The sequence below is a fragment of the Silene latifolia genome, chromosome 8, assembly GCF_048544455.1.
Source record: "Silene latifolia isolate original U9 population chromosome 8, ASM4854445v1, whole genome shotgun sequence".
NCBI lineage: Eukaryota > Viridiplantae > Streptophyta > Magnoliopsida > Caryophyllales > Caryophyllaceae > Silene > Silene latifolia.
The window spans coordinates 38,684,156-38,756,244 of NC_133533.1; the positions used below are offsets into that span (position 1 = coordinate 38,684,156).

General features: G+C 38.5%; 3 protein-coding genes across 3 annotated transcripts; all 3 read left to right on the forward strand.

The window, feature by feature from the left end:
* Positions 1-18,258: 18,258 nt before the first annotated feature.
* LOC141594294 (uncharacterized) lies at positions 18,259-20,824 on the forward strand. The gene is made up of 5 exons (XM_074414405.1): positions 18,259-18,435; positions 19,210-19,291; positions 19,398-19,475; positions 19,959-20,133; positions 20,626-20,824. Exons 2-5 carry the CDS (start codon positions 19,241-19,243, stop codon positions 20,709-20,711), a joined length of 390 nt encoding a protein of 129 aa, XP_074270506.1. The 5' UTR covers positions 18,259-18,435; positions 19,210-19,240; the 3' UTR covers positions 20,712-20,824.
* A 17,353-nt stretch (positions 20,825-38,177) lies between these two features.
* LOC141595068 (uncharacterized) lies at positions 38,178-39,446 on the forward strand. The gene is made up of 2 exons (XM_074415038.1): positions 38,178-39,113; positions 39,162-39,446. Exons 1-2 carry the CDS (start codon positions 38,178-38,180, stop codon positions 39,444-39,446), a joined length of 1,221 nt encoding a protein of 406 aa, XP_074271139.1.
* A 22,034-nt stretch (positions 39,447-61,480) lies between these two features.
* On the forward strand, positions 61,481-62,617 carry LOC141595069 (uncharacterized). The gene has a single exon (XM_074415040.1). It carries the CDS (start codon positions 61,481-61,483, stop codon positions 62,615-62,617), a length of 1,137 nt encoding a protein of 378 aa, XP_074271141.1.
* The last annotated feature ends 9,472 nt before the right edge of the window (positions 62,618-72,089 follow it).

The following is a 72,089-nucleotide window of genomic DNA, read 5'->3' on the forward strand; positions in this document are numbered from 1 at the left end:
CTAGTCATGAATCTTATACACATAAGACTTCTTATTGACGCTAATATCATGTAGATTTATCATCATAAATCCGGATATTAAAGATGTATTATATATTTCTCCAAAAGTCTTAAATCATTCCCAATGATCAATATGTCATCCACATATAAGACTAATTAAAATTTCCGTAACTCCCACTAAACTCCATGTATAAACACAACTTCTCGACTTATCGAGAAAAGTTTTATAACATGATCAAAACATTGATTCCAACTCATTGTTGTCCTACTTAAGACCTTCTATTAAGTTGCACATTATCTTAGGATTGTAAGAATCTATAAAACTCATAACATGTATTGAATACATTCCTTCTAATTGAAGAAGTGGGTTTTAGATTCACTTGCTATATGTATATCATCATAATGAAACACAATCCCTAAGAAGATCCAAATAGACTTAAGCATTTCAACTAGTGCAAAACCCTTTGCAACTAATCAAGCTTTGAAATCTCTCTTTATTAGTGCAAAACCCTTTGTCACTAATCAAGCCTTTTATTTCGGATTTCCATGGCTCTAAGCCTTGAGTTGTGACTTAAAAACTCTCATGTAAGTCATATGTTCATTACTTTCCAGAAGTAATCAACTTGAATCAAACAATTTCTTTGTAAGTTATAAGCTCTTTACTTTCTTAAAAGTAGCATGAATTCATCATTTTCAACAAGTGATGACTTTAACCTCCTAGGTTTCTTCGAAACAACGACTTACACAAAATGTCTCATGTAGCCAAGAAAGACCAGTTTCTTGCGACATAACATTCTTTGTGGCTCTTTGATTAATTTCTCCCACTCTGTCTTCTAGAAATAAACTTGTATTTTAGAAAGACAGCTTCACGAGCCGCAAACCCGTGGTACTCGTGATAATTGAAAGGGAAAAATGAGCATTTGTTTCTTGTGAAAACTTACAAAAATGGTACCCTACCATTTCATATCTCATATGACTCGTTTTAGATTTAGTGGAAAAATAATTTAGACAAAATGATAAAATCCCCAAAAGGATCAAGTAACTCAAAGTAACTTGATAGAAGTCCAAACCATATCGAATAGCGTTTGAATTTTTATCCAACCACACATTATCCCATAATGTGTGTTAAGAGAGATTAACTTGTGATATTAAATCACCTTTTATTTGGCTTATATCAAAGTCTTTACTTTGATAATCCCATCACGACTAAATCGTGATTCCTTGAACTCTTTGAACTTCTTCAAAGATTTCTCTATTTACCTTATTAAGTGAACAAATTAGCGTCAACTTAAATCGTTGGTAAAAGAAAATGATCAACCTATTATGGATCAATGATTTACAACCTCGATCTCCTTTTCGACCAAAAGGCATGAGACATCTTGCTTAGAATACAAGATACGCATATACCATAAGATCTAATGGTTTCAAGAGTACTCGATACCTCTTTGCGTTCATCATTTCATAATCTAAGGTTCAATCTTGGGTTACCAATTTGAGTCTTGCATCATCTACATGATATGTCATTCTAGTTTGGTTTAGAATATAATCACCTTGATAATGGGCTAGCCATACATCAAATTATGGTGTATAGGGTCACAAAAGTGAAACCTCTTTTGTATCTTAACAAGTTTATATTCTTATTTAGAGTTTATGCACTTAATAGTCATAATTAAGTACAACTATAAACCCAAAAACTAGATTGATTACACAATGACTCTATCTCTCAACATCATTGTTGCTAGTCGTCATATTCTTATCATCCTATGTTTCAAACATAATGATGAAAACCACCACCGGTTTCTAATATTGACGAAGTAGTACTAGCAAAAAATTATGTCAATCAAATAAACATTTATAGAAGAAAGTCTCATTTAGATGTCCCACAACTAATTTGCTTATTCTTCAATAATTTGGGGTAGTTTCCTTTCTAGTGTCCAACATTTAAGACAATGGAAACTTCATCGGTCGGGATTGATAGGTTTAGTATTGCTATTCTCAATAACTTTACTTTTAACATTACCTTGTATCAATTCCATTCTATTTTTACTTCTTTGAACCTCATCCCATCTTAATGGTTTAAGAGAATGCTCCCACTCATTTCAATGAGTCTTTTCTTAGAGAAGCAAAATTGGATTTCATGAAGACTACTCTTCATTCGTTTGTTTTAGTCTTAAACTTTCATTGAAGTGGTTGCGATATTTTGGTCAATTTTGATTTCCAAAAAATCTAGTTACCAAAATTAGAAACAATTCATTGTAAGTAGATGTGTTAGTCAAGAATCAAAAAACCTGTTTTGATAATGAATAACTTTTATCTATACTCTTTACAAGAGATCCTTAGCAATGGTTCATTTGAGGTTTTAGAAGCAAATTCATATTTGTCTTTAGTTACGATGTTTTAATGGAGATTTGAACTAAAAATCGAAATGATATCGTATATGAATTGTGGTAAAGAAATAGAACAAAATGATAACGGAATGGAGGAAAATTTAACATTTATCGTTTTATTAATACTTGTAAATAACAAGTAAAGCATTTACATAGTGACCTCTACCCAACTATGATAAATGATTCCAAGATCCAAATTCATATTAACTTGGGGCACGGTGTGCCGAAATACCCCTCATCAATATAACTCGGTGGATTAACTCTTTAATCGATTCTACTTTTAGAACTCTTGGTCGATAAAATTACATTAATATTTATCTTTAGCCCGAAACACATCCGGAAATACGTCGTGAATACTTTCGTTGAGTTCAACCCAAATTTCGAATAAATGTGTCCATGATCCAAACTCATATCAACTTAGGGCACGGTGTGCCGAAATACCCTTCATTAACATAAATTCAGTGGATAGACATTTATCACCCCACTTCACCAACGTAACAAGGTTTGTCTTACGGTAAAGCCGGCTCAACTCCCTTGCGAAACTGGTACTTCATGGGTTTCTAATTTTTGGTAAGGCTAAGTCTCAATTGTTTATTTTAGCGAGAGGTCATGTCAATTTATTATCTATCACGTTTTAAGTGAACTAAAGCGGTGAACTACGATAATTGTAATTGACACGGTCGAGAAACTCGATAAAAAGATAATGCATGTTTTAGTTATGGCGATTTAGCGATGCATGCGACATATAAATAAAATGCAAAGCATAAATTTAAATCCTAGTATGGCCTTCCTAAAAATAGAAATCTAATTAACTATTACATATTCGGAAACCAACACCATTGGTCCCTTGAACTTCGGCTCTTGACACGCATCTCGAGGTAACACCGTCTTTATGTATCGCCTTCTTGAGTGACACCGTTTTCAAGGAACTCCGGAATAATTAAATTACATAACAAATTACATAATTTCCTATTATACATTTGTAATTAAAATAAAAATAAATCTATTAAATTACAAAACGGTGATACGAGATCACAAAAATTACAACCGAATCGATATTCCCATACATTTCGGGTAATACCAATTAAAACTAAGGCCATACTAAGTAAAAATTACATAAAATAAAATTACATAAAATAAAATTATGACAATCATAAATAAAATGCAGCATTATAATATGTATGAACATGCCCAATTTTATGCTAAATCGCCTTTAAGGAGCCAATATCGTATATTAATCGGTTTTTACGGATTTGCGTGATTCAACCTTTTAAAATCACAATAAATTACATAAAATCATATTTATGCACAAGTTAATTACCCTAACCATCTTATGACTCAAAATTAGTCTCCACTAACAATTTGACTATAATTAACTTATATTTCTTAAAATTGTTCATTAGAGGACTCAAAATTACAATAAAAAAAGCTATAAACTTCAAATAAATCACAAAAAATTTCAAATAAATTCAAAATTTTAAATTTAAACTCATGAACATTCTGGAAAAATACCATGACACTCATAATGTTCAAAAACTTAGGTTAAAAATTTCGAAAATTATTGGGAAAAACATTGTTGCGGTTTATCGGATTTAACAATTATAATCATAAAAACATCAGAAAAATTATATTCACCAACTTTTCAATTTTAGATCTGAAAAATATAATAAAATGAAACATGTCACGTTTTTCCTTAGTCATGAAGTATGTTTTAGCAATTTTTCACTAATTAAGTCACTATTTATGCTATTTTTCCATCAAAAATCCATAAATCATGCACGAAGACTTCATTATAGCCTATTATTTTACACACATCTTATAAAATTGCATGTGACAACATACTAAATTTCTATGACCAGATTCGAAATATTTCTCATATTAACCTATTTTTCATCTAAATCCGATTTTTATCATGAAAAATCCAAATTTCGAGCATAAGAACTCCAAAAATTATGAAAAATTACAGGTCATCTAAAAAATTTTAGTCCGAAAATGACATTTTAATCATAAAATCACATTTTTAATGCCATTATAATATAAGATGAACAATAAAAATCCATAAAATAACCAAAATATCCTAAATACATTTTAGGACCAGAAACTTTAACATGCATAAATTTATTTTGTGATATATCATAATAACACAAATTTACAAGTTTTATATGTTAATCGTATAACTCAAAAAAACTTTAACCGATTTGCATGCAAACAACCAAGGCTCTGATACCGCTTGTTAGAAATCTTTATCTCTTTACTCAACATATTCATATATGTTTTATTTTAATTTAGTCATAACATTAAAAGGAGATCTTATGCATGCAAACAATAAGTAAAATAAGGAAGAAATCTTCATTCTTACTATGATAATTTTGGTCATCATATGGGCACCAACAAGATCTCCTTCTTGTTAGTTCTTGAGCTTTCCAATATTGGATGAACATACATGACTTCAAAATAGAAGCCCTCCAATTAGTAGCACCCAAAACTATCCCTCAATCCCACAAACTAATATGTACTAGATATTTGTAATGTGGTTTACCTTAAAATTGATTACTAATACTCATATACTACTGCTAGTATTATTAGTTATTGATTCATACAAATTAGATTCATCAAACTTGATTTTATGATGAACAAGAGAGAGAAGGTTTTATGTTTTATTTTAACATAAGAGAATGAGTAAAATTGAGAGAAAAACCGTCTAACATCACTTGACAAAACCGGTGGGGTGGGTGTATTAAGGACCCTATTCTTTTTGCTTTTTGTCTTCACAAGACAAACTAGTGTAAGGCTTTGTCCATAGTCATGTCACTATCAAGTGTCATAGACAAATGAATAAGACAAATGAAAATGACAAAACTTCTAAGCATGCCCACCTAATTTCGGTTTATATGTAGTAATATGGAGTCCATTTTATTTTTTTCAATTGTACAATTGTATGTCATGTGACATGTGACATGTCTTATGTCATGTTTTAATTTAAAATGCATATTTAACAAATTAAATATCATTTACAAATTAAATAAATCATATTTAATAAATTTACTAGTAATTTAAAATTACTTTCTCATAAAATGGTCATTTAATTACTAGTTAGTATAATTCACAATATCTTGTAATTATAACGAACATATCATTCTCATCTCGCGTGTTTCGCAAACGTCGATTAATTTTAGTAATATAACTTCTTAAATTACTAAATAAAATCTCATTTAATCACATTATAATAAGATGTCATTTTCTCTCTTATGATAATAATTTGTTCAATTTTAAGGAATTAATTAATCTGTATCGGCATACAATTAATTAACCTTTTCAATTAAGGGAATCGTCCTTTAGGTGTGACCTCAAGGGATCAACTAATCACCACCGTCGCACGACAGTAATGTCAAACTCTAGCCAACCAATCATTACCGATATGTGTGGACCAGTTGACTATATATGTAATATATCATCCCTTTCGTATTCTTGGTATGAGATTTAATAATGATATTTAAATCATGTGATCGCACTATTGTTGAGGACACATTTCCCAACAACAACTACATTCAAGATCAAACTGGATTATAGAATATGAAGTAGTAATCAAGTATTGACTACTCATATGATAATCACATTTGTCGTTCGAGTTTTTAAAATCTAAAAACTCCTTTTATACCTTGTTACATCCAAACGGGTTGTAGAGACAATTGAACCCCGTTAAAGTGAACTCGGATTAACATAGTATTCGCCCATAGTCACTTGTATGAGGTGACGTCTCGAAGTGACTAGAGTGTGATGCGATTGATGGCAAGTTCAGTGCCATACAGTCATCTGAGATGAGTAGTCGATCACATAGGCAGTCTGTTAGGAACATTTTGTCGGGCCTTATGACCGCTTATAGAGTTCTGGCAAATTTATATAGCCTGGTCGTGGCGAGAGCTACTCTAGTATTCTAATGAGTCGATTCTTTTGACTAAAGACTGTTCATCTAAGATGGCACAGTTTCAGATTAACTTTGATTTGTGTTACTACGACCTTCGTATATGGGGTCAAATGGGCATATTTTGGGTTATGATGGTTGTGGCTAGTCGAAGGGAATAAGTGCGATAGGAATTGTCCACCCCCTTGTCAGAGTTAAAACAATATCTCAGGGCCACTCGAGGAGTAATGAACTGGAAATGCGTGGCCACGCTCGGAAGGTATCAAGAGTGGATAATTCCGGTCAATCAGTTATTCTCCAGATCGAGGAAACCACTCTCGATATGATCACTTGCAAGTACGACCTGAAAGACACCTTGCATTGAGTGGGAGATAGTAATAGGACAAGAGAATTGGTGATGCACACTTGTCGAGGACAAGTGGGAGATTGTTGGAATATGTGTACTACGACAATAATGCGATCACAATTGTCGATCATAATGATCACATGTTTAAATCTCATTTTAATATTACATGTGGGATGTAATATTTTTACAGTCAACTGGTCCACACATATCGGTAATGATTGGTTGACTAGAGTTTGACATTACTGTCGTGCGACGGTGGTGTTCAGTTGATCCCCTTAGGTCATACCTATAGGGAGATACTCTTAATTGATTAATTAATCATATGCCGATACGAGTTAATTAAATTGCTTAAAAATTGACGAATGATTTTGTGAGTAAAATTAACGTGTCTTATTGTAATTCGATTATATTAGATACGGTCTAAGTAATTGAATTGTTTTATTACTTAGATAAAATTATTGTTTACGAAACAATTGATATTGAATTGAGATTGAATGAATGATTTATTATAAATACAAGATGTTGTGATTTATAATTGATAAACCATTTTGGTATAAGTAATTAAGAATTACTAGTCGATTTTGTATATGACATATTTTATGAGTATGTTGATTTTTAATATGATAAAAATACAATAAAATTTCATATGTCAAGTACCATGTCACATATGTTACAATTGACAAATGACAAAATAAAATGGACACTCTATTTTATACATATACCGAAATAAGAGTGGGAGGTAGAGTTTATATTGTGTTGTTTATATTTAAGTGGAAAACACAATTATAGTCTATTCTCTAGCCATGCAACCCTACAAGTTTTTGTAAAGAGCATCTTTTGCATGCATTGGCTCCCCATTACCCACCCATCCATCCGGTTTTGAGAAGAGAAAAAGCTAATTGGATTCTTTAATTATTCATTCACTTCTCTTATATTTTTCTCTAGTGTAAGAAAAATATGGTATTCTCTCTACATCTTATGAAAGTTCTAGAGAAATAAAAACACACAAAATCACTTCCTCTTGACCGAAATTTTCAAGAGCAATACAAATTATTTTTGTATCAATTTTTAAGTAAGACTTTTATTATTTCTAGTACAAAAAATAATATTAGTTATTAAGAGATTTCTTTGGGTATATGCTTTTGGGAGAGATTCTAAACTTGAATCTTGTTCATCCATTATTGGAAAGCTCAAGAACTAACAAGAAGGAGATCTTGTTGGTGCCCATGAAACCGAAATTATCATAGTAAGGGTTGATGATTTCTTCTCTTTTAATTTAAGTTCGCATGCATAATTTTTGTAATTAATTTTATGACTAAATTAATTTGAAACATATATGAATATGTAAAGTAATGAGATATAGATTTCCAACACGAAGATCTCCTTGAAGATTAGATTAGTATAGGTGATTATCTCGTAATGGTAATCAAGAATGAGTTTCTTGATTTAGTAAAGTTATAGCTTTGCAGCTATAACATTACTAGTCAAAGAGCTCAATGTTATAGCTCTCCTACTATAACATTGAGATGCTGAGTTTTTGTGCACGACTTATAAATGTTTCATAAATTGTTTTATAATTGTTTAAAGTTTATTTTACATGTTTTAATGAAAGTATTTATATAAAGCCCAGTTTAGTGAGGAGTCTGGTTTTGTAGTAAACGGTTAATTGGTAGTCATGATGGATCAACTTATGAGTTGGACTTTGCTACTAATTAGGGTTTCTATATAGCCTCTCTTAAAACCTAAATTCTAATTATATGTTAAGACTAGGGTTTGCACGAGTCACGAGGCATATGAGCCGTGACATCTCGTGTTACCTAGGATATATTAGGTAAAGATTTTATTCTATAAAAATATCTTTACATATCTTATACATCTTACTTAATATATTTGTTTATGGTAAAAGATATTCTTGTTTTAGGAAATCTTATCATAATCTTAGAATTTATAGTAAAGATAATATTTGGAAAGATTATATTCTATCTCTTAAAATATTCTTTATTATCTTTTAAGGCTTTTAGAAAAGAGATAATAAGAAGATATAATTTGTTTTTATATCTTATTATTTCGGCTATTAGGGTTTGTGCAAAAACCGTGTAGCCTACTCCTTCATTCCCTATAAATACTTTGTTATTTACAACATCTAAAATAGAGACCTTAAGCATAAAAATTAATTTCATCTTGATAGAGCAAACCGTGTGTTTTCAAAGAAAAACCGTTTTGTTATTTTGAAAGGTCGTGTGTTTTAAAACTCGCATACTTGTTCTTATTTTATCGTTATAAGATAATAGTGCTTAGTTGATTTCTTAACTTGTTCATTAACGTGAACCTTTGTTAGAATCATTAGTGCTTTCTTATTAGCGTAAGTTAGTCACTCGAGTATTTAACGGTACTCATTGAGTTACAGCTAGAGTTAGTTGTACGAGTTGGGTTAGTAAATTTGTAATCCGTAGAAAGGTACTAAATTTATTAATCGAGAATAGTGGACGTAGGTTTCGACTTGTGAAACTGAACCACTTCAAAAATACGTGTGTCTCTCCTTCTTTCGTTCTTTCGTTTATTTCGTTTACCATCGTTAGTTGATTAGTTAAAGTTTAACCAATAAACTTTAAATAATCAATTACATACGCACAATCGAAAAAGCTTTAAAAAGTTTTAAATCCTCAATTCACCCCCCCCCCTCTTGAGTATTTTGGATCAATAGACTCTTCAATTAGGATGGTTAAGATACCATTGTGGCTATGTTGTTTAAGAAATAGATTTTCTAGAATCGTTCTAGGCAATAAAGAACATGAGAAATATTTACAACGGAAATTAAGTACACTTGCAATCATGAGATGTGCGAAAGGGATGGGTCCCGCACACTGTGAAAACAGTGGGAGCTATTCTAAGGCTAGAGGGCCTATGTCTTGATTGGATCTCGACACGTACTCAGAAAGTTTTGTAATGCAAATGTATACATTACAAAGGAAAACGAGTATGTAGTAAGGTTGAGTAAGGTACAAAAAGTTGATAAAACCTACTAACCAAAGCCTTCTCATAGGCTTAACATGATGAGTCATGTCATTTCCATTGAATTGAGATGAACAACTACATTCAAGACCAAACTGGATTATAGAATATGAAGTATTAATCAAGTATTGACTACTCATATGATAATCACATTTGTCGTTCGAGTTTTTTAAAATCTGAAAACTCCTTTTATACCTTGTTACATCCAAACAGGTTGTAGAGACAATTGAACCCCGTTAAAGTGAACTCGGATTAACATAGTCTTCGCCCATAGTCACTTGTATGAGGTGACGTCTCGAAGTGACTAGAGTGTGATGCGATTGATGGCAAGTTCAGTGCCATACAGTCATGTGAGATGACTAGTTGATCACATAGGCAGTCTGTTAGAAACATTTTGTCGGGCTTTATGACCGCTTATAGAGTTCTGGCAAATTTATATAGCCTGGTCGTGGCGAGAGCTACTATAGTATTCTAATGAGTAGATTCTTTTGACTAAAGACTGTTCACCTAAGATGGCACAGTTTCAGATTAACTTTGATTTGTGTTACTACGACCTTCGTAAATGGGGTCAAATGGGCATATTTTGGGTTATGATGGCTGTGGCTAGTCGAAGGGAATAAGTGGGATAGGAATTGTCCAACCCCTTGTCAGGGTTAAAACAATATCTCAGGGCCACTCGAGGAGTAATGAACTGGAAATGCGTGGCCACGCTCGGAAGGTATCCAGAGTGGATAATTCCGGTCAATCAGTTATTCTCCAGATCGAGGAAACCACTCTCGATATGATCACTTGCAAGTACGACCTGAAAGACACCTTGCATTGAGTGGGAGATAGTAATAGGACAAGAGAATTGGTGACGCACACTTGTCGAGGACAAGTGGGAGATTGTTGGAATATGTGTCCTCCGACAATAATGCGATCACAATTGTCGATCATAATGATCACATGTTTAAATCTCATTTTAAGAATACATGTGGGATGTAATATTTTTACAGTCAACTGGTCCACACATATCGGTAATGATTGGCTGACTAGAGTTTGACATTACTGTCGTGCGACGGTGGTGATCAGTTGATCCCCTTAGGTCATACCTATAGGGAGATACTCTTAATTGATTAATTAATCGTATGCCGATACGAGTTAATTAAATTGCTTAAAAATTGACGGATGATTTTGTGAGTAAAATTAACGTGTCTTATTGTAATTCAATTATATTAGATACGGTCTAATTAATTGAATTGTTTTATTACTTAGATAAAATTATTGTTTACGAAACAATTGATATTGAATTGAGATTGAATGAATGATTTATTATAAATACAAGATGTTGTGATTTATAATTGATAAACCATTTTGGTATAAGTAATTAAGAATTACTAGTCGATTTTGTATATGACATATTTTATGAGTATGTTGATTTTTAATATGATAAAAATACATTACAATTTCATATGTCAAGTAACATGTCACATATGTTACAATTGACAAATGACAAAATAAAATGGATACTCCATTTTATACATATACCGAAATAAGGGTGGGAGGTAGAGTTTATATTGTGTTGTTTATATTTAAGTGGAAAACACAATTATAGTCTATTCTCTAGCCATGCAACCCTACAAGCTTTTGTAAAGAGCATCTTTTGCATGCATTGGCTCCCCATTACCCACCCATCCAACCGGTTTTGAGAAGAGAAAAAGCTAATTGGATTCTTTAATTATTCATTCACTTCTCTTATATTTTTTCTCTAGTGTAAGAAAAATATGGTATTCTCTCTACATCTTATGAAAGTTCTAGAGAAATAAAAAAACACACAAAATCACTTCCTCTTGACCGAGATTTTCAAGAGCAATACAAATTATTTTGTATCAATTTTTAAGTAAGACTTTTATTATTTCTAGTACAAAAATAATATTAGTTATTAAGAGATTTCTTTGGGTATATGCTTTTGGGAGAGATTCTAAACTTGAATCTTGTTCATCCATTATTGGAAAGCTCAAGAACTAACAAGAAGGAGATCTTGTTGGTGCCCATGAAACCGAAATTATCATAGTAAGGGTTGATGATTTCTTCTCTTTTAATTTAAGTTTGCATGCATAAGATTTGTAATTAATTTTATGACTAAATTAATTTGAAACATATATGAATATGTAAAGTAATGAGATAAAGATTTCTAACAGATGAGCCTCCTCACAGCGTTGCAAAACCTTAGACAAGTTTCTCAAGCAAACATCAAAATCAGTACCATAAACACTGAAATCATCCATAAAGACTTCCATGATAGACTCTATGTAATCAGAAAATATGGCAATCATACAACGCTGAAAAGTAGCTGGGGCATTACATAAGCCAAAAGGCATCCTCCTATAAGCAAATACACCATATGGACATGTGAATGTGGTCTTTTCCTGATCATCAGGGTGTATGGGTATCTGAAAGAAACCGGAGTAGCCATCTAAATAACAGAAATAACTATGACATGCAAGTCTTTCTAACATCTGATCAATATAAGGTAAGGGAAAATGGTCTTTTCTAGTAGCTGAATTCAGCTTCCTGTAATCTATACACATCCTCCATCCCGTCACAAGTCTAGTAGCGATTAATTCATTTTTATCATTAGCAACTACTGTAGTACCTCCCTTGTTAAGTACAACCTGGACTGGACTAACCCATTTTGAATCAGATATAGAATATATAATACCAGCATCAAGTAATTTCTGTACCTCTTTCCTTACCACCTCCTGCATAGGAGGATTTAGCCGTCTCTGACCTTGCGCACTAGGCCTTTGACCTTCTTCCAAATAAATACGGTGCATACAAAAATCAGGACTAATACCCTGTAAATCGTCAATGCTATACCCAATAGCTTTCTTATGAGTTCTCAAAACAACCAACAAAGCAGAGAGTTGGTTTTCTGTTAGGCTAGAATTGACAATTACAGGATTCATCTCACAAGTGTCCACAAATACATACTTAAGATGAGAGGGAAGGGGTTTAAGTTAAGGTTTCTGTACCTTGGCAGCCTTTGAGGGGCTACCTAAGCTCAAAACCTTATTTTCTTTGCATTCCTCTCAAGTCAGCAACTTCTCTACCGCGAAAACTTCTGGACTTCATGAGCTCGTCTCAATAGCTGGATCAGTCAGCAGGGTAATCTCCAGAGGATCCCTATTCAAGTTCAAAGAAAGAGCGTCATCAACAGTCAAATCAATAATATCAATTCTATTACAAGTTTCCTCAATCATGGGTTGCTTTAATGCTTTTTCTAAATCAAAAGTGATCCTATCATCTCCTAAAACTAATGTCAGTCGGCCTCTCCCCAAATCTATAATGGCCCCTGCGGTATGAAGGAATGGACTGCCTAGAATGATGGGGATGTGGACATCTTCAGCCATATCAAGAATAACGCAGTCAACTGGAATGAAATATTTCCCTATTCTAACTGGCACGTCTTCTAAAACACCTAGAGGGCGTTGTAGAGAATGGTCAGCCATCTGTAGAGTCATATTAGTGATATTAAGTTGACCCATATTAAACTTTTTACATATTGAATACGGCATAACATTGACACTAGCTCCAGAATCACAAAGAGCTTTACTAATAACTAAATGACCTATATGACAAGGGATAGAAAAACTCCCTCGATCCTTCAGCTTTGGTGGAATGGTAGCGTGCATCGCAGTTGTGCACTTTTGAGTGAATGCAACCGTCTCTACTTCATAAAAGGATCTCTTCCTTGTTAATATGTCTTTCAAAAACTTTGCATAAGCCGGCACTTGAGTGATCAAATCAGTAAATGGAACACTCACTTGCAAGTTGTTCACTACTTCCATGAATCGCTTCAGTTGCGTATCAAGTTTTGACTTCTGTTGTCGATGCGGAAAAGGTAGTGGAATAGTAATTGGCACGGCTTCCTTTGCAGAACTCGACGAAGCAGGCACATCAGGAGCTACAGGAGATAAAACTCGATCGCGTTTTTGGAAACTCGGTCGAGTTTCATCTGAAACTCCAGTATCATGACCCACGTCACTTCCAGTAACATCAGCAACAATTTGAGACGAAACTCGATCGAGTTTCTTGGAACTCTGTCGAGTTTTAGCTAAAATAGCTTCTGCCTCGTTCTTCTTTTTTCGTAGGAAGTGCTGTATCAGTACTGGCATCTTTCTCATCGTCGCTCAATTCCGAATTCCCCAATCCTTTAGAATGCATAAATGGATGCTCTTCTTCCTCAACGGGCATTTTCGGACCTTCATAGGTAGTGCCACTCCTCAAATGAATTACATTTTCATGCTCATGAGCTTGCTTCCCTTGCGGAGGAAGGGTACCGGGCTGTTTAGAGTGATTTTGGGCAGCCATCTGAGCAACTTGGGTATCTAGAATCTTGTTGTGTGCTATGAGCTCGTTAATTTAAGATGCTTGCTTCTGTTGATTCTGTAAACTTTGTTGCAACAGAGCTTTCAACTCGGCCATATCATTATTAGGAGCTAGGGGAGGAGGTTGCAACACTGGCTGTTGTTGACGTTGATTATTGAATTGATTACCCCCTTGATTGAACTTATTTCCCCCTTGATTCGGCCTTGGATTCCCACGGTTTTGAGGAATAGTATATGTTGAATTTTGTTGTTGTGGTTGCGGGTTCTGAACATTCTGGCTTGACCATTGGAGATTCGGATGCTCTCTAGTCCTTTCATTATAGAAATTAGAGAAAGGATTACCTTGCTTATAAGATTGGAAGGCATTAACTTGCTCAATTGTGCTTAAACATTCAGCAGCAATATGACCATCAAAACCACAACGAGCACAATATTCCTCTTGCTGAGTCATAGCATTAACCGTCTGCTTGTTTCCCAAAGATTGGGTCGTCACAACTCAAAGAATTGCAGCAGAATTCTGATGTCTAACTGCGGCAATTGTACTATCAACACCAGTTCCTCGCGTGCTTCCCCTAGGATTTCTATACCTAGCAGTATGGGTGGCAATCTGATCAATTAACTTCCACGTGTTATCATCATTGGTGTTGTCCAAAAACCTCCCATTAGCAGAAGAATCCAAAAGGGCACGATGATCGTCGTACAACCCGTTATAAAACTGGTTGCAAAGAAACCACTTAAGGAAACCATGATGGGGAACTGATCGGACCAAACGTTTAAAGCGAATCCAAGCTTCATTCAAATCTTCAGTAGCTCCTTGCTTGAAACTGGTAATTTGATTTCGTAGAGCATTAGTCTTTTGAGGTGGGAAGTACCTCTTGTATAAAGCAAGGGCTAAGGAATTCCAGTCTGTAATTCCTTCATTCTCCATATCCAGATCTCTTAACCACTCAGCAGCTCCATCTTTCAGAGAGAAAGGAAAGAGCACCTCCATTACCTGGTCTTGTGTCACTCCAGGTGTTAAAGGAATAGAATAGCAGTAGGTGACAAATTTCTCCATATGTGTCGCAGGATCCTCAGCAGCTGCCCCTCCAAACAAATTTCGTTCCACCAAATTGATGTAAGATGGACGAATCTCAAAAGTTCCATTGGTAGTAGTGGGCAGCTTAAATCCTTGAGGGATAGAAGCTAAGGTCGGCTCGGAGTGACTGGCTAGAGTAGGCATGATGGTAGTCTCTGTTGGGGCTGGTGTCCTCCACAGTTAGTGCAATAACATATAAATCTCTAAAAGGATCAAAGGGTATACTTTTGTATTATTATCAGTTGGTCCACGTTTATCAATAACGGTTGGCTTGCTAGATAAGTTTGACGTTATTGTCATACAGATAGCGGTGATCAACTGGTCCCTAAAAGTCACACCTATAGGATACGTTTGAGAGATGTGACGGTATGAAAATACAGTCATGTTGATGCCTTATATGACTAAGCAGTTAGTCGGAGTTACTGACTAATAATTAGTCAAACGCGATGTTGAGATAACTATTTAATACAGATTAAATTATACTGGCTAAAGTGAATTAAGCAGTTAATTCATAAATTGAATATAAACGATTATATTTAATTAATGTATATTTAATTAATTAATTATACAATATTGTCATTGTCAGACATGTATTAATATGTCGACTAATTCATGTTACTAGTCGATGTTTTATTATCCGATAACGAGTGGCGATTTATAATTAAAACCCGTCATATACATTTAGAAAAAATGAGTCGGACCACGAGTTAAAATAAGGAGAAAGTGGAAAGCCCACTCCCTCCCCTAATACACGGTTTGGCCGAATGAACAAAAGGAGAGCTTTCTCTCCTTTTGACCTAATTCATTTCATTTGCACAAAAAAATAGGTTTTTGGAGCATTTCTCTCTGAAAACCTAGATCTCACATCAGAAAAACTCACAAAAACTCTCTCAATATTGCAAGGCAATTAGAGAGTAATTTCTAGCACAAGGGGCATAGTCTCAGACGGTCTTGGGTGCAACGATTAGGAGGAAATCTATTTTGATTTCTGTTCTTAGGCCGAAATTCACAGGACCCGAGGTTGATTCTTATTCCTTCATCGTTTCTCTTGTATTTTTCGTTTATGACAATTAATCACATGTTAAAATTGCGTTATAGTCCTTAATTTTAAGGGTTTTATACGGATATTACCCCACAAGTGGTATCAGAGCGAGGCCACGTAAATTTTTCATTGTGATTTTCATAAAACGATTTGAAACGATATTGTAATGCCTTGATAACCGTGCGGCCAAAATTTTTTTTTCCACGGCTGTTGTGTTTTTTTTTAGCTGTTGTAAACCGTGTGGTTCCCGTCTGATCAGTCGATGATCAGTTGTTGTTTTTGTTTTCGATTTGTTTTTGCATATTGTTATCATGATTGATCTTTATAGCAATATGTTAAAGTTTTGACAATTGTAGATTTAATTTAATACGGATTAGGTTTAAATTGCAATTGGTTTTTTATCAAATCGATTTTGTTTGGATTGTTGTTGCTCACGGTTTGAGCTGCTGAAAAAAAAAAAAAATTTTGATGTATTGCTCACGGTCCAGCCGTGAAAGAAGAAAAAAAAAAATCGTGTATTATTTTTTTTTCGGCCATAAAATGCATATAATACGGATTTTGTGCACTCGCTTGATTGTGAAACGGTTCACACACGTACCATTTAGTTATTTTAAAGGAATTTAAAGTAACGGATTATCATGAATTAAAATTAAGTTGATAGAAGCGGTTTTGTCACATAATTTTAATCGTTAAAAGGTGGTTTGGATAAATTTAACATAATTACGGAATTATGTCACGAATAAATTTTTGTTTTAGTTGATGCATTTTATTTATCGTTACTTTTGAATGTCATGAATGTTTTTATTACGTATTTAATTTTACAAACGGTTGTAACTTAGTGTGGCCTTAGTAGAACGTGTTACCGTAATGATGGAACACGGTCTTGGTTGTATTTTGAGATCTCGCATCTCCATTTTGATTTTTCCTTGTAATTACAGTTTTTATTTAGAATGTAAATAGGTTTATATTTTGTAATTTTTAAATTGTAATTTTGAGAAGACCAAAGATGGAGATCGGATGCTCACTCCCGCTGCATGGATCAAGATGGAACATCAAGACAAGCTTCTCGGGTCCAACAGTGGATTCCAAAGTTGTATTATGTTCATTTTGCTAGGATAGGCCACACTAGGACTTTTATTTACGTTTTCCATTCTTTTATGTTTTTCATCGTAACGATAGTTTGCATCATATTCCGCCTAAAACCAAACCACCTAATATTTGCATGAAAACTGACTCATATAGAGGTTACGCGTTAGTTTTCTTTGACATACAGATGTCACACGGTCAATTATAAGCCATCACCTAAGTTAATTCATTCACGTAATGCTAGTTTTTCGTTCACTTAAAATGAATTAAAACTAAGTTGATGGGATCTTCCTCGTATAACCAAAAATTGAGAATAGTCTTTATCGGTCAAACTCCAATGAATCCCTTCTTCGTCGGTAGGCATAATATGACCCCTTCTACGTCGGGTAAGTTGGAACTGATTGACCTATTTTATCTCAACACTATGGTCACTCGTACGATCCTGTGATTATGGTGGACTAAAGATAGGATTTACGGAAATCTATCGACCAAGAGTTCTTACGGTAGAACTAGCTAAACAGTTGGCTTATTAATTTACGGAAATTGAGTCTTGGGATCATTTGTATAATCCTTGAGGTAGATCGATTATACAAGTGCTATGAGTCTACACGTTAAAATGAATTTTAAAATAGACTTAAATCACCTCGATGCACTAGTAGAAAAAACCCCTATCACGACGCAGTTATCGTGGCGGTTCTAATAGAAATGACGTGAAAAGCCCAATAAATTGGCGGGAACCCAAATTTTATGTTGGTAAGAGGTCTATTGTGGCGGTTTATGTAAGAACCGACGTGATAACTGATACTTTTTATGGCGGTTCCAAATAGAAAACGCCACCATAAGTCAATTGTGGCGGTTATATTAACAACCGACGTTAAAAATGACGCTAAAAGTTAATACTAAGTTACAATTTTTTGGGCTAAAAAACCGCCATTATATGTTTTTGTGTCGGTTTTAAATTAAAACCGACTTTAATAGAAAAAATAAAAAAACCCTCCAAAAACCCATTTACATTTCTATCGCCTACTTCTTCATTTTATAACCCCAAATTAAACCTCACAATCCCCTCAATTCAATCTCCAATCGTCAACTCCATTTTCTCATGCCGCCCTCAACAACCATCAGTCTCCTTGTTTCCGGCTACACCGCGCAATTTCGACCCATTTGTTATCAAAATCCATTTGGGTCTTCAGGTATATTTCATTATATTCGTAATCGATTTGGTCTGTGTCAGGTAGAAAAGACATCGATGGCATGTGATCTGCTGATCGACTTTGTGAAGAAAGGGGTTTGATTTAGGGTTCCAAATTTAGGGATTTTTCGTTTCTATTTAATGGGTGTATGCAATTCATATTCTTGTATTATTATTGTTCTGCTAGTTGATTGTTTGAGTCCCCAATTTTTGATTCCTTCATCCCAATTTTTGATTAGTTTCGATTGATTCTCAGTGAGTAATTAGGGTCAGCCCAGATTTATCTTCACTTTACCTTGTCCTAGTGTTAATTCTCAATCTGCGGTAGTTGATTTCTCTGTTTCCCTAGAATTTTCCGCCATTGATAGACCTGAAGGTATCCCTTCTCGTATCTCTTCTTTATATATTGGGATTGCTGCTAATGTATCTTCTAATGCTTGGAATCCTTCTATTAATGTCCCTGGTTCAGTTAATGTTCCTGGTACTGTACATGTTCCTGGGTCTGTCAAAGTTATGCATTCTGTTCATATCCCTGAAAACCCCAAATAATGGACTAGTGTTGTCAATGAATCTAAAAAAATGGGTATGAGGCTTTTTCATAGTTCCGATCATGCTAGTAATTCCCCATTGTTGTTGAACTGGATGAGATTAAAGCTGAATTGGGTTACTGGGAGCATGCTTTAATGGGTAATTCGGATTCTCCCATATGTTGTCATAATCACACAGCCGTATTTGTTAATGGTTTCCCATTAAAAGTGTTTTATAATTTTGTTAGGTTATCCATCTAGACATTATGCAAGTGTAGGATGCTTATGGATATGTGTGCTGCAAATTTCAGAGAGATGTTTGTATCAGAGGTGAGTCCATTTTTGAAGCTTTTAATGTTATCTCTAGTCATTTGACATGTAATTATTTTGTTTAGAGTCATGTTTGTCTTTTTTAATTTCTTTTTGGTACATGCAGATCATTATGATGTTAAGATGCCGTGCCATCTTATCCTTTCGAAATTGGCAGAGTAGTGTTCATCTGATGTGCTTGCAGGTCTGTGTCTATTCTTTTATATTTGGCGATGTTTTAGGGATAATAACAGATGATGGCAATGGTTATTCATTCATTAATTTCCAAATTGTCAGTCTTGGATTCTTTGGTAGACCCTCTTCAGAAAACTATTGAACTTCAAGCTTATTCTCAATTCCTCAATAATTATTTTTACTATCAGATGAGGCCCGTTCAGCTTATTCTCAATCCAAGCTTTGTTTCTTTGTTTCTGAAAACGCATTACTCAAGATCTCTAATTGATGGGTTTTTTTCTTGCTAATTTTTTCAGTTACTTTTGCTTCACATAGAGATCTTAAGTAAATTAACTTTAATCATGTATAACTTCAGAATCATGTACTTAGAATTCCTCCAACATATCCCTTACTCCATTCCCCCTTCCTTCCATCCCTTTCCCTTTCTTCCATCTTCCTCCCTTGCCTCCCCTCCTCAAATGCTCTCCATACATACACCCTTAATGTTTAACAGTTTGACAGGAAATGTTCAAGGGTTCGAGAACATGAACTTTCTGCAGTGACTGAAGTAGAATATGGAAATGCTCAAATTGTACCTGATGGGCTAGACTCTAGGCCACCAGTCTTAACGAGTTTCCAGATCAGTCGCTCTGCTGATATTTGTGCTCAGGATGCGGACACTCGACAAGGTAATATCATGTCAAATTTGTATGATTGGCAACACTGTCGAGAGACGCAAAGACTTGTCACTGTTAAATCCTAGATAGTGTCAGTTAATTGTGGTGATTGAAAATAAATGTGAAAAACTATTGTGTTTACTCTTTATGTAAGCAACCTGTTGCCATCATACAAAATACCTCTGTTTTTTATCATGCAGTTTTCATGTCATCTATTTTAAACTATTACTTTTTTGGTATGTTTGAGCACTGCGGGTATTGGTAATGTCACATCCAGGACTGAACTAGTTGTTGATATGGTCATTTCTGAAGAGCCAATCACTGGATTTTTATATAGGATTTTACTTATAGTACTCAGAGTTGAATTTTGAATAAATTTGTCTATGGATTGTTTTAAATCAAACGTGAGAGTGTTCTATATATAGTATCATATGTTAGATGTTAGATTTTAATAATGTAGAGGTTGCTTTTCTAACTATTGGTTTGCTAAATGTATTATTGCAGATTCAACATCAATAATGTCAATTGACGAGATGAAAGTTGTTAAATACGTGTCGGCTATTAAATGTTTCGAGAACATGGAATATTGATTAGTTTATTAACTAAGACATGTATGTGATTATTTATACACTTGGATGTATAATTTTGAACATCGACATTATTGTTCTATTGTTCGGATGATATGCAAGTTCATTCGTTGGCATTCTTTTGTATGCATTGTTTGTTTATTTTGCTATTTGGCTGGTTAAATCTATAGAATATTGCTGCCGAAATTTTGGTAGCAAATAATTTTTTTTTAAAAAAATAATCTATCTATGACGGCGGTTCTTAAGAAAGAAACGCCACTATTAGTTCACCTTTAATGGCGGTTGTTTACTAACAACCGACGTCATAATTACTTTTAGTGGCGGTTTTTTAACAACAACCGACGTTATAGAAAACATGTAGTGGCGGATTATGGTACAAAGTTTTATTGAAATACCTATGGTGGCAGTCTTCAAATCATAACCACCACTATAGATGAGTTACAGTGGCGGTTCTTGTCTAACAACCGTCATATTATATAAGTTTATAATGGCGGTTTTGTATAACAAACGCCACTATAGGGGAGCTATTGCGGCGGTTCTACAACCGCTTACAACCGCCGTAAAGTTTATACGACGCCGCGATAAACGACGGACCCTAAATCTCTAAAAACCGCCACAAAAGGTCATTTATAACCGCCACCGTAGGGGGTTTTTCTACTAGTGATGAGTTGCTTATTTCGTTTTTGTTTTTCTTTCTTTTTCAGTGTAGAACACGATCATTTAAACTGCTAATAACAAAATGGCTGGTCTTATAGACGACCCAATGCCAAGTGCCACATTGGACCGTGAGTCCTGGCTTCGGATCTTCATGAATCAGATGAATCAGTCTACTCGACTGAAGAATGATGGATCAAACTTCGCGGAATGGGAGGCGGCATTACGGAATGCTGCCATTGCTGACGGGAAGCTCAAATATCTGATAGAGCCCATCCCGCCAAACCCAGGCCCCACGGCTGGAGCTAACGAGATCGCCAAGTATAGCGATTTCGCCATGGAAGCGGGTGTGATAAAGAACGTACTCATTTTTGCAATGGAATCCAATTTGCAGAAACGCTTCATAGCCCAAGGTGCAAACAAGATTTTCACCACGCTCACTAGGGAATTCTCGAAAGCACCGAGAATCGTGACCTATGAGCATACCTGTCGCTTCTTTGAGGCAAAACTCCAGAAGGGCCAACCGGTTAGCCCACACATTCTCAGCATGATTGAGAATGTCGAGAAACTAGAGGCACTTGATTGTAAGATCAGTGAGAACATCATGATTGACCGCATGCTTCATTCACTCCACGATGGTTTTGCGCTCTTTAGAGCCAATTACTATATGAATGATTTGAAGAAAAATCCTCATGCACTACACTCCCTTCTCGTACAGACCGAGAAGGACATGAAGTTTAGTGGGAGCATGAAACAGGATGTTCTCGTTGTGTCAAACAAGGGCAAGGGTAAGGGCAAAGCTCGAGGCGGACCTAGCGCAGGTAAGGGTGTCAAGTTTAAGAAGTCGGGATCAGGTAAGAGTGGGCCTGGTGAGTCGAGCACCTCATCAGGCGCGACAAAGAGCAAGACCGGTAACATGGAATGCCACCATTGCCACAAGACTGGGCATTGGAGGCGTACATGTCCTGTATACCATGAGGACATAAAAGCAGGTCGCGTTACTCCTGTTGGTATGTCTTCTTCTTCTTCTTCTTTTATTCATATGATTGAGATTAACCACGCAAGTTACGGAACTTGGGTACTAGATCCTGGTTGTGGTTCTCATCTGTGCAATCATGTGCAGGGGCTCCGAAACATCGAACCCCTCGTAAAGGGTGAGGTGGACCTGCGTGTCGGGAATGGAGCACGAGTGGCTGCCGTCTCGAGGGGAACATATGTGATCCAGCTTCCTAGCGGATTTGAGTTATTTTTATATAACCGCTATTATGTACCCAATCTATCTAAAAACATTATTTCGGTTTACTCGCACTTGACAAACTTGGTTTTTCATTTGTAATAGAGAATAATAGTTGCATTTTGTCATTACACGATATGATTTATGGCAAGGCAGTCTCCATGAATGGAATTTATGTTTTAGATCAGACCACCGAAATATTGCACGTAATGAATAAGAAGTTAAAGGTTGGTGACAAAGATCAAACGTATCTATGGCACTGCCGTATGGGACACATTAATGAGAAACGCGTTAACCAGCTCATACAGAATGGAGCTATCTCGGCCTTTGATTTTCAATCATTTGGCACGTGTGAATCATGTCTCATTGGTAAGATGACTCGAATTTTCTTCAAAGGTGTTGGAATGCGCGCTGCTGACCTATTAGGACTCATACATACGGATGTATGTGGTCCTATGTCAATCACCGCACGAGAAGGCTATAGGTATTTCATCACTTTCACGGACGATTTAAGTATATATGGCTATGTCTACTTAATGAAGCATAAAAGTGAGTCCTTTGAGAAATTCAAAGAATACCATAATCGGGTACAGAACCAACTAGGTAGAAAGATTAAAACACTACGATCAGACCGTGGTGGCGAGTATCTTTCACACGAGTTTGATCAACACCTTAAGGACTCGTGGGATTGTCTTACGCTTAACTCCACCGAACACCTCGGTTGAATGGTGTGTCCGAACGGAGAAATCGAACACTACTTGATATGGTTCGATCCATAATGAGTCACACCGTGTTGCCTCGATTCATTGTGGGGTTATGCTCTTCTATCACCGCTTCTAATACTTAACCGAAGTCCGTCTAAAGCTCATGACAAGACTCCATATGAACTATGGAAGGGAACGGTCCCTAACTTGTCCTTTATACGGGTTTGGGGCTGCGAGGCTTATGTCAAGTGGAGACACGAGGATAAGCTCGGCCCGCGATCGGTCAAGACATACTTTATAGGTTATCCTAAAGGAACATTTGGTCATTACTTCTATTCGCCAACCGAACAACGTGTATTTGTTGCGGCTAGTGCGACATTCTTAGAGAAGGAGTTTCTCGAGAACGCGAAGATTAATAGAACCTTCGAGCTGTCGGAGATTCCAGAACCAAATGCCGAGCAACCATTGGAGGAACCAGTTCCTTCAATCCCGGCTGCGGTTAATATTCCTGAGGAACCTAGGAGGTCGGGAAGAGTCTCTATTCCTCCGGACAGATACATTGGTATGGTCGAGGAACATGACATAGATGACATTCTGCTCTTAACGAGTAGTGAACCCGTAACCTATAAAGGTGCCATGACTAGTTCCGACTCAAAGCTATGGCTTGAGGCCATGCAATCCGAGATGGACTCCATGTATGAGAACAACGTATGGGATCTTGTTGACTTACCTGCTAAGGTTCGTCCCCTTCAATGCAAATGGCTTTACAAGATAAAGCATTCTGTGGAAGGTCAACAAGATATCTATAAAGCACGACTAGTTGCTAAAGGTTTCACCCAAGTGCCAGGTTTGCACTACGATGAAATTTTTGCACCCGTAGTCATGTTGCGTTCCATTCGGATTATCTTAGCGATTGCCGCTTTTCATGACTATGAAATTTGGCAGATGGATGTGAAAACCGCCTTCTTAAACGGTTATTTGGAGGAAGAGTTGTACATGGTACAACCCGAAGGTTTCATCGATCCTGAACATCCTAATAAAGTGTGCAAGCTTAAGCGTTCCATTTATGGACTTACGCAAGCTTCTCGGAGTTGGAATCATCGTTTCGACCAAGTGATAAAAGAAAATGGATTTACTCGATCGGTCGAGGAACCATGTCTATATATCAAGTCGAGTGGGAGCAAGATTGTCTTCCTAATATTGTATGTTGATGACATACTCCTGATTGGGAATGACATACCTCTCTTAACTTCGGTAAAAGTATGGTTGAAGAACCATTTCCAGATGAAAGATCTGGGTGAGGCACAAAGAATTTTGGGCATCCGTATCTATCGAGATAGATCACGTCGGATGTTATCTCTCGGTCGAGTCTTATATAGACAAGATTCTAGAGAGATTCAAAGATGACTAACTCCAAAAAGGGGTTTCTTCCTATGGCTCCAGGGGTGCATTTGAGCAAATATCAGGCACCAAAGACACCGGAAGAGAAAGAGCGCATGACCCAGATTCCTTATGCTTCGGCTATAGGATCAATCATGTATGCCATGATATGCACACGTCCGGACGTGGCATATGCATTGAGTATGACGAGTCGATTCCAACAGCATCCAGGTGAATCACATTGGATGGTTATCAAGAACATTCTTAAGTACCTACGGAGGACTAAAGATTGGGCATTGACTTATGGAGGCGATCAAAAGCTATGCGCAACCGATTCTGATGCTAGCTTCCAAACGGATCGAGATGACTCGAAATCTCGATCTGGATTCGTTTTTACTCTTAATGGCGCTGCGATCACCGGAAGAGTTCCAAACAAAGTGTTACAAAGATTCTACGACCGAGTCCGAGTACTATGCCGCGTCACGAAGCAAAGGAAGCGATATGGATGCGTCAATTCTTACAAGGACTCTCAGTAGTGCCTAGTTCGAATGACCCGATCACCATCTATTGCGACAATAGAGGTGCCATCTTCCAGGCTAAGGAGCCTAAGTCTAGCAAGAAGTCTAGACATGTACAACGGAAAGCTCATCTAATCCGAGATTACGTGGAGCAAAAGGAGGTAGTGATAGAAAAGATTGCTACAGATGATAATATAGCAGATCCTCTCACTAAACCATTACGACAAGATAAGCATGAAGGGCATGTTAATTCCATGGGAATTAAACGTGTTCCTGAGTTGTAGTACTCTTTTATGGATTGGATTCATTTTCTTGTGTACTCTATACGACATCATCGTTTTGATATTTATATATTTTGTTTTTCATGTGGAGTATCATACGACAATTTTTGAACACCACAAAGTGAACTGAACAAACATTATATTATGGTCCTTAATTGCCCACATGAGCTGATAACTCGGCAATTATTTTGTGACGTTGGTTGATGGTGGGTTCAACGAGCCATAAGTCAAACGGTTGGTGACCAATCACGAGGCGAGTTATACGGATATCTCGTAGGACACAATTGTGACAACGACGTGGAGTCCTAAATGTTTTATAACATTCGTTGCCAGGTCGTGGATAGGACCCCCATGGTGATCCTAAGAGTCGATTCTTTTGACTATCGACTGTCTCTTGAGATTAAGGCAGATTTTGGGTGACTTTGGTTTCTTTCTCACGTTCATCCGTAACAGGGGCCAAGTAGATTTTTTCTGGTCATTTCATGTTTGTGCTTAGATCGGCGAGTCGAGTTGAAGGAAATATTCACCTTTATCGTGCTCGATATTTCTCGGGGCCACTCGAGGAGTCAGAATCGAAATGCATGGCCATGCTCGAATACGGATTCGTTTTATCAGTTAAGTTACTCTCTAGTCGGGGAAACCAATCTTGATACAGATCGATTGCAAAATACGACCTTTGCGGATGCGGATCTGCGAATTGTTTTACATTGAGTGGGAGAAATTTTAAATGGATATGAGAATCGGTTATCGCACATACACTTGTACGGACAAGTGGGAGTTTGTTGGAGCCGGTGTCCTCCAGTTTAGTGCGGATAACGTTATTGCACATACACTTGTACGGACAAGTGGGAGCTTGTTGGGGCTGGTGTCCTCCACAGTTAGTGCAATAAAATATAAATCTCTAAAAGGATCAAAGGGTATACTTTTTTATTATTATCAGTTGGTCCACGTTTATCAATAACGGTTGGCTTGCTAGATAAGTTTGACGTTATTGTCATACAGATGGCGGTGATCAACTGGTCCCTAAAAGTCACACCTATAGGATACGTTTGAGAGATGTGACGGTATGAAAATACAGTCATGTTGATGCCTTATATGACTAAGCAGTTAGTCGGAGTTACTGACTAATAATTAGTCAAACGCGATGTTGAGATAACTATTTAATACAGATTAAATTATACTGGCTAAAGTGAATTAAGCAGTTAATTCATAAATTGAATATAAACGATTATATTTAATTAATGTATATTGAATTAATTAATTATACAATATTGTCATTGTCGGACATGTATTAATATGTCGACTAATTCATGTTACTAGTCGATGTTTTATTATCCGATAACGAGTGACGATTTATAATTAAAATCCGTCATATACATTTAGCAAAATTGAGTCGGACCACGAGTTAAAATAAGGAGAAAGTGGAAAGCCCACTCCCTCCCCTAATACACGGTTTGGCCGAATGAACAAAAGGAGAGCTTCTTTTGACCTAATTCATTTCATTTGCACAAAAAATTAGGTTTTTGGAGCATTTCTCTCTGAAAACCTAGATCTCACATCAGAAAAACTCACAAAAACTCTCTTAATATTGCAAGGCAATTAGAGAGTAATTTCTAGCACAAGGGGCATAGTCTCAGACGGTCTTGGGTGCAACGATTAGGAGGAAATCTATTTTGATTTCTGTTCTTAGGCCGAAATTCACAGGACCCGAGGTTGATTCTTATTCCTTCATCGTTTCTCTTGTATTTTTCGTTTATGATAATTAATCACATGTTAAAATTTCGTTATAGTCCTTAATTTTAAGGGTTTTATACGGATATTACCCAACAGTCTCGGGAATAGGGGTTTCGACTGGGATTTCAGGAATACGAATGTCGTCCTCTTTGTAGGACTGATCGGATGACTGTGTTGAGCTCGCCGTCTCGACGTCAAGTATACTCAAGTCTTCTACTTGACCCACTTCTTAATTAAATTTCCGTCTGTAGCGAAATGTCCTCTCAGGTTCTGGATCTGGAGAAACAAGTTCAGACCTGTAAGACCTGGGCATAAACGAAACTAACAAGAGAAGTGTGAGAAACGGTCTCAAGGAACTGAAGTTCCCTAAGACAAAAGACAAACTAAATAATAAAACAAGCAGGAAATTGTTGCCTCCCCGGCAACGGCGCCAAATTTGATAAGGGCAAAGTCGTCTTCCCTAAATCAAAGTAAAACCTATGATACTACTAACAATAGCTAGTGGCAAGAAAGGTATCGAATCCATAGGGAGGCTGCAAAGTCTAGTTTGCTTACTAATTAAGTCCGTCTGAAAAGTAACAGTTTCTTGAAGATTTTGATTGTTTGTATCTAAGTGACTAATTAAGCAAATAAATAAAGTTTGTAAGCAATAGAGATTAAAAGTCTAGGGATTCGGGTTCGCTAAGTTGATTATCCGGGGATGCAATTTAGTGAATTAGAAGGTCAACCAAGCTATCTAAGGTCACAAGATCTGTCGATTCAATTATGCCCTTTAGATTCAGATTAACATGCGATCGCTATAATTAACCTTTACCTATCTGATTACCGTAGCCTATATTGAATATAACCCGGTCGGTGAAATATCAATTCGCTATACTAATTAGAGATTCAGGCCTAAATCAAATAATTAGAAGAAAACAATAATCAAACGATAACTTAAGCGGTCTTACTAATAATTAGTTCATTAATCCCCTTTTAATCGACCTAGATCCCCCTTCTCCCTAGATGAAGGATTTAGCCACGCATACTAATTAAAATAACAGCAATAATAATTATAGAAGATATGATTGAAAGCATAAAAGAAATAAGAGATACTAATAATTGAACAGAAACTCAATTGATTGATAGTACATAAAGATAAACAAAGTACCGTAAATTCGGATTCAAAGAATTCTAAATCTGAATGCTAAGAAAGTTTTCTTACTGCTAAAAAGTTCTTCTAAGACTTCTCTAGGTATGAAAAGCGTAACCTAAATTCATTCGTCCGAGTACATATTATAGAAATTAGGTAAAATAGAATATCCGGAAATAAAAGACACGTCAGCCGGTTCAGGCCGAAACTAGATCGACTTTGGTGAAACTCGATCGAGTTTGGTGAAACTCGGTCGAGTTTGGCTTCTGGTCTTCGGTTCTTCGAACAAATCCATGTCAAATCTTGTCTTTATCTCCTAGAAATCCGTGCCATGCAGCGTGTGTCCTATATGCCATCTCTGCGGTGCTCCGGTGTGCTCGTTTGCTCCACAAATGCATGATTCCTGCATTTACACACTAAAATGCGGTAGTAACTAGATTCTGACTTAATAAGCATGTAAATGGCATAAAATAGCACGGAAATCGTCTCAAATAATATAAAGGGGAGGCATAAAAGTGTATACAAAAATGACTCATCATAATCACTTTCATTTATTTATCATGTTTTGCTTTGTTAATATGGTTGACAACCTTATTAGCATGTTGAACTTGATAATGAGTGAGTAGTCTTCTAGCTAGGATAACTCTCATTAGACCATGCATATAGTTGAATAGGAAGGATTAAGTCGACTTGTAGTTGTTGTACAATCTAATCGATTCGGCTCCGGGACCCAAACCTTCTTAGGGATTGTAAGCTTATACACCAACTCGTTCCATTCACAACAATAAGTGTTTGCATATAATTGAGAACATGTTTGTATGATCAACTCTCATGAATCCCCTATGAACCCATGACACCCTAGCATTTTTAGTTATTTGTTTACATCTTCATTTTGTTTTATTGCTTGTTTTACTTTATTGCTTTCATTAGTTTAGAATCATCAACCCAAACTAATTGTGACAACCCTTAGCACAACTATAATTAGATTGAATAATTTGAGTACCCCCGTCCCGTGGATCGACCCCGACTTGTTTGCTATGCTAGTAGTTGGGTATAAATGTGTTTGATGGCGGACAACGACCCGCTCCATCAAAATGGCGCCGTTGTCGGTGACGGTGTTATGTATTTGAATTGTTCTTTTGTCTAGTTTTAGTTGTGCTTCTTTTTGAGGGATTTTGGTTCCTTGAGAGTTTTAATCCTTGTACTTGCATTATTTCATATGTTTAACATGTCTACATTCACTTTTTTCCAATATGAAAATGAGTCATTTGATAAATATATTGAAAGATTTGAAGATTATATGACTCATGCTTGGCATCATTGTTTTACTCTTTTAAATTATGAAGCATGTTGTGGTGTTTATAATGGCATGAACCTTGTAACTCGCAACTTGGCATTTAACTTGAGTGGTGGTAGGATATGTAAGATGAGTTGTGAGGAATTTTGGGAATTTGTTGAGTTCATGACCATCCAATGTCTTAAGCAAATTGTACATGACATCTTAGAGAGTGCCAAGGAAGTTATGGAAGCGATAAAAACCACATTTCAAAAATTCATTGAGGAAAACTATGATTAAAATGAGATTTGTGAGAATGAGACACCTTCCTATAACCTTGAGCCAACCCACTATGTCTACAAATTAGCCCCTCCTTGGGAAGATGGAGTGCTAGATGAAGAGAGTGATGATGAGGAGGAGTACATTCTTAATTCTGAAACCAATGCTTGGATACCGTCATCCTACTCTTCTTGTGTAACAATGAACCCAACTTTCATGGAACTTGATGATTATGGGCAAAGTGAGAGTGAGATGGATGAGAGCTAGAGTGAAAACTCACCCTTTAATTTGAGGATAACATATTAGAGGGAGACAATTGTGTTAAGCTTGGTGAGCTTTGTTATGACAACCCCTTTGATAATGGACCTTGTTGGGATGAGGAATATGAGGACATTTAGGAACCCCAAATAGACACCCCTGAAATCACCTTAGATGATAATGAAAGTACTTGCATTGAATGTGGTGATTTTGACTATTTGGAGGAAGAGTTGAGTGAATTGCCAACCAACTACCCATTTCATGTTCTTACCATCCATCACATCTCTTATGATTTTTGTCATAGTATTCTTGACATGCTTGTTCGGTATATTACTTGGGCATTATTTCATTGCATAATCTTGTGTTGTTATCCATGCCTATTTATATCTCATTCCCAAGAATTTGACCGACTTCTACGTGCTTTGAGTGCTAGTGATAATTTTCTATGAAATTGTTTATTGACAATATTTGGTTTGATGGAGTTCCTCAATAACCATTAACTTGTATATATGCATTTAGTGTAGATTTGCATTCATTTAATAAATTGCATGAGAGATGAAAGGGAGGGATCTTATATTTTGATTAAGCTTTTTGAATGAAATTGATGAAATTGGGAAGATAGCAAATGTAAAGAAATGAAGAAAATGGAGAATTTGGGTTTATGCATATCCTACTTATCATTATAAAGGTGTTGGGTCGAAAATTGCTTGAAATCTGTGCATCCCGACAACAACCCGTGCGGATTGAAGGACAAGAAAAGAGAAAAAGTTCTCTGCTCAAGAATCCGGGCATTTTTCTGAGAAAACGCGTGTCCCAGAGCTTCAACCCGAGCGGGTTGAGGCTTAACTCGAGCGGGTTGACCCTGAAATTCATATTTTTCTCTCATTTGGCTCTTGTCATTGCTAAGTATGCATCCTATCTACCATCTGCATCCCCTACAATGATTGTAAGAACCCTTTCTTTCCCTATCTCTCATGTATAGTTGCATTTATGTAGTTGCCTCATGATTAAACCCCTTTCTTCCTACATTAGCAATATTGTTTAAAATCGGTTTGGGGAGGTTAAACCATGAAGCAACATACATATATCATATAGTTTAGGCTTGCACTTATATTATATTTCACATTGCATTTACATTAGTTAGCTCATATAGTATAGTGGCATTGTAATATATTTCATATTATTAGATTAGTTTGCATTGTAATATATCTCACATGATTCATATAGTTAGTTGCATATATACTAGAATTCATGCATAATCACTAATGACCAAACCTATTCATTTCTGCACTAGAAATAGTGTTTAAATCGGTTTGGGGAGGTTTGATCATAGGTGACCATAGCTCAATAGCATTTAGCATGCATCATTTAGTGTAGTTTAGATTGCATTCATTTGTTATATATGTCATATAGGATTGCATTTAGTTAGAGCATGCATTTATTCATATCATTGCATTTATTTCCATAAATTCAAAAATCCAAAAAACATGTACTTTCTTTTTCATTCCTACTCCTACATGTACATTGAGGACAATGTCCAAAATAAAGTGGGGGATGAGAATTTATATTCCAAAAATACAAAAACATGTCTTTTTATTTCATAAACAAAAAAACCATAAAAAATTGAAAAATTGAAAAACCAAAAACATGTTCATTCCTTTACAGTGTAGAATTGTATATTTTGTATATACTTGTTTGTTTGTTTGTCTGTCTATCCTTTTTCACATTGATCGACTACGCCACATCCGAGACATGAGGATTATGAAGACCGCATGGTATGATCTTTCCAATCTCCTTTTTCCTCTTTGTGTTAATGACTATGTGGCTTTATTTTGATTGATGCGGTATTTACCAATGTGAATTTAGGGATTGCATTTAGCTTATATGGTATACTAGTTGGTAGAAGCATATGCATTAGGTTGTATAAATGCTAGTTGCATCATGGCATATAGTTGCATTTAGGAAATATTTTGTGAAAACATCTATTTGGGAAACTTGACAAGTGTATATAGGCCCTTGTAGATACTTTTTCTTCTTGAGACTTTGCTCACTAGAATACTTCTAAAACACCCTAGGATGTGTCATTCTAGTATCCTTTGACCCATGGATTAAGACCTAGTCAAGAGTACCTTGTGGTGTGATAACTCTTTGGCTACCGTTTATTCCAAGGTGACCCTTGAAACCATGCAATCATCTTCCATATTCTACCACACTTTGTCAACAAAAGGGAATGGGCACAAAAATTATCAAAATTTGAGTTCAAGAATCGAAATCAAAATGAAAAAGTTTGCAAAATGCATCAAAAATAAAAGAGGGGTACCAAAATAAGAACTCTTATGCTTCAAATATAAGCACCCTCGTTACAAATTAGGGTGACTTTGAAAATTTTCAATAGAAAATGCAAAAAGTTGAAAATTGTCAAGTATTGAAATGCCAAACATCAAAGAAATGGCAAAAAGAAAGTGTTCTCAAATGTCAAATGCCACAAGAAATTGGAGGGAAAAACAACAACAAAATCAAACTCCCATATAAAACTCAAATGCAATTGATCCCTTTATCCATCGAATCCACTTTTGTGCATGGTAGAGAGGGGACGACCCTTCTTCTTGTCTAGGCAAGAAGGGGAATTCCAAGATCCTCCAGTGTTTCTAACACCATAGGGAGTCTACTTTTGACGAAAGCATTTAACAATTGAGGACAAAGGTAGCCTTGCTTGACACAACTTGGAGGTGATTTATTGGTATCCTTCTAGGCTTAGTAGTTTGAAGAAACCATATCTATGATGGAATGTGTACCCTTAGATTGCTTCCCTTTTAGATAATTTCCGCCATTTAGATGAGGAAAGTGGCTATTCATTTTTGTAGATGCATCCATTACTTGCTTTTGTGTGCTTAATGCTTGGATGTGTCGTCATTTTGGCAAACCCCACCTTGCCTTGCAAGAAGGCATCCTACCTCATGGTTGTCTTGTTGTGAGTTGAAGGGGCGGAGTGAGACCCGCTAATTGTCTCATATCGGTTATATTATTAGGATAGTTTAAATAAAGGTCTAGTTCTAGCCACCTCTTTACTCCGGACGAGCAAAGGTTCGGTTTGGGGATGTTTGATGTGACTCTTAATTGCGCACATTTAGTCCCTTAATTGAACCTATTTTTATCCGTCAAATTCTTTCTATTTTGCTTTCCTAGTGCATTTTATATGTCTTATAGGAAAGGAGATAATAAGGCGGAATTTCCGTCTCTCGCGCATATTCGGAAGCTTGTTGACGATCTTGGATGGACTAAGTATAAAGAGGAGGCAAGAATGATGACCAAGGAAGTAGGAATAAAGAGTATATAGAAGCATCATAGGCTTAAAAGCAAGAAAAGGGGAAACTGCAGCTCAACCCGCGCGGGTCAAGCTCAAGTAGAGCGGGATACAGCTCAACCCGCTCGGAACAGAATCAACCCGCTCGGGTTGAGGCTCAGAATGCGCATTTTCCACACAGGACGAGCAGATTGCCTAGTCCAGATCCGAGCGTCCCGAGCATGAGACAAGCGGATCATTGGCCTATGATCCGAGCGTCTTCTCTGCAAGATGGGCGGATCCCTTGGCATAACCAACCGTGCTTCAAGCTGATCCGAGCGGATCGTGGTAGGACTAGCAACGTGATATGCGCATTTCCTTCGGGACTTGCATTTCCCTACTCAGCACTTAGCAATGCTATTTACTAATCTACCCTTGCTTAACCTAATGATGTACCACTATAAATACGCCATTTGTAATAATCAAGGAAAAAAAGCCCTTTTAGTACCAAGTTTTTAGATTAGATTAGGAGTAGATTAGAATAGACTATCCTTTAATCTTTCCACAAAATTACACATTAATCTTTTCTTAATTATTGTTCAAGTTTATTATTGAGTAATTCAAGTTTATTATTGGGTAATTAAAGATTATTGGGTTATTATTAGTGAATTGACAACTCTTCATCAATCAATCAAGTTTTCTTCTATTATTCTTTGCTTTATAATTTGGAATCATCTTCATAGGTATAATTCTCTTTACCCTTGTTTAATTATTGTTAATCACTTTCATTTATTTATCATGTTTTGCTTTGTTAATATGATTGACAATCTTATTAGCATGTTGAACTTGATAATGAGTGAGTAGTCTTCTAGCTAGGATTAATGGGGAATTAGGGGAAACCAACATTGGAAATGATTCATACTTAATATAATATGCTTTTATAATTTATTTGCTTGCTTGTTGTGATTTCAACTTATGCACATGTTATGTTTGATGAAATGCGAGCCTATGAATCCTTGCATTTTTTTATCCATCACCTATCTTTTCAATGAGGCTTGTAAGCTTATACACCAACTCGAGCCTCATTAGACCATGCATATAGTTGAATAGGAAGGATTAAGTCGACTTGTAGGTGTTGTACAATCTAATCGATTCGGCCCAGGGACTCAAACCTTCTTAGGGATTGTATGCTTATACACCAACTCGATCCCATCACAACAATAAGTGCTTGCATATAATTGAGAACATGTTTGTATGATCAACTCCCATGAATCCCCTATTAACCCATGACACCCTAGCATTTTTAGTTATTTGTTTACATCTTCATTTTGTTCTATTGCTTGTTTTACTTTATTGCTTTCATTAGTTTAGAATCATCAACCCAAACCAATTGTGACAACCCTTAGCACAACTATAATTAGATTGAACAATTTGAGTACACCCGTCTAGTGGATCGACCCCGACTTGCTTGCTACGCTAGTAGTTGGGTATAAATGTGTTTGATGGCGGACAACGACCCGCTCCATCAACGTTACCAGTTACAATTTCTGTATGTTTTATGACTTAAACTGTCGTATTTTGATATTGTTAAATTGGTGTATTCATTTTGGTGTTTTTAGATGTTGAGCAAGTTGTGACAAATGAGCCGATTGGGCTATCAAAGGCTCAAGGGAAGAAGAAAGTTGTGGCGGGAGAAGGGAAAGGAAAGGGAAAGGTTTTGGCTGAAGAGGAAGATATTGATATGGTGAAGCCGTCGTCGTTTGACCTCGGGCTTGATGATATCGGCGGTCCAACTCAGCTCAACCAGCCGCACCAGAGGCAAAAAGGCCACCGGCAAGAAGTAGTAGTCTAGTGTTTGGGTGGTTTATTTTAAACATGATGTTATGGCCTTATTTTGAACATCGTTTGCGGCCTTCTTTTGGACATGGATTGTGATTATGTTAATTTATATGTAAACTTATGAATCGCTTTAGCCATCGTTTATGGCCTTATCTAGGACGTCTTTTGGATTGTATTGTCATAAATAATACATGTATGGTAAATGTAATTTGGGAATTTACTTTTTGATAACTGTTCCCACAAATTGACACTATGTTAACTATTATGGTATTGTGACATTTTCTTAAAGAATGTGGAAAAGTTGGGAACTTACTTTTCGACAAATGTTTGCATTTTCAATAATTATGTTACCAAATCGTAAATGGTGACATATTTATCACGGATGGAAACATGGCTTTCAAAGTTCAATGCCATCAACAATACATAAACTATTTGTTTATATAGATGATAACATATCGTCCAAGGCTTAATACATAACTTATATAATGTCAAGTGCTATGAAATGGTGTAATTTTCTTCAAAAATGAAAATATAATAGGCAAAAGAACGTAAACATAATGGTGGCATGAATATTATTTAACGATTTGTTGGCATACTTGTCCATAATTCCCAACATTATTACAAAATGATAAATAGTTAACCACATAATGATTTTAAAGTGACAAATAGTTTGAGCACATGTATTTGGCTTATCACTTAGCAATAGGCCAAACATATATTACTAACAATCTATTAAACCATGGGTGATTTTCAATCCCGTACTCGGTCGTCATTCTCAGCCATGTCGCTTCCAATTTTGATTCATTAGAGCAACCATTCAGGCATTTGTTGAACATATTTTGGAATGTCCTATCATGCTTAGCTTTAAAGATCCGAACTGAGATATGGCATTCTGTTGGACATACGCTTTATGGGTATATTTGCTCATGATAGAAGACAATGTTACCATATCGAGCTCAGATGTTTATAATTCAACAGTTGCTTCAAATGATTACTTATGTTCTTCATATGGTGACATATTATAATTTAGCTCCCCAGTTCATCAATACAATATGTCATCATATTTGAGATCACTGTAGACATTTGAATAATCAAATAACGTTATGTGAAATGGTTACATACACTGTTATTTTAGTCACATATTAGTATTGAAGTCAACAACTTCATCGATTTAAAATGTGACCATATTTTCAATAAATGTTAACAACCGGTTAATCTAATAAGGTTATGTAAAAAATGATTAACATATAGTGATATATGTGTCACATATTGAAATTTAAGTAAACAAGTCCATTAATATCACATGTCACCATTTGTTGGATTATTATTGACAATCAATTAATCTAATAAGGTAATCTTAAATGGTAACATATACTGATATATTAACATAAATATTGCTCAAACCCCATGACAGGGTGATAGTGATGTTAGGCCCAAAATCTGGGTATGGGCTGACCCAGGGAAGCAGCATCAGCGTGCGGTGCAAGGCACGGGTCTTGAATCCGTGTGGAAGAAGTATATGGAGACTCTATCACTTACCATATCCAGCGGAGGAAAGTCCTATTCTATGTCAAATTAGGAATAACTTGGAGGAAAAGCAAGAAACCCTAGCTGAGCAAGCTCCACTATATAAGGGGCCTCAATGCAAAGAAGGAGGATCATCGAAAAATACAAGAAATATACTCTAGCCCCCATAGCATAACACACGAACTGTACTTCCTCTCAAATTATAGTGAAAATCTTGGTGGGATTCCGTCTCCCTCCGCGGTTGTTTCCCAAATTGGGTTTTCCGCGTCACCAAAATTGCTTGTGTTATTTATTTACGTTGCGCATTCAAGTTATCATACGACAAACAAACAAATCGTAATTCAGGCCTAACATTAAGACCGTTTTACCCTAAATTGGTAGAAATTTACCAAAACAGTTTGGCGCCCACCGTGGGGCATAGTGGTCGTCTTCGTTAATTGGTCTACATAGTAAGCACAACATGTCCGGATACCAAGAAACAAGCTCAGGCAACGCAGGCGGTGCCCCAACAACACGGGCACCATCTCCCACAGCAGCAATGGCTCGCACAACCCCGATTCAACCCTCCAGTGTCGTCCAGATACCAGCCGTCAAGCAAAGAAAGTTCCCAGACAGCGGCAAGCCCATCTTCGGAGAGAGTCCAGGCTAGAGACTCGGGGGTCATCCAGGGACGGCATGGAATTCCCTAACCTGAGAAAGGAGCACAATCTAGGCAACAGGCCCAGGCTCCTCCGAGTCCCACCAGCATCATGATAAACGGATTGGACACTCTAGCAAGGACAATCCGGACAATGCAGAACGAGAACAGGAGCATGAGGTCCCAGATGGAAGAAGACAACAACTTCCTCCGAGCCCAGATCAACGAGCTAAGAAGCCATGCTGCCAATACAGCCCCTTGGATGCAGGAAGATAGATCCAAGGGACCCCCAGGAGAAGTCAGGGATCGGAGGCAGACACGGACGCTGCCACGCGACATAGCAACCAGATTGGACATGGACACAACACCACAACCAAAAGGAGGCCTGGTCCCAACAGGACTGGGGGCACTGACGCCAGATGGCGAGCCGATATGCCAAGATCTGACACCTATGTCAGATGCAGAAGGACATAAGCAGAGCAGAATGGCAGCTGCAACCCCGGTGACCAGAGCTCCAATCACAAACCGAACCGAGTATACATGAGAAAGCGGCGTGGCCGCAGCAGCATCACAAATACACCAACCGGCAATATCAGAACAACGAGACCTCATAAGAGCGCCAGAGCGCCAGCCACCAGAGCACCAACGACCCACCGGGAGAGAGGCGTACATAGAACAGCAGTACCAGGAACTACGCAGCCTCCTCCGGAGGGTCCCAGGGATGCCACTACCCATGGAGATGGCCGCCCCAGAAAGCTACGCCGACTCGCCTTTCGCTGACGATATAGCCGCAGTTGCCTTGCCAAAAGGATTCAACGTCCCAACAATGACTCTCTTCGATGGAACCACAGGCCCATGCGACCATATTAGCCAGTTTAAGCAGAAAATGATGGTGACTACGGCAGCAGGAGCCTCGAAGGAGGCATGTATGTGTAAAGGATTTGGTTCAACCCTAACCGGAGCAGCGCTACAATGGTTCGTCGGTTTACCTAACAGATCCATATCTTCATTCGCTGATTTGGTCAACACCTTCAATCAGCAATTCTCTAGCAGCCGCAGGACACCGAAACAGCCAAGTGATCTGTATAGGATCGTTCAAGAAATAGGCGAATCAATTAAAGACTACGTCACCAGGTTCAATGCAGAGAAAGTCTCAATACGAGGCTGCGACACGTCTACCGCCATCAACGCCTTCAGGCAGGGCCTGGATAAAGAATCGGATATCTACAAAGAATTAACGATGCATCCTTGTGAAAGATTCGAAGAAGTACAGCAAAGAGCTACAGCGGCACTAAGATTAGAAGGATATACACAAGCTAGTAAAGGAATAACAAACTTCGACAAGCCTAATAGGAAAATCTCAACGGAAAAGAAAGACGAACGAGCTAAGCCATATAGCAGACCCAACATCAGCATAGTAGCAGAAAAAACCCAGCAAATTGACGACTCACAGCATCCTCCCAAGTTATCTGAGTACGGGTTCAACACGGGAATGGAAGGGCTGTTGAAAGCATTAAGAGGATTAGGTGATCAGGTGAGGTGGCCAAAGCCTCCTACACAGAGTCGACCCAATGACGACAGAGACAGCAGCAAGAGGTGCGAGTGGCATCAGGATATCGGGCACAGAACAGAAGACTGCTACAGGTTGCGCAAGGAAGTAAAGTTCCAGGTACGCAGGGGAAACCTGGACCACCTATTATCACGTGGGGGCAAGTAGGACAGGAAAAAGGCAGCAAATCAGATGCTTCCTTTTGCCCCACCCATATGCACGAAAATTATTAACGTGATAACAGGCGGATCCGAGCTATCAGGTTTGACATACTCCGCAGCCAAGAGGAAAGCCACCGAAAGTAAAGGGGATCATCCAGAAACTTCATACAGAGTAAGCCAGAACAATCTACCCTTAGTAACTTTCGACGAAACTGACATAGAAAGCGGCGCAGAACAACATGATGATGCCCTAACAATAACATTGTCCATTGGAAATTGCACTGTATTTTAAAGCATTAGTAGATACGGGAAGTTCGGTGAACCTCATTATGCTGGAAACTCTCAAAATTATGGGTTTCGATAAAGAGAATCTGATAAAGAAGTATGTACCCCTAGTGGGATTCAGTGGCGAGACAGCACATTCGGTAGGTGAGATAACCATCCCAACATATATTGAAGGAGTTAACAAACTGGTGAGGTACTTAGTCATTGAGGGCCCAACTACTTACAACGTAATACTAGGGAGACCGTGGCTACATCAGATGAAGGCAGTTCCCTCAACGTATCACCAGTGTCTAAAGTTCCCAACACCATGGGGCACCGTCACAGTGAAGGGGGATCAAGAGGAGTCCAGGAATTGCTACGCTCAAGCCCTGAAGGCTACAACCAGGCTCCCCTCATAGCAATTACAGGACCGGGGCACCTCGAAAGAATACAGGGAACCACCCTCGGATGAACTAGACCAGGTCCACCTGGACGAGGCGCACCCGGACAGAACAATGCTGATTGGAGCAACCTGCAGTGAGGAGCTACGCGATCAGCTGACTCAGTTTCTAAAAATAAACATGGACTATTTTGCTTGGTCCCACTATGATATGATCGGTATAGACCCATCCGTTATTTCACATAAGTTAAGCGTGAACCCAGGTTGCACCCCAGTACAGCAGAAAAGAAGAAAATTCACCACAGAACGAAACGAGGTCATTAACAAAGAAGTAGATAGTCTCTTGGCAGCAGGTAAAATCAGAGAAGTTGGCTACTCTTAATGGCTTTCTAATGTAGTAGTAGTGCCCAAGAAAAACGGGAAGTGGAGGGTATGCGTAGACTTCACAGATTTAAACAAAGCTTGTCCCAAGGACCCCTTTCCACTGCCACATATCGATGCAATGGTGGACGCCACTGCTGGACACGAAGTACTTACTTTTCTCGACGCCTGGAGCGGTTACAATCAGATCAAGATGCATCCACAAGATCAAGAAAAAACGGCATTCATGTCAGAAAGAGGCATATATTGTTACAATGTCATGCCCTTTGGCCTAAAGAACGCCGGGTCCACTTATCAACGGTTGGTGAATAAAATGTTCAAACAGCAAATAGGGAAAACAATGGAAGTATACATAGATGATATGGTGGTGGAGTCCAAAAAAGCAGGAATGCATATGGAACACTTGGCGGACACCTTCCAAACATTAAGGGAGTTTAAAATGAAGCTCAACCAGTCCAAGTGTTCATTTGGAGTATCCTCGGGAAAATTCTTAGGATACATGGTGACCCAGAGAGGAATTGAAGCAAGCAAGGAGCAAATTAAAGCAATACTCCAACTAGAATCTCCACAGAAACCAAAATATGTGCATAGACTGGCAGGAAAGGTGGCGGCCCTAAACAGATTAATCTCACGAGCCTCGGATAGATGCAAGTTGTTCTACGATATTTTGAGAAAGAGTCATAAATTCGAGTGGACCAAAGAACACGAGAAGGCATTCACGGAACTCAAAAGCTATCTAAGCACGCCACCACTACTCGCGAAACCGGAGCAATGGGAGCCTCTATTCCTGTACCTATCAGTTACGGAAGCAGCTGTAAGTGCAGTCTTGGTCAAAGAACAAGAAGGAGTATAGCATCATGTGTATTATATCAGCAAGTCTCTGCTTCCTGCAGAGACCAGGTACACTTCCTTCGAAAAACTAGCATTGGCTTTGGTTACTGCTTCCTATAAACTGCGGCCGTACTTTGAATCTCACACCATCCACGTAATAACCAACTACCCGCTAAAAACTATTATGAGGAAGCCTGAACTTTCGGGGAGAATGACTAAATGGTCAGTGCATCTTAGTGGGTATGACTTGCAGTTCGAACCTAGAACGGCGATAAAATCCCAAGCCTTAGCAGATTTCGTCTCTGACTTCTGCCCTGCTACCCGTGGGGAGGCAGAAAAAGGAATGCTGACAATAGTGGGAAATTAGGATAGGGGAATATGGACCTTATACATTGACGGGGCCTCAAATGCAAGAGGGGCTGGTGTAGGTTTGGTTCTCCGATCACCTAAGGGTGATATGATAGTACAAGCTATTAGGTGTGAGTTCAAGGCAACCAACAACGAACCCTAGTATGAAGCCCTTATACTAGGGATGCAGATGGCATTGGGGCTTAAGGTGAGGAATCTAAGGGTGTTTAGCGATTCCTTACTTGTGGTGAATCATGTAAACAACGAATACGTGGCACATGATTCCAAGATGATAGCCTACCTGAAGATAGCCACAGAGCAAAAATCAAAGCTTAGATCGTTCAAAATAACTCAGGTGCCACGAGATCAGAACGTGGAGGCAGACGCCTTGGCAACGTTAGGGGCCACCTTCCAGCCCACAGAACTGTCAAATATACCTATCACCCACGTATTGATCCCAGCCATCCAGAAGGAGCCAGGCCAGAATTCGTTGAAAGAGGCAGCACACGTGCAGTATACGCAGTAGGCCAGAACCCTGGTTTCCAGAGAAGGACAGCAGGATCCAGATTGGAGAGTACCGTACATAAATTGGCTAAGGGATGGGACGCTCCCTGAGGATAGAAAGGAAGCGCAAAGTTTCAGGATAAAGGCCTCCAAGTATATCTTGATTGATAACATCGTCTTTAGAAAATCATTGGCAGGACCATGCCTCAGGTGCTTGAACAAAAAGGAGGCAGAAACGGTGTTGCACGATGTACACGGCGGAGAATGCGGGAACCACGCTGGAGGACGAAGCTTGTCTAACAAAATCTTGAGACAGGGGTATTTCTGACCCACCATGCGCACAGATGTCGTTAATCATGCCAAACGCTGCGAATCATGTCAAAAGGCGGCTCCAGCAATCCATCAGCCGGCGGAACCAATGCATCCAATTATCTCTCCATGGCCATTCATGATGTGGGCATGGACATAGTGGGTAAGCTGCCCAGGGCTCCAGGAAACAGAGTGTATATGCTAGTCATGACTGATTATTTTTCAAAGTGGATTGAAGCAGAGGCAATGACAGAGGTAAAAGAACGGCAGGTGATCTCTTTTATCAAGCGCAACATCATAAGCAGATTTGGGATACCATCCGAAATCATATGTGACAATGGATCCCAGTTAATATCCGATAACACCGAGGGCTTCTGTTCACGCTGGAACATAACACTGAGAAAGTCAGCCCCCAGATATCCACAGACTAACGGCCAAGCCAAGTCCAGTAATAAGATCATTGTGGAAAACCTCAGAAAACGACTGGAAGAATTAGGAGGAAAATGGGCAGACGAACTACCATTAGTACTCTGGTCAGACAGAACAACACCGAAGGTGGCAACAGGCCAAACTTCATTCAGCCTCGTATACGGAGCGGAGGCAGTAATACCCTCGGAAGTTCTGGTGCCTACACATAGATATGGCTGCCAAACAGCAGAGCAGAACCAGGTTGAAATGGCTAGTAGTCTAGATACAGTTGACGAGCTGCGAGAAAGCTCTTAAATACGTATGGCATCATATAAACAATCTGTAGCCAAGACGTATAACAAGAATGTCAAAATTAGGACCCTCGCGGTAGGGGACCTCGTACTCAGAAGGGTATTCGAAAATACCAGGAACCACAAAGCAGGCAAGTTTGCCTACAAATGGGAAGGACCATATCAGGTCGAGAGCATTGTCAAGAATGGGGCATACATGTTGATGACCATGCACGGTCAAATCCTGGATAAACCCTGGAACATTCGTCACTTGAAACGGTACTTTGTCTGACAAAGTGCCAAAACTTTAGTGTACAAAGGACCTTTCAAAAGTCCGTGAAGCAAAAAAAAAAAAAAATATGGGGGTGGGGGTTAGTATATGCTTTAGGTACTGGTGTGTTTTAAAACTTTTTTTATTTTATTTTATTTTCCCTAGTTTTCATTTTTTGAACCACTCAAGTCGTTTTTAAACCAAGTAGTCCAGGCTGTGGCTTCCTGGATCCAGCCGTTGCCCTGGAACACCATGAGATAGCACCAGGTAATTTGCACTACTTTGGAATTTATCATGCTTCTACGAAGAAAGGCTTTGACACTAATGTTGGTTACTTGTCAGATAGGGAACACTTTGAGGGTCCAGCCTCTGCCATGTGAGGCTGCGAGACGTTTACTAAGTCAAGCCACATGGGGAGCATACGCCGAGGTAGCGCGCATGGTACGGCATACTAAGACCACCCATACCTTAACGTTAATCTCAGTAAATCCATAGCTATGACGTAGAGCCAGAGGTGCACGCACGAAATTTCAAGCGTCTGGAACGACAAGGAACGCAACATTCCTTGTTAGTCAGAAACAATCAATGAAGGTACGCTCTAGTCAGCTAATCCTAGTGATAAGATATTTTACGTCATGGGTAAAATATGTTATCATGAGATGTGCGAGAGGGATGGGTCCCGCACACTGTGAAAACAGTGGGAGCTATTCTAAGGCTAGAGGGCCTATGTCTTGATTAGATCTCGACACGTACTCAGAAAGTTTTGTAATGCAAATGTATACATTACAAAGGAAAACGAGTATGTAGTAAGGTTGAGTAAGGTACAAGAAGTTGATAAAACCTACTAACCAAAGCCTTCTCATAGGCTTAACATGATGAGTCATGTCATTTCAATTGAATTGAGATGAACAACTACATTCAAGATCAAACTGGATTATAGAATATGAAGTAGTAATCAAGTATTGACTACTCATATGATAATCACATTTGTCGTTCGAGTTTTTAAAATCTAAAAACTCCTTTTATACCTTGTTACATCCAAACGGGTTGTAGAGACAATTGAACCCCGTTAAAGTGAACTCGGATTAACATAGTATTCGCCCATAGTCACTTGTATGAGGTGACGTCTCGAAGTGACTAGCGTGTGATGCGATTGATGGCAAGTTCAGTGCCATACAGTCATGTGAGATGAGTAGTCGATCACATAGGCAGTCTATTAGGAACATTTTGTCGGGCCTTATGACCGCTTATAGAGTTCTGGCAAATTTATATAGCCTGGTCGTGGCGAGAGCTACTATAGTATTCTAATGAGTCGATTCTTTTGACTAAAGACTGTTCATCTAAGATGGCACAGTTTCAGATTAACTTTGATTTGTGTTACTACGACCTTCGTATATGGGGTCAAATGGGCATATTTTGGGTTATGATGGTTGTGGCTAGTCGAAGGGAATAAGTGCGATAGGAATTGTCCACCCCCTTGTCAGAGTTAAAACAATATCTCAGGGCCACTCGAGGAGTAATGAACTGGAAATGCGTGGCCACGCTCGGAAGGTATCAAGAGTGGATAATTCCGGTCAATCAGTTATTCTCCAGATCGAGGAAACCACTCTCGATATGATCACTTGCAAGTACGACCTGAAAGACACCTTGCATTGAGTGGGAGATAGTAATAGGACAAGAGAATTGGTGATGCACACTTGTCGAGGACAAGTGGGAGATTGTTGGAATATGTGTACTACGACAATAATGCGATCACAATTTTCGATCATAATGATCACATGTTTAAATCTCATTTTAAGAATACATGTGGGATGTAATATTTTTACAGTCAACTGGTCCACACATATCGGTAATGATTGGCTGACTAGAGTTTGACATTACTGTCGTGCGACGGTGGTGATCAGTTGATCCCCTTAGGTCATACCTATAGGGAGATACTCTTAATTGATTAATTAATCGTATGCCGATACGAGTTAATTAAATTGCTTAAAAATTGGCGGATGATTTTGTGAGTAAAATTAACGTGTCTTATTGTAATTCGATTATATTAGATACGGTCTAAGTAATTGAATTGTTTTATTACTTAGATAAAATTATTGTTCACGAAACAATTGATATTGAATTGAGATTGAATGAATGATTTATTATAAATACAAGATGTTGTGATTTATAATTGATAAACCATTTTGGTATAAGTAATTAAGAATTACTAGTCGATTTTGTATATGACATATTTTATGAGTATGTTGATTTTTAATATGATAAAAATACATTACAATTTCATATGTCAAGTACCATGTCACATATGTTACAATTGACAAATGACAAAATAAAATGGACACTCTATTTTATACATATGCCGAAATAAGAGTGGGAGGTAGAGTTTATATTGTGTTGTTTATATTTAAGTGGAAAACACAATTATAGTCTATTCTCTAGCCATGCAACCCTACAAGCTTTTGTAAAGAGCATCTTTTGCATGCATTGGCTCCCCATTACCCACCCATCCATCCGGTTTTGAGAAGAGAAAAAGCTAATTGGATTCTTTAATTATTCATTCACTTCTCTTATATTTTTCTCTAGTGTATGAAAAATATGGTATTCTCTCTACATCTTATGAAAGTTCTAGAGAAATAAAAACACACAAAATCACTTCCTCTTGACCGAAATTTTCAAGAGCAATACAAATTATTTTTGTATCAATTTTTAAGTAAGACTTTTATTATTTCTAGTACAAAAAATAATATTAGTTATTAAGAGATTTCTTTGGGTATATGCTTTTGGGAGAGATTCTAAACTTGAATCTTGTTCATCCATTATTGGAAAGCTCAAGAACTAACAAGAAGGAGATCTTGTTGGTGCCCATGAAACCGAAATTATCATAGTAAGGGTTGATGATTTCTTCTCTTTTAATTTAAGTTTGCATGCATAAGATTTGTAATTAATTTTATGACTAATTTAATTTGAAACATATATGAATATGTAAAGTAATGAGATATAGATTTCCAACACGAAGATCTCCTTGAAGATTAGATTAGTATAGGTGATTATCTCGTAATGGTAATCAAGAATGAGTTTCTTGATTTAGTAAAGTTATAGCTTTGCAGCTATAACATTACTAGTCAAAGAGCTCAATGTTATAGCTCTCCTACTATAACATTGAGATGCTGAGTTTTTGTGCACGACTTATAATTGTTTCATAAATTATTTTATAATTGTTTAAAGTTTATTTTACATGTTTTAATGAAAGTATTTATATAAAGCCCGGTTTAGTGAGGAGTCTGGTTTTGTAGTAAACGGTTAATTGGTAGTCATGATGGATCAACTTATGAGTTGGACTTTGCTACTAATTAGGGTTTCTATATAGCCTCTCTTAAAACCTAAATTCTAATTATATGTTACGACTAGGGTTTGCACGAGTCACGAGGCATATGAGCCGTGACATCTCGTGTTACCTAGGATATATTAGGTAAAGATTTTATTCTATAAAAATATCTTTACATATCTTATACATCTTACTTAATATATTTGTTTATGGTAAAAGATATTCTTGTTTTAGGAAATCTTATCATAATCTTAGAATTTATAGTAAAGATAATATTTGGAAAGATTATATTCTATCTCTTAAAATATTCTTTATTATCTTTTAAGGCTTTTAGGAAAGAGATAATAAGAAGATATAATTTGTTTTTATATCTTATTATTTCGGCTATTAGGGTTTGTGCAAAAACCGTGTAGCCTACTCCTTCATTCCCTATAAATACTTTGTTATTTACAACATCTAAAATAGAGACCTTAAGCATAAAAATTAATTTCATCTTGATAGAGCAAACCGTGTGTTTTCAAAGAAAAACCGTTTTGTTATTTTGAAAGGTCGTGTGTTTTAAAACTCGCATACTTGTTCTCATTTTATCGTTATAAGATAATAGTGCTTAGTTGATTTCTTAACTTGTTCATTAACGTGAACCTTTGTTAGAATCATTAGTGCTTTCTTATTAGCGTAAGTTAGTCACTCGAGTATTTAACGGTACTCATTGAGTTACAGCTAGAGTTAGTTGTACGAGTTGGGTTAGTAAATTTGTAATCCGTAGAAAGGTACTAAATTTATTAATCGAGAATAGTGAATGTAGGTTTCGACTTGTGAAACTGAACCACTTCAAAAATCCGTGTGTCTCTCCTTCTTTCGTTCTTTCGTTTATTTCGTTTACCATCGTTATTTGATTAGTTAAAGTTTAACCAATAAACTTTAAATAATCAATTACATACGCACAATCGAAAAAGCTTTAAAAAGTTTTAAATCCTCAATTCACCCCCCCCCCTCTTGAGTATTTTGGATCAATAGACTCTTCAATTAGGATGGTTAAGATACCATTGTGGCTATGTTGTTTAAGAAATAGATTTTCTAGAATCGTTCTAGGCAATAAAGAACATGAGAAATATTTACAACGGATATTAAGTACACTTGCAATCATGAGATGTGCGAGAGGGATGGGTCCCGCACACTGTGAAAACAGTGGGAGCTATTCTAAGGCTAGAGGGCCTATGTCTTGATTGGATCTCGACACGTACTCAGAAAGTTTTGTAATGCAAATGTATACATTACAAAGGAAAACGAGTATGTAGTAAGGTTGAGTAAGGTACAAGAAGTTGATAAAACCTACTAACCAAAGCCTTCTCATAGGCTTAACATGATGAGTCATGTCATTTCAATTGAATTGAGATGAACAACTACATTCAAGATCAAACTGGATTATAGAATATGAAGTAGTAATCAAGTATTGACTACTCATATGAGAATCACATTTGTCGTTCGAGTTTTTTAAAATCTGAAAACTCCTTTTATACCTTGTTACATCCAAACAGGTTGTAGAAACAATTGAACCCCGTTAAAGTGAACTCGGATTAACATAGTCTTCGCCCATAGTCACTTGTATGAGGTGACGTCTAGAAGTGACTAGAGTGTGATGCGATTGATGGCAAGTTCAGTGCCATACAGTCATGTGAGATGACTAGTCGATCACTTAGGCAGTCTGTTAGGAACATTTTGTCGGGCCTTATGACCGCTTATAGAGTTCTGGCAAATTTATATAGCTTGGTCGTGGCGAGAGCTACTATAGTATTCTAATGAGTCGATTCTTTTGACTAAAGACTGTTCACCTAAGATGGCACGGTTTCAGATTAACTTTGATTTGTGTTACTACGACCTTCGTAAATGGGGTCAAATGGGCATATTTTGGGTTATGATGGCTGTGGCGAGTCGAAGAGAATAAGTGCGATAGGAATTGTCCACCCCCTTGTCAAGGTTAAAACAATATCTCAGGGCCACTCGAGGAGTAATGAACTGGAAATGCGTGGCCACGCTCGGAAGGTATCCAGAGTGGATAATTCCGGTCAATCAGTTATTCTCCAGATCGAGGAAACCACTCTCGATATGATCACTTGCAAGTACGACCTGAAAGACACCTTGCATTGAGTGGGAGATAGTAATAGGACAAGAGAATTGGTGACGCACACTTGTCGAGGACAAGTGGGAGATTGTTGGAATATGTGTCCTCCGACAATAATGCGATCACAATTGTCGATCATAATGATCACATGTTTAAATCTCATTTTAAGAATACATGTGGGATGTAATATTTTTACAGTCAACTGGTCCACACATATCGGTAATGATTAGCTGACTAGAGTTTGACATTACTGTCGTGCGACGGTGGTGATCAGTTGATCCCCTTAGGTCATACCTATAGGGATATACTCTTAATTGATTAATTAATCGTATGCCGATACGAGTTAATTAAATTGCTTAAAAATTGACGGGTGATTTTGTGAGTAAAATTAACGTGTCTTATTGTAATTCGATTATATTAGATACGGTCTAAGTAATTGAATTGTTTTATTACTTAGATAAAATTATTGTTTACGAAACAATTGATATTGAATTGAGATTGAATGAATGATTTATTATAAATACAAGATGTTGTGATTTATAATTGATAAACCATTTTGGTATAAGTAATTAAGAATTACTAGTCGATTTTGTATATGACATATTTTATGAGTATGTTGATTTTTAATATGATAAAAATACATTACAATTTCATATGTCAAGTAACATGTCACATATGTTACAATTGACAAATGACAAAATAAAATGGATACTCCATTTTATACATATACCGAAATAAGGGTGGGAGGTAGAGTTTATATTGTGTTGTTTATATTTAAGTGGAAAACACAATTATAGTCTATTCTCTAGCCATGCAACCCTACAAGCTTTTGTAAAGAGCATCTTTTGCATGCATTGGCTCCCCATTACCCACCCATCCAACCGGTTTTGAGAAGAGAAAAAGCTAATTGGATTCTTTAATTATTCATTCACTTCTCTTATATTTTTTCTCTAGTGTAAGAAAAATATGGTATTCTCTCTACATCTTATGAAAGTTCTAGAGAAATAAAAAACACACAAAATCACTTCCTCTTGACCGAGATTTTCAAGAGCAATACAAATTATTTTGTATCAATTTTTAAGTAAGACTTTTATTATTTCTAGTACAAAAATAATATTAGTTATTAAGAGATTTCTTTGGGTATATGCTTTTGGGAGAGATTCTAAACTTGAATCTTGTTCATCCATTATTGGAAAGCTCAAGAACTAACAAGAAGGAGATCTTGTTGGTGCCCATGAAACCGAAATTATCATAGTAAGGGTTGATGATTTCTTCTCTTTTAATTTAAGTTTGCATGCATAAGATTTGTAATTAATTTTATGACTAAATTAATTTGAAACATATATGAATATGTAAAGTAATGAGATAAAGATTTCTAACAGATGAGCCTCCTCACAAAACTGCAAAACCTTAGACAAGTTTCTCCAAAGAAACATCAAAATCAGTACCATAAACACTGAAATCATCCATAAAGACTTCCATGATAGACTCTATGTAATCAGAAAATATGGCCATCATACAACGCTGAAAAGTAGCTGGGGCATTACATAAGCCAAAAGGCATCCTCCTATAAGCAAATACACCATATGGACATGTGAATGTGGTCTTTTCCTGATCATCAGGGTGTATGGGTATCTGAAAGAAACCGGAGTAGACATCTAGATAACAGAAATAACTATGACACGCAAGTCTTTCTAACATCTGATCAATATAAGGTAAGGGAAAATGGTCTTTTCTAGTAGCTGAATTCAGCTTCCTGTAATCTATACACATCCTCCATCCCGTCACAAGTCTAGTAGCGATTAATTCATTTTTATCATTAGCAACTACTGTAGTACCTCCCTTCTTAAGTACAACCTGGACTGGACTAACCCATTTTGAATCAGATATAGAATATATAATACCAGCATCAAGTAATTTATGTACCTCTTTCCTTACCACCTCCTGCATAGGAGGATTTAGCCGTCTCTGACCTTGCGCACTAGGCCTTTGACCTTCTTCCAAATAAATACGGTGCATACAAAAATCAGGACTAATACCCTGTAAATCGTCAATGCTATACCCAATAGCTTTCTTATGAGTTCTCAAAACAACCAACAAAGCAGAGAGTTGGTTTTCTGTTAGGCTAGAATTGACAATTACAGGATTCATCTCACAAGTGTCCACAAATACATACTTAAGATGAGAGGGAAGGGGTTTAAGTTCAGGTTTCTGTACCTTGGCAGCCTTTGAGGGGCTACCTAAGCTCAAAACCTTATTTTCTTTGCATTCCTCTCCAGTCAGCAACTTCTCTACCGCGAAAACTTCTGGACTCCATGAGCTCGTCTCAATAGCTGGATCAGTCAGTAGGGTAATCTTCAGAGGATCCCTATTCAAGTTCAAAGAAAGAGCGTCATCAACAGTCAAATCAATAATATCAATTCTATTACAAGTTTCCTCAATCATGGGTTGCTTTAATGTTTTTTCTAAATCAAAAGTGATCCTATCATCTCCTAAAACTAATGTCAGTCGGCCTCTCCCCAAATCTATAATGGCCCCTGCGGTATGAAGGAATGGACTGCCTAGAATGATGGGGATGTGGATATCTTCAGCCATATCAAGAATAACGAAGTCAACTGGAATGAAATATTTCCCTATATTAAATGGCATTTCTTCTAAAACACCTAGAGGGCGTTGTAGAGAATGGTCAGCCATCTGTAGAGTCATATTAGTGATATTAAGTTGACCCATATTAAGCTTTTTACATATTGAATACGGCATAACATTGACACTAGCTCCAGAATCACAAAGAGCTTTACTAATAACTAAATGACCTATATGACAAGGGATAGAAAAACTCCCTGGATCCTTCAGCTTTGGTGGAATGGTAGCGTGCATCGCAGCTGTGCACTTTTGAGTGAATGCAACCGTCTCTACTTCATCAAAGGATCCCTTCCTTGTTAATATGTCTTTCAAAAACTTTGCATAAGCCGGCACTTGAGTGATCAAATCAGTAAATGGAACACTCACTTGCAAGTTCTTCACTACTTCCATGAATCGCTTCAGTTGCGTATCAAGTTTTGACTTCTGTTGTCGATGCGGAAAAGGTAGTGGAATAGTAATTGGCACGGCTTCCTTTGCAGAACTTGACGAAGCAGGCACATCAGGAGCTACAGGAGATAAAACTCGATCGCGTTTTTGGAAACTCGGTCGAGTTTCATCTGAAACTCCAGTATCATGACCCACGTCACTTCAAGTAGCATCAGCAACAATTTGAGACGAAACTCGATCGAGTTTTTTGGAACTCTGTCGAGTTTTAGCTAAAATAGCTTCTGCCTCGTTCTTCTTTTTTCGTAGGAAGTGCTGTATCAGTACTGACATCTTTCTCATCGTCGCTCAATTCCAAATTCCCCAATCCTTTAGAATGCATAAATGGATGTTCTTCTTCCTCAACGGGCATTTTCGGACCTTCATAGGTAGTGCCACTCCTCAAATGAATTACATTTTCATGCTCATGAGCTTGCTTCCCTTGTGGAGGAAGGGTACCGGGCTGTTTAGAGTGATTTTGGGCTGCCATCTGAGCAACTTGGGTATCTAGAATCTTGTTGTGTGCTATGAGCTCGTTAATTTGAGATGCTTGCTTCTGTTGATTCTGTAAACTTTGTTGCAACAGAGCTTTCAACTCGGCCATATCATTATTAGGAGCTAGGAGAGGAAGTTGCAACGGCTGAAACTGTTGTTGACGTTGATTATTGAATTGATTACCCCCTTGATTGAACTGAGTTCCCTCTTGATTCGGCCTTGGATTCCCACGGTTTTGAGGAATAGTATATGTTGAATTTTGTTGTTGTGGTTGCGGGTTCTGAACATTCTGGCTTGACCATTGGAGATTCGGATGCTCTCTAGTCCTTTCATTATAGAAATTAGAGAAAGGATTACCTTGCTTATAAGATTGGAAGGCATTAACTTGCTCAATTGTGCTTAAACATTCAGCAGCAATATGACCATCAAAACCACAACGAGCACAATATTCCTCTTCTTTGAGTCATAGCATTAACCGTCTGCTTGTTTCCCAAAGATTGGGTCGTCTGCAACTCAGCAATTGCAGCAGTTATAGTGTCTAACTTTGCAGCAACTGTACTATCAACACCAGTTCCTCGCGTGCTTCCCCTAGGATTTCTATACCAAGCAGTATGGGTGGCAATCTGATCAATTAACTTCCACGTGTTATCATCATTGGTGTTGTACTGAAACCTCCCATTAGCAGAAGAATCCAAAAGGGCACGATGATCGTCGTACAACCCGTTATAAAACTGGTTGCAAAGAAACCACTTAAGGAAACCATGATGGGGAACTGATCGGACCAAACGTTTAAAGCGAATCCAAGCTTCATTCAAATCTTCAGTAGCTCCTTGCTTGAAACTGGTAATTTGATTTTGTAGAGCATTAGTCTTTTGAGGTGGGAAGTACCTCTTGTATAAAGCAAGGGCTAAGTAATTCCAGTCTGTAATTCCTTCATTCTCCATATCCAGATCTCTTAACCACTCAGCAGCTCCATCTTTCAGAGAGAAAGGAAAGAGCACCTCCTTTACCTGGTCTTGTGTCACTCCAGCTGTTAAAATAATAGAATAGCAGTAGGTGACAAATTTCTCCATATGTGTCGCAGGATTCTCAGCAGCTGCCCCTCCAAACAAATTTCGTTCCACCAAATTGATGTAATATGGACGAATCTCAAAAGTTCCATTGGTAGTAGTGGGCAGCTTAAATCCTTGAGGGATAGAAGCTAAGGTCGGCTCGGAGTGACTGGCTAGAGTAGGCATGATGGTAGTCTCGGGAATAGGGGTTTCGACTGGGATTTCGGGAATACGAATGTCGTCCTCTTTGTAGGACTGATCGGATGACTGTGTTGAGCTCGCCGTCTCGGCGTCAAGTATACTCAAGTCTTCTACTTGACCCACTTCTTGATTAAATTTCCGTCTGTAGCGAAAAGTCCTCTCAGGTTCTGGATCTTGAGAAACAAGTTCAGACCTGTAAGACCTGGGCATAAACGAAACTAACAAGAGAAGTGTGAGAAACGGTCTCAAGGAACTGAAGTTCCCTAAGACAAAAGACAAACTAAATAATAAAACAAACAGGAAATTGTTGCCTCCCCGGCAACGGCGCCAAATTTGATAAGGACAAAGTCGTCTTCCCTAAATCAAAGTAAAACCTATGATACTACTAACAATAGCTAGTGGCAAGAAAGGTATCGAATCCACAAGGAGGCTGCAAAGTCTAGTTTGCTTACTAATTAAGTCCGTCTGAAAAGTAACAGTTTCTTGAAGATTTTGATTGTTTGTATCTAAGTGACTAATTAAGCAAATAAATAAAGTTTGTAAGCAATAGAGATTAAAAGTCTAGGGATTCGGGTTCGCTAAGTTGATTATCCGGGGATGCAATTTAGTGAATTATAAGGTCAACCAAGCTATCTAAGGTCACAAGATCTATCGATTCAATTATGCCCTTTAGATTCAGATTAACATGCGATCGCTATAATTAACCTTTACCTATCTGATTACCGTAGCCTATATTGAATATAACCCGGTCGGTGAAATATCAATTCGCTATACTAATTAGAGATTCATGCCTAAATCAAATAATTAGAAGAAAACAATAATCAAACGATAACTTAAGCGGTCTTACTAATAATTAGTTCATTAATCCCCTTTTAATCGACCTAGATCCCCCTTCTCCCTAGATGAAGGATTTAGCCACGCATACTAATTAAAATAACAGCAATAATAATTATAGAAGATATGATTGAAAGCATAAAAGAAATAAGAGATACTAATAATTGAACAGAAACTCAATTGATTGATAGTACATAAAGATAAACAAAGTACCGTAAATTCGGATTCAAAGAATTCTAGATCTGAATGCTAAGAAAGTTTTCTTACTGCTAAAAAGTTCTTCTAAGCCTTCTCTAGGTATGAAAAGCGTAACCTAAATTCATTCGTCCGAGTACATATTATAGAAATTAGGTAAAATAGAATATCCGGAAATAAAAGACACGTCAGCCGGTTCAGGCCGAAACTAGATTGACTTTGGTGAAACTCGATCGAGTTTGGTGAAACTCGATCGAGTTTGGTGAAACTCGGTCGAGTTTGGCTTCTGGTCTTCGGTTCTTCGAACAAATCCATGTCAAATCTTGTCTTTATCTCCTAGAAATCCGTGTCATGCAGCGTGTGTCCTATATGCCATCTCCGCGGTGCTCCGGTGTGCTCGTTTGCTCCACAAATGCATGATTCCTGCATTTAAACACCAAAATGCGGTAGTACCTAGATTCTGACTTAATAAGCATATAAATGGCATAAAATAGCACGGAAATCGTCTCAAATAATATAAAGGGGAGGCATAAAAGTGTATACAAAAATGACTCATCATAATCACTTTCATTTATTTATCATGTTTTGCTTTGTTAATATGGTTGACAACCTTATTAGCATGTTGAACTTGATAATGAGTGAGTACACCCGTCTAGTGGATCGACCCCGACTTGCTTGCTACGCTAGTAGTTGGGTATAAATGTGTTTGATGGCGGACCACGACCCGCTCCATCAACGTTACCAGTTACAATTTCTGTATGTTTTATGACTTAAACTGTCGTATTTTGATATTGTTAAATTGGTGTATTCATTTTGGTGTTTTTAGATGTTGAGCAAGTTGTGACAAATAAGCCGATTGGGCTATCAAAGGCTCAAGGGAAGAAGAAAGTTGTGGCGGGAAAAGGGAAAGGAAAGGGAAAGGTTTTGGCTGAAGAGGAAGATATTGATATGGTGAAGCCGTCGTCGTTTGACCTCGGGCTTGATGATATCGGCGGTCCAACTCAGCTCAACCAGCCGCACCAGAGGCAAAAAGGCCACCGGCAAGAAGTAGTAGTCTAGTGTTTGGGTGGTTTATTTTAAACATGATGTTATGGCCTTATTTTGAACATCGTTTGCGGCCTTCTTTTGGACATGGATTGTGATTATGTTAATTTATATGTAAACTTATGAATCGCTTTAGCCATCGTTTATAGCCTTATCTAGGACGTCTTTTGGATTGTATTGTCATAAATAATACATGTATGGTAAATGTAATTTGGGAATTTACTTTTCGATAACTGTTCCCACAAATTGACACTATGTTAACTATTATGGTATTGTGACATTTTCTTAAAGAATGTGGAAAAGTTGGGAACTTACTTTACGACAAATGTTTGCATTTTCAATAATTATGTTACCAAATCGTAAATGGTGACATATTTATCACGGATGGAAACATGGCTTTTAAAGTTCAATGCCATCAAAAATACATAAACTATTTGTTTATATAGATGATAACATATCGTCCAAGGCTTAATACATAACTTATATAATGTCAAGTGCTACGAAATGGTGTAATTTTCTTCAAAAATGAAAATATAATAGGCAAAAGAACGTAAACATAATGGTGGCATGAATATTATTTAACGATTTGTTGGCATACTTGTCCATAATTCCCAACATTATTACAAAATGATAAATAGTTAACCACATAATGATTTCAAAGTGACAAATAGTTTGAGCACATGTATTTGGCTTATCACTTAGCAAAAGGCCAAACATATATTACTAACAATCTATTAAACCATGGGTGATTTTCAATTCCGTACTCGGTCGTCATTCTCAGCCATGTCGCTTCCAATTTTGATTCATTAGAGCAACCATTCAGGCATTTGTTGAACATATTTTGGAATGTCCTATCATGCTTAGCTTTAAAGATCCGAACTGAGATATGGCATTCTGTTGGACATACGCTTTATGGGTATATTTGCTCATGATAGAAGACAATGTTACCATATCGAGCTCAGATGTTTATAATTCAACAGTTGCTTCAAATGATTACTTATGTTCTTCATATGGTGACATATTATAATTTAGCTCCCCAGTTCATCAATACAATATGTCATCATATTTGAGATTACTGTAGACATTTGAATAATCAAATAACGTTATGTGAAATGGTTACATACACTGTTATTTTAGTCACATATTAGTATTGAAGTCAACAACTTCATCGATTTAAAATGTGACCATATTTTCAATAAATGTTAACAACCGGTTAATCTAATAAGGTTATGTAAAAAATGATTAACATATAGTGATATATGTGTCACATATTGAAATTTAAGTAAACAAGTTCATTAATATCACATGTCACCATTTGTTGGATTATTATTGACAATCAATTAATCTAATAAGGTAATCTTAAATGGTAACATATACTGATATATTAACATAAATATTGCTCAAACCCCATGACAGGGTGATAGTGATGTTAGGCCCAAAATCTGGATATGGGCGGACCCAGGGTAGCGGGTCTGGAAGCAGTATGTGACGCAGGGTATCAGGGAGCCAGGGAAGCAGCATCAGCGTGCGGTGCAAGGCATGGGTCTTGAATCCGTGTGGAAGAAGTATATGGAGACTCTATCACTTACCATATCCAGCGGAGGAAAGTCCTATTCTATGTCAAATTAGGAATAACTTGGAGGAAAAGCAAGAAACCCTAGCTGAGCAAGCTCCACTATATAAGGGGCCTCAATGCAAAGAAGGAGGATCATCGAAAAATACAAGAAATATACTCTAGCCCCCATAGCATAACACATGAACTGTACTTCCTCTCAAATTATAGTGAAAATCTTGGTGGAATTCCGTCTCCCCCCGCGGTTGTTTCCCAAATTGGGTTTTCCGCGTCACCAAAATTGATTGTGTTATTTATTTACGTTGCGCATTCAAGTTATCATACGACAAACAAACAAATCGTAATTCAGGCCTAACATTAAAACCGCTTTAACCCTAAATTGGTAGAAATTTACCAAAACAGTTTGGCGCCCACCGTGGGGCATAGTGGTCGTCTTAGTTAATTGGTCTACATAGTAAGCACAACATGTCCGGACACCAAGAAACAAGCTCAGGCAACGCAGGCGGTGCCCCAACAACACGGGCACCATCTCCCACAGCAGCAATGGCTCGCACAACCCCGGTTCAACCCACCAGTGTCGTCCAGATACCAGCCGTCAAGCAAAGTCAAAGTTCCCAGACAGCGGCAAGCTCATCTTCGGAGAGAGTCCAGGCTAGAGACTCGGGGGTCATCCAGGGACGGCATGGAATCCCCTAACTTGAGAAAGGAGCACAATCTAGGCAAAAGGCCCAGGCTCCTCCGAGTCCCACCAGCATCATGATAAACGGATTGGACACTCTAGCAAGGACAATCCGGACAATGCAGAACGAGAACAGGAGAATGAGGTCCCAGATGGAAGAAGACAACAACTTCCTCCGAGCCCAGATCAACGAGCTAAGAAGCCATGCTGCCAATACAGCCCCTTGGATGCAGGAAGATAGATCCAAGGGACCCCCAGGAGAAGTCAGGGATCGGAGGCAGACACGGACGCTGCCACGCGACATAGCAACCAGATTGGACATGGACACAACACCACAACCAAAAGGAGGCTTGGTCCCAACAGGACTGGGGGCACTGACGCCAGATGGTGAGCCGATATGCCAAGATCTGACACCTATGTCAGATGCAGAAGGACATAAGCAGAGCAGAATGGCAGCTGCAACCCCGGTGACCAGAGCTCCAATCACAAACCGAACCGAGTATACCTGGGAAAGCGGCGTGGCCGCAGCAGCATCACAAATACACCAACCGGCAATATCAGAACAACGAGACCTCATAAGAGCGCCAGAGCGCCAGCCACCAGAGCACCAACGACCCACCGGGAGAGAGGCGTACATAGAACAGCAGTACCAGGAACTACGCAGCCTCCTCCGGAGGGTCCTAGGGATGCCACTACCGTTGGAGATGGCCGCCCCAGAAAGCTACGCCGACTCGCCTTTCGCTGACGATATAGCCGCAGTTGCCTTGCCAAAAGGATTCAACGTCCCAACAATGACTCTCTTCGATGGAACCACAGGCCCATGCGACCATATTAGCCAGTTTAAGCAGAAAATGATGGTGACTACGGCAGCAGGAGCCTCGAAGGAGGCATGTATGTGTAAAGGATTTGGTTCAACCCTAACCGGAGCAGCGCTACAATGGTTCATCGGTTTACCTAACAGATCCATATCTTCATTTGCTGATTTGGTCAACACCTTCAATCAGCAATTCTCTAGCAGCCGCAGGACACCGAAACAGCCAAGTGATCTGTATAGGATCGTTCAAGAAATAGGCGAATCAATTAAAGACTACGTCACCAGGTTCAATGCAGAGAAAGTCTCAATACGAGGCTGCGACACGTCTACCGCCATCAACGCCTTCAGGCAGGGCCTGGATAAAGAATCGGATATCTACAAAGAATTAACGATGCATCCTTGTGAAAGATTCGAAGAAGTACAGCAAAGAGCTACAGCGGCACTAAGATTAGAAGAATATACACAAGCTAGAAAAGGAATAACAAACTTCGACAAGCCTAATAGGAAAATCTCAACGGAAAAGAAAGACGAACGAGTTAAGCCATATAGCAGACCCAACATCAGCAGAGTAGCAGAAAAAACCCAGCAAATTGACGACTCACAGCATCCTCCCAAGTTATCTGAGTACGGTTTCAACACGGGAATGGAAGGGTTGTTGAAAGCATTAAGAGGATTAGGTGATCAGGTGAGGTGGCCAAAGCCTCCTACACAGAGTCGACCCAATGACGACAGAGACAGCAGCAAGAGGTGCGAGTGGCATCAGGATATCGGGCACAGAACAGAAGACTACTACAGGTTGCGCAAGGAAGTAAATTTCCAGGTACGCAGGGGAAACCTGGACCAACTATTATTACGTGGGGGCAAGCAAGACAGGAAAGAGGCAGCAAATCAGGTGCTTCCTTTTGCCCCACCCATATGCACGAAAATTATTAACGTGATAACAGGCGGATCCGAGCTATCAGGTTTGACATACTCCGCAGCCAAGAGGAAAGCCACCGAAAGTAAAGGGGATCATCCAGAAACTTCATACAGAGTAAGCCAGAACAATCTACCCTTAGTAACTTTCGACGAAACTGACATAGAAAGCGGCGCAGAACAACATGATGATGCCCTAACAATAACATTGTCCATTGAAAATTGCACTGTACGGAAAGCATTAGTAGATACGGGAAGTTCGGTGAACCTCATTATGCTGGAAACTCTCAAAATTATGGGTTTCGATAAAGAGAATCTGATAAAGAAGTATGTACCCCTAGTGGGATTCAGTGGCGAGACAGCACATTCGGTAGGTGAGATAACCATCCCAACATATATTGAAGGAGTTAACAAACTGGTGAGGTACTTAGTCATTGAGGGCCCAACTACTTACAACGTAATACTAGGGAGACCGTGGCTACATCAGATGAAGGCAGTTCCCTCAACGTATCACCAGTGTCTAAAGTTCCCAACACCATGGGGCACCGTCACAGTGAAGGGGGATCAATAGGAGTCCAGGAATTGCTACGCTCAAGCCCTGAAGGCTACAACCAGGCTCACCTCATAGCAGTTACAGGACCGGGGCGCCTCGAAAGAATACAGGGAACCACCCTCGGAGGAACTAGACCAGGTCCACCTGGACGAGGCGCACCCGGACAGAACAGTGCTGATTGGAGCAACCTGCAGTGAGGAGCTACGCGATCAGCTGACTCAGTTTCTAAAAATAAACATGGACTGTTTTGCTTGGTCCCACGATGATATGATTGGTATAGACCCATCCGTTATTTCATATAAGTTAAGCGTGAACCCAGGTTGCACCCCAGTACAGCAGAAAAGAAGAAAATTCACCACAGAACGAAACGAGGTCATTAACAAAGAAGTAGATAGTCTCTTGGCAGCAGGTAAAATCAGAGAAGTTGGCTACTCTTAATGGCTTTCTAATGTAGTAGTAGTGCCCATGAAAAACGGGAAGTGGAGGGTATGCGTAGACTTCACAGATTTAAACAAAGCTTGTCCCAAGGACCCCTTTCCACTGCCACATATCGATGCAATGGTGGACGCCACTGCTGGACACGGAGTACTTACTTTCCTCGACGCCTGGAGCGGTTACAATCAGATCAAGATGCATCCACAAGATCAAGAAAAAAGGGCATTCATGTCACAAAGAGGCATATATTGTTACAATGTCATGCCCTTTGGCCTAAAGAACGCCGGGTCCACTTATCAACGGTTGGTGAATAAAATGTTCAAACAGCAAATAGGGAAAACAATGGAACTATACATAGATGATATGGTGATGGAGTCCAAAAAAGCAGGAATGCATATGGAACACTTGGCGGACACCTTCCAAACATTAAGGGAGTTTAAAATGAAGCTCAACCCGTCCAAGTGTTCATTTGGAGTATCCTCGGGAAATTTCTTAGGATACATGGTGACCCAGAGAGGAATTGAAGCAAGCAAGGAGCAAATTAAAGCAATACTCCAACTGGAATCTCCACAGAAACCAAAAGATGTGCATAGACTGGCAGGAAAGGTGGCGGCCCTAAACAGATTTATCTCACGAGCCTCGGATAGATGCAAGTTGTTCTACGATATTTTGAAAAAGAGTCAGAAATTCGAGAGGACCAAAGAACCCGAGAAGGCATTCACGGAACTCAAAAGCTATCTAAGCACGCCACCACTACTCGCGAAACCGGAGCAATTGGAGCCACTATTCTTGTACCTATCAGTTACGGAAGCAGCTGTAAGTGCGGTCTTGGTCAAAGAACAAGAAGGAGTATAGCATCATGTGTATTATATCAGCAAGTCTCTGCTTCCTGCAGAGACCAGGTACACTTCCTTCGAAAAACTAGCATTGGCTTTGGTTACTGCTTCCTATAAACTGCGGCCGTACTTTGAATCTCACACCATCCACGTAATAACCAACTACCCGCTAAAAACTATTATGAGGAAGCCTGAACTTTCGGGCAGAATAACTAAATGGTCAGTGCATCTTAGTGGGTATGACTTGCAGTTCGAACCTAGAACGGCGATAAAATCCCAAGCCTTAGCAGATTTCGTCTCTGACTTCTGCCCTGCTACCCGTGGGGAGGCAGAAAAAGGAATGCTGACAATAGTGGGAAATTATGATAGCGGAATATGGACCTTATATATTGACGGAGCCTCAAATGCAAGAGGGGCTGGTGTAGGTTTGGTTCTCCGATCACCTAAGGGTGATATGATAGTACAAGCTATTAGGTGTGAGTTCAAGGCAACCAACAACGAACCCGAGTATGAAGCCCTTATACTAGGGATGCAGATGGCATTGGGGCTTAAGGTGAGGAATCTGAGGGTGTTTAGCGATTCCTTACTTGTGGTGAATCATATAAACAACGAATACGTGGCACGTGATTCCAAGATGATAGCCTACCTGAAGATAGCCACAGAGCAAAAATCAAAGCTTAGATCTTTCAAAATAACTCAGGTGCCACGAGATCAGAACGTGGAGGCAGACGCCTTGGCAACGTTAGGGGCCACCTTCCAGCCCACAGAACTGTCAAATATACCTATCACCCACGTATTGATCCCAGCCATCCAGAAGGAGCCAGGCCAGAATCCGTTGAAAGAGGCAGCACACGTGCAGTATACGCAGGAGGCCAGAACCCTGGTTTCCAGAGAAGGACAGCAGGATCCAGATTGGAGAGTACCGTACATAAATTGGCTAAGGGATGGGACGCTCCCTGAGGATAGAAAGGAAGTGCAAAGTTTCAGGATAAAGGCCTCCAAGTATATCTTGATTGATAACATCGTCTTTAGAAAATCATTGGCAGGACCATGCCTCAGGTGCTTGAACAAAAAGGAGGCAGAAACGGTGTTGCACGATGTACACGGCGGAGAATGCGGGAACCACGCTGGAGGACGAAGCTTGTCTAACAAAATCTTGAGACAGGGGTATTTCTGGCCCACCATGCGCACAGATGTCGTTGATCATGCCAAACGCTGCGAATCATGTCAAAAGGCGGCTCCAGCAATCCATCAGCCGGCGGAACCAATGCATCCAATTATCTCTCCATGGTCATTCATGATGTGGGCATGGACATAGTGGGTAAACTGCCCAGGGCTCCAGGAAACAGAGTGTATATGCTAGTCATGACTGATTATTTTTCAAAGTGGATTGAAGCAGAGGCAATGACAGAGGTAAAAGAACGACAGGTGATCTCTTTTATCAAGCGCGACATCATAAGCAGATTTGGGATACCATCCGAAATCATATGTGACAATGGATCCCAGTTTATATCCGATAACACCGAGGGCTTCTGTTCACGCTGGAACATAACACTGAGAAAGTTAGCCCCCAGATATCCACAGACTAACGGCCAAGCCAAGTCCAGTAATAAGATCATTGTGGAAAACCTCAGAAAACGACTGGAAGAATTAGGAGGAAAATGGGCAGACGAACTACCATTAGTACTTTGGTCAGACAGAACAACACCGAAGGTGGCAACAGGCCAAACTTCATTCAGCCTCGTATACGGAGCGGAGGCAGTAATACCCTCGGAAGTTCTGGTGCCTACACATAGATATGGCTGCCAAACAGCAGAGCAGAACCAGGTTGAAATGGCTAGTAGTCTAGATCTAGTTGACGAGCTGCGAGAAAGCGCTTACATACGTATGGCATCATATAAACAATCTGTAGCCAAGACGTATAACAAGAATGTCAAAATTAGGACCCTCGCGGTAGGGGACCTCGTACTCAGAAGGGTATTCGAAAATACCAGGAACCACAAAGCAGGCAAGTTTGCCTACAAATGGGAAGGACCATATCAGGTCGAGAGCATTGTCAAGAATGGGGCATACATGTTGATGACCATGCACGGTCAAATCTTGGATAAACCCTGGAACATTCGTCACTTGAAACGGTACTTTGTCTGACAAAGTGCCAAAACTTTAGTGTACAAAGGACCTTTCAAAAGTCCGTGAAGCAAAAAAAAAAAATATGGGGGTGGGGGTTAGTATATGCTTTAGGTACTGGTGTGTTTTATTATAAAACTTTTTTTATTTTATTTTATTTTCCCTAGTTTTCATTTTTTGAACCACTCAAGTCGTTTTTAAACCAAGTAGTCCAGGCTGTGGCTTCCTGGATCCAGCCGTTGCCCTGGAACACCATGAGATAGCACCAGGTAATTTACACTACTTTGGAATTTATCATGCTTCTACGAAGAAAGGCTTTGACACTAATGTTGGTTACTTGTCAGATAGGGAACACTTTGAGGGTCCAGCCCCTGCCATGTGAGGCTGCGAGACGTTTACTAAGTCAAGTCACATGGGGAGCATACGCCGAGGTAGCGCGCAGGGTACGGCATACTAAGACCACCCATACCTTAACGTTAATCTCATTAAATCCATAGCTATGACGTAGAGCCAGAGGTACACGCACGAAATTTCAAGCGTCTGGAACCACAAGGAACGCAACATTCCTTGTTAGTCAAAAACAATCAATGAAGGTACGCTCTAGTCAGCTACTCCTAGTGATAAGATATTTTACGTCATGGGTAAAATATGTTATCAAATATCTGTCACCAGGGGCAAGGGCTGTGCACCTGGAGCCAGGTCAGCCTCCTGGATATATCTATGTGGAATCAAAACTCCAGAAACCAATGGCAAAAACGCAAGTATAACAAAAGGAGGGCCTAAAAGCTAGGCCCAGTGCTACTTTAAACTAAGGCGCCTATAGCAGGCACCATCAGAGTTCCAAAGCCTGCACACCGGCAAGCGCAAAACAAACCAAAATAAAAAGAGTTTGGAAATATAAGTACAAACTTGCGCCACACAGGGATAAGTCCCCAGATAATTTAAACTAAACATTTTAAGAGAGGTCAATCCTCTCAATAGCTGCATCCTGACCAGTACTCTGCTCCCCATGCTCCATCTGCTTCTCTGTTACAGGTACCTGAACCGCCTCTGGGGTCACAGCAGCGCCGCCACCAGTCTCCTCCACCAGGATCTCCTCTACAGTCCCAGAGATATCCCCAGAGATATCCATGGCAGTGAAATCAGGTTCCAGATTAGCAGCCTCAGCGTCATGAGGGAACAGGGCGCTCAGATCCATACCATTGGGAAAGGCACGGGCAAACTCAGACAGCTCCTCCTCCAGGTTCCAAGATGTGTGCCTCCCCTCAGTATAAGCACGGATGCAGTCAATCCTCCTCTCAAAGGCAGTGTAGGCTCCCACGTTCTTGGCCAGTTCTGCCATCTCTTCAGCACGGGCCTCTGCCTTTGTCAGCCCAGAAGTCAGAACGCAGTTGGCCTCATGCGTCCTTGCAAGCTGATATTTGGCTGCCTTCTTTTTCTTTTTGGCCGCGTGAAGTTGTTCCCTCAGTTTGGCACAGATGGCTGTGAGCTCCTTGTTATTTCCAACAGAAGCCAGGCACTCAACCTTGGCCCTTTGCAGCATCTTGCGGAGGTAGAGGGACGATTGAAGAGCCTACAATATAGAAAACCTCCAATCAGAGAAGCACAGGGGCAAAAGAAAACAAAAAGGACGGTAGAAAGAAGACTCGCCAGGAAGCAGTGTTCACCAGCCAGGTCGGTCATCTCCTGGGGGGCAGTCTCATCAAATGTCCTGGAGCAAGCCGGAGTCAGGAGCATCTCCAATGCAGGCCAATAATTGGCACGTTCAGTATCCCCAAAGTTTGCAGGGAGGCGCAGCAGTAGGTCATCAGCATGGACAGGGGACCCAGGGGCACGTGATATCGGGGTCACCTCGATAGGTTCTGGAGCAGGTCTTGAGGTGGATCTCTTTCTTGAAGAGGCAGGCGAGGTAAAGGAGTCAGCAGTTCTTTTCTTGGCTTGACGCATCAGGATCTCAGAAGTAGAGGGTCTGGCACTTCCTATGGAGGTACCAGGACACAAAAGGTCAGAATAAAGGGCAAATGGATGTGGAAGCTTTTGCAAGCCAGAAGAGAATATTTACCAAAGGACATGGTTTCTTCAGTGGCGGAGTCGTCTAAACCAGAGAGCAGAAGGGGGAACAGTCTGCGGTCTTCAGGGATAGAGAAGAGCTTGGCAACAGAGATTTCTTCGTCTTCAGATTTCTCAGGATTCTTGAGTTCTACATCAAATCAAAGAGTAAGAACAGTGAGTGACAGGAGCAATCAAAAATAGACATGCAAATGCACTTACTCTTGGTAAAAACCCAGTGCTCGAACAGATAATCAGCGTGGATGGGGAGTGATTCAAGCTTGACGTAGAAGAAATCTTTGTACCACCCATCGTCTTTCCCTTTAGCCGCCGACTGAAGGAAGTTTTCAGTCTTCTCCATGGCCCTGAAGGTGTATTGACCGTTCCCTAACGACCGGCACTCAAACCTATGGTCCAGATCTGACAGCCCAATTCCGGCACCCAGACTATTGTTCAAAGCGACAGTGGACAAGAGGATCCTCCATGCATAAGGGGCGATTTGGGCCATGGGAAGGGAGTTCAGGTGGATGAACTCTTGCATCATTAGGGGAAAGGGGAATCTAAGGCCGAGGACGAAAGGATAGGTGTACAAGAAAATCCACCCCGCACGAAAGGCGTCTGCCTTCTGACCAGGTTTGGCGATGAGGATCACCACATCGTCACCTAGGCCAAGCAAGGCTTTGATCCTAGGGATGTCCTCTTGGGTTAGGTGGGAATCACCGGAATGCGGTCTTTTGAGGACTCCCTGCGAAGGGAAGTCGTCGTCCTCGATGAGGTCAATGGTGGTGGATGAAGATGATGTAAATCGGGTTTTGGCCATGATAAGTGAGAAGAGAGAAGTGAGAATACCTGAAAAGACAGGGGAAGGCGGCGCTGACAGTGAAAGGACGTTGAGAAGATGGGTTTGGGGAGACGGAAAGTTTGAAGGTTTTGAAAAAGTTGAATGATTGAGGAGAGAGAATGTAAGGGGGGATGAGATTAAATAGGATGAGGTGGTTGGAGTTTTTAAAATGTGAATTGAAAAGGAGTATGCGAGAAGTCACTCAACGATACACTGCAATTTCCCGCTCAAGTAATTAGGGTTGGACTTTCGCGGAAAATTGGGGGCAAACTGTTAGGCCCAAAATCTGGATATGGGCTGACCCAGGGTAGCGGGTCTGGAAACAGTATGTGACGCAGGGTATCAGGGAGCCAGGGAAGCAGCATCAGCGTGCGGTGCAAGGCACGGGTCTTGAATCCATGTGGAAGAAGTATATGGAGACTCTATCACTTACCATATCCAGCGGAGGAAAGTCCTATTCTATGTCAAATTAGGAATAACTTGGAGGAAAATCAAGAAACCCTAGCTGAGCAAGCTCCACTATATAAGGGGCCTCAATGCAAAGAAGGAAGATCATCGAAAAATACAAGAAATATTCTCTAGCCCCCATAGCATAACACATGAACTGTACTTCCTCTCAAATTATAGTGAAAATCTTGGTGGGATTCCATCTCCCCCCGCGGTTGTTTCCCAAATTGGGTTTTCCGCGTCACCAAAATTGCTTGTGTTATTTATTTACGTTGCGCATTCAAGTTATCATACGACAAACAAACAAATCGTAATTCAGGCCTAACATTAAGACCGCTTTAACCCTAAATTGGTAGAAATTTACCAAAACAAGTGACAATAAAAGTGTATACATTAATGTGATACACGACATCATGTGTCTTTAAATAATCTATAAGTAAATATAGATATTCCTTATATTCGAACATACAGACGTCTATTCAAACATGTATACTACATTGAGAAACCTATACACCAATATTCAAGCTTTATACTCCATGAGATGACAACAAATTATTCACTCATTAACAACATCAATAATACCATCGAAAATCTTATTATTTGATTTTTGTGTTAAAAAGTTCTATGATAATAGAAATAATAATTATAATACCGATAATATGCCATAAAAAATCTAGGTTTGGACAACATAAATGCCGTAAGAATACATACCTTTACTCATCGTGTAAGGTTGATGAATTATGACATCATCGCCATTTTTGTCGTCCATTGTTTGATCAATTAGGGAACCATCAGCTATGCATCGTCCGCCATTTTCTTTTTTAACAATTTTTTTTAATGTTAAACTGCCATTTTTAGAAGATTTCATATGAAAATGATATGTTTTAGAGAAAAAATGGATAGAAGATGGGTGATAAAAGTTTGAGAGGTTGTTAAGCATGCATCAAAACATGGAGGTGATGTTGCAGTAGAAAGAAGAGGTTATTAAATACTTGGATTGTATAATGTTAATTATTGGCATTAAAATATTAGGGCAAGTACAAATTGGAAATAAAATATTGGTAAGTACAACACAATAACCAAAGATGTCGGCTAATTCATTTCCACTTGAGTGACATACCCGGTACCAAATCAAAACAATATGGTAGATATTTGGCCCGTCGCAAGCTTGCGACGGAAATCTCCGTCACAAATGAGAATTTGTGCAAAGTTATACCTTGGTACGTCATGGAATCAAATTTTTACTTTTGTGTAAGTAAAGTTATCTACCATATTAATAAAGTACCTTAGTTAATTTTTAGGTAAAAAATCATTAAAAAAACCCATATTATCTAACCTAAATAAAAATTAACTCAATTGAAACCATTATTTGCATTTACATGTTAATTTATTTTATAGGTATGATGGGTGATGTCGTCGGGTCACATCCAATCAAACACATTTATAATACTCAACAAACAACTAGTTAGCGGTAAGTCGAGGTCGATCCATGGGACGATGTGCTTTGGGTTCTAAGTCTATCTATCTCAATTTATGCTAGTGTCACAATTGATGGGGTTTGTAGTTGTATTCTAAACTAATGAAAGTAACAAAGTAAAGCAAACAATGAACTAAGAAATGTAAACAAATGACTAAAAGCACTAGGGTGTCATGGGGTCATAGGGGATTCATGGTGTTGATCATACAAACATGTTTAAAAAGTTGCAAGCAATTAATGTTGTAAAGGAACCGAGTTGGTTTATGTCTTACGGTTCATAGGAAGAGTTGGGTCCCGGAGCCAAATCGATTAGATTGTACAACACCTACAAGTCGACTTAATTTCCTCCTATTCAACTTTTATGCATGGTCTAACAAGACTCGAGTTGGTTTATATCTTACAAGTCTTGTTGAGTAGATAAGAGATGGGTAAAAATGCAAGGATTCATAGGCTTAGCATTTCATCAAACATAACATGTGCATAGGTTGATATCACAACAAGCAAGAAATTTAATTATGAAAACATATTAGATTAAGCATGATTAATCCCATGTTGGTTTCCCCTAATTACCCACTAATCCTAGTTAAGAGACTACTCACTTATTATCATGGTAAACATGTCATTAATGGTGTCAATCATCACAACAAGTGTAAACATGATAAGAGAATGAGGAAATAAACAATAAAGAGTAAAAGGGTAAAATAATTATACCAACTTAAGATGATCCAAATAATAAAGCAAAGAATAATAGAAGAAACTTGATTGATTGATGAAGAGTTGTCAATTCTCCAATAATAACCCAATAATCTTCAATTACCCAATAATAAACTTTAATAATAAACTTGAACAATAATTAAGGAAAGATTAATGTGTAATTTTGTGGAAAGATTGAGATTAATCTATTCTAATCTACTCCTAATCTAATCTAAGAGAGTTTCCTACTAAGAGAGCTTTTTTTTAATCTAAGGGAACTTTGATCTAATCTAAAAACATCCTGCTTGATTATTTACAAAATGGGGTATTTATAGTAGTGCTTCATTAGGTTAACTAAGGCTAAATTAGTAATTAACATTTGTGAGTTCTAAGTAGGGAATCGCTAGTCTTTCGGAGAGATGGGCATCTCAGCTGAAGGCGCCACGATCCGCTCGTCCAGGAGGGGAATCCACTCGGATTGTCGCATGAATGGACGAGCGTCTTTGGGTAAATCCGCTCGGATTGTTGCAAGGGAATCCGAGCGTCTTTGGGTAAATCCGCTCGGATTCAGGCTCTTGGACGGGCGTCTTGTCTCCTTGGCCGCTCGGATTCTTCTTCAGAATCCTTCTCTTCACTTACTTCTCATTCTTGTGAGATTAGTCTTTAGTTCTTGCCTCCTCTTCATACTAGTCCATCTAATATCGTCAATAAGCTTCCAAATATGCACGAAAGACGGGAATTTCCGCCTAATTATCTTCTTTACTACAAAACATACGAAATGCACTAGGAAAGCAAAATAGAAAGCATTTGACGGATGAAATGGCTATGGAATGTTATAATAGTATGCAAAATAGGCTTAATTAGGGGACTAAATGTGCGCAAATATGGGTCACATCAAATATCCCCAAACCGAACCTTTACTCGTCCCGAGTAAAGAGGTGACTAAAACTAGACCTTTATTTAAACTATCCTAATAATATAGTCGATGTGAGACAATTAGCGGGTCTCACTCCGCCCCTTCAACTCACAACAAGACAACCATGAAGTAGGATGCCTTCTTGCAAGGCAAGGTGGGTCTTGCCAAAATGGCGACACATCCAAACATTAAAGCACACAAAAACAAGTAATGGATGCATCTACAAAAGAATATCCACTTTCCTCATCTAAGTGGCGGAAATTATCTAAAGGGGAAGCAATTCAAGATTACACACTCCTTCATAGATGCAATTTATTCAAACTACTAAGCCTAGAAGGATACCAATAAATCACCTCCAAGTTGTGTTAAGCTAGGGTACCTTTGTCCTCAATTGTTAAATGCTTTTGTCAAGAATAGACTCCCTATGGTGTTAGAAACACTGGAGGATCGCGGAATTCCCCCTTTTGCCTAGACAAGAAAAAGGGTCGTCCTCTCTCTACCATGCACAAAAATGGATACGATGGATAAAGGGATCGATAGATTTTTGAGTTTCATGTGGGAGTTTGCTTTGTTGTTGTTTTCCCCCCAATTTCTTGTGGCATATAACATTTGAGAACACTTTCTTTTTGCCATTCCTTTTGATGTATGGCATTTCAATACTTGACAATTTTCAACTTTTCTTTGCATTTTCTTTTGAACATTTTCAAAGTCACCCCATATGTAGTGAGGGTGCTTATATTTGAAACATTAGGAGTTTTCATTTTTGTTACTCCTCTTTTCTTTTTGATGCAATTGCAAACTTTTTCTTTTCTTTTCATTTCTTGAACTCAAATATTTGAACAATTTCTTTTTGTGCCCATTCCCTTTGATGACAAAATGTATGGTATAACATGGATGAATGATGGTTGCATGGTTTCAAGGGTCACCATGGAATAAACGGTAGCCAAGGAGTTATCACACCACAAGGTACTCTTGACTAGGCCTTAATCCATGGGTCAAAGGATACTAGCATGACACATCCTAGGGTGTTTTACAAGCATTCTAACAAGCAAAGTCTTAAGAAGAAAAAGCATCTACTAGGGCCTATATACACTTGTCAAGCTTCCCAAGTAGACGGTTTCACAAAATTTTTCCTAAATGCAACTATATGCCATGATGCAATTAACATTTATACATCCTAATGCATATGATTCTACCAACTAGTATGTAAAATAATCTAAATGCAATCTTAAATTCACATTGTTTTTACCGCATCAATCAAAATAAAGCCACATAGTCATTAACATAAAGAGGAAAAAGGAGATTGGAAAGATCATACCATGCGGTCTTCAATATACTCATGTCTCGGATGTGGCGTAGTCGATTAATGTGAAAAAGGATGAACAAACACAATATATACAAACAATATATATATACAAGACTACACTACAAAGGAAATGAACTTGTTTTTGGATTTTTAAATTTTTCAATTTTGTATGGTTTTTGATTTTATGAAATAAAAAGACATATTTTTGTGATTTTTCGAAATTTTTCAATTTTTATGCATTTTTTGGAATATAAATTCTCATCCCCCACTTTATTTTGGACATTGTCCTCAATGTACATGTAGAAGTAGGAATGAAAAAGAAAAACATGTTTTTGGATTTTTGATTTTTTTGAAATGAAGTACAAATGCAATGATATGATATGAATGAATGCATGCTCTAACTAAATGTAATTCTATATGACATATATAACAAATGAATGCAATCTACATTACACTAAATGATGCATGATTTCTAGTAAACTATGGTCACCTATGATCAAACCTCCCCAAACCGATTTAAACACTATTTCTAGTGTAGAAAAGAATAGGATTGGTCATTAGTGACTATGTATGAATTCTAGTCTATATGCAACTATCTATATGAACCATGTGAGATATAATACAATGCAAACTATATTATATGAACTAACTAATGTAAATGCAATATGAAATATAGTACAAATGCAAGCTAAAGCTAAACTAAATGCAATGTATATACAAAAGAGAGAGGGAGAGAAAAGTATCATACAAATGGAGGTGATGAGGTAGGCATCTTTCACTCGTCATCATCATCTTGAATTGGGAAGATTGGGGTTTTGTTGGCTTTTATTGTGAGGGGAGTGTTTTAGGGATGAAGATGAGTGATTTAGGGTTAGATAAGGTGAGGAAATGAGGGAGAAAAGGGGTGTTTTTATAGAAAAAGGGAGAAGACGAG

Coding starts and splice junctions, on each gene's coding strand:
- LOC141594294 (XM_074414405.1), top strand. CDS start 19,241: ATGCTTATGGATATGTGTGCTGCAAATTTCAGAGAGATGTTTGTATCA. Junction 19,292..19,397: donor GAGAGATGTTTGTATCAGAG/GTGAGTCCATTT, acceptor TGGTACATGCAG/ATCATTATGATGTTAAGATG. Junction 20,134..20,625: donor GGATGCGGACACTCGACAAG/GTAATATCATGT, acceptor GTATTATTGCAG/ATTCAACATCAATAATGTCA.
- LOC141595068 (XM_074415038.1), top strand. CDS start 38,178: ATGGAGATGGCCGCCCCAGAAAGCTACGCCGACTCGCCTTTCGCTGAC. Junction 39,114..39,161: donor GCAAGGAAGTAAAGTTCCAG/GTACGCAGGGGA, acceptor GGGGGCAAGTAG/GACAGGAAAAAGGCAGCAAA.
- LOC141595069 (XM_074415040.1), top strand. CDS start 61,481: ATGAGGAAGCCTGAACTTTCGGGCAGAATAACTAAATGGTCAGTGCAT.